The 71,322-nt window shown below is 39.3% G+C and overlaps 5 protein-coding genes across 6 annotated transcripts; 2 read left to right on the plus strand and 3 right to left on the minus strand.

Moving 5' to 3' along the window:
* Positions 1-5,899: 5,899 nt before the first annotated feature.
* Positions 5,900-20,805, minus strand: LOC145466290 (uncharacterized; the record flags this gene model as incomplete). The annotated part of the gene is made up of 12 exons (XM_081449997.1): positions 5,900-12,857; positions 13,223-13,324; positions 13,676-14,978; positions 15,281-15,357; positions 16,058-16,154; positions 16,243-16,352; positions 17,369-17,442; positions 18,170-18,211; positions 18,652-18,763; positions 19,938-19,994; positions 20,454-20,532; positions 20,642-20,805. Coding segments are annotated over 12 exons (2,352 nt in total), but the record flags the coding sequence as incomplete, so codon positions are not given.
* A 635-nt stretch (positions 20,806-21,440) lies between these two features.
* LOC145465632 (uncharacterized) lies at positions 21,441-39,694 on the minus strand. Its single transcript, XM_081449409.1, has 16 exons — positions 39,006-39,694; positions 36,003-36,176; positions 35,376-35,507; positions 33,933-34,028; positions 33,053-33,167; positions 32,470-32,534; positions 31,402-31,569; positions 30,929-31,020; positions 30,437-30,562; positions 29,499-29,746; positions 28,612-28,866; positions 27,648-28,452; positions 26,921-27,224; positions 26,226-26,356; positions 25,562-25,643; positions 21,441-24,815 (listed from the first exon to the last, which is right to left on the minus strand). The coding sequence occupies exons 1-16, from the start codon at positions 39,579-39,581 to the stop codon at positions 24,396-24,398; spliced, it is 3,789 nt and encodes a 1,262-aa protein (XP_081305535.1). The 5' UTR covers positions 39,582-39,694; the 3' UTR covers positions 21,441-24,395.
* A 96-nt stretch (positions 39,695-39,790) lies between these two features.
* On the plus strand, positions 39,791-43,232 carry LOC145465634 (activating signal cointegrator 1-like). The gene has a single exon (XM_081449412.1). The coding sequence runs from the start codon at positions 39,792-39,794 to the stop codon at positions 41,352-41,354; it is 1,563 nt and encodes a 520-aa protein (XP_081305538.1). The 5' UTR covers position 39,791; the 3' UTR covers positions 41,355-43,232.
* A 3,896-nt stretch (positions 43,233-47,128) lies between these two features.
* On the minus strand, positions 47,129-63,955 carry LOC145464927 (conserved oligomeric Golgi complex subunit 4-like). Of its 2 annotated transcripts, XR_014041469.1 has the most exons (31): positions 63,855-63,955; positions 62,770-62,852; positions 62,351-62,465; positions 61,880-61,930; positions 61,335-61,385; positions 60,753-60,828; positions 59,963-60,080; positions 59,669-59,744; positions 59,268-59,322; positions 58,742-58,843; positions 58,529-58,566; positions 58,190-58,258; positions 57,791-57,846; positions 57,270-57,366; positions 56,952-56,991; positions 56,169-56,227; positions 56,016-56,075; positions 55,292-55,386; positions 54,882-54,938; positions 54,380-54,448; positions 53,901-53,988; positions 53,126-53,188; positions 52,558-52,611; positions 51,989-52,042; positions 51,521-51,613; positions 50,602-50,685; positions 50,346-50,447; positions 49,659-49,787; positions 49,451-49,542; positions 48,494-48,887; positions 47,130-48,286 (listed from the first exon to the last, which is right to left on the minus strand). XR_014041469.1 is itself a non-coding variant. In XM_081448740.1 (30 exons), the coding sequence occupies exons 1-30, from the start codon at positions 63,936-63,938 to the stop codon at positions 48,845-48,847; spliced, it is 2,253 nt and encodes a 750-aa protein (XP_081304866.1). In that variant the 5' UTR covers positions 63,939-63,955; the 3' UTR covers positions 47,129-48,844. The 2 variants fall into 2 exon arrangements, 1 of the variants encoding a protein (XP_081304866.1); XM_081448740.1 differs by having other exon boundaries at positions 47,129-48,887.
* Positions 63,956-63,984: 29 nt separating this feature from the next.
* Positions 63,985-70,223, plus strand: LOC145464925 (RNA-binding protein 28-like). The gene is made up of 6 exons (XM_081448739.1): positions 63,985-64,205; positions 65,349-65,522; positions 65,917-66,588; positions 67,508-67,939; positions 68,360-68,624; positions 69,162-70,223. Exons 1-6 carry the CDS (start codon positions 64,007-64,009, stop codon positions 70,093-70,095), a joined length of 2,676 nt encoding a protein of 891 aa, XP_081304865.1. The 5' UTR covers positions 63,985-64,006; the 3' UTR covers positions 70,096-70,223.
* The last annotated feature ends 1,099 nt before the right edge of the window (positions 70,224-71,322 follow it).

Raw genomic sequence — 71,322 nt, forward strand, 5'->3', positions numbered from 1 at the left:
TGCAGCTGTGCTGTTTGGATTGTTTCTAGGAAGTTATTTTTGTAAACAAGTCCAGAGCATATCCTTTCATTTATTTTGTATTTTAGTTTGTTTTTTTTCGTATCGATCGTAGGCAAGCTATGTCAGGTGGTAAAGATGGCCGGTAGTTTATGCTGTGTGTTGGCGTTCAGGTGTAGCAGATGAAGCGTGTTTAATACGAGATATATATTTCAGAACGCTGAGCTGTATACGTTTATACACACTAAATGGGTTTGTTTTCTATTTTAGGCTTTACCGTAAGGTTCTAGAATTTTGCACTGTTGTTCTGTTATCTCTCAGCTGGCAATCAAGGCCGGAATTAAAATTTGAATCCGTTTACTGGCCGTGAGTGCGTGCTTAATGTAAGCCAACGCGCCTATGTATAGTTTGTGTGACACAGCTTACTGAAAGCTGCGAAGGCTTCTTCAATTGAAGACAATATTACTGTTCAGTATCAGCTATCCTGAGTTCTGTATTGCTTCTTTATGAATCGAGTACAAGCTTGCCTATATTTTAGTTCATCCGACTGGTTTCTCCACTGCGTAAATCGCTTAGCGGTCTTTGCTGCATATATGGGGGAGATGTGCAGATTCTTTCTCAGCGAGTATTGTTCTGATGCGAGTAAACATTCAAGAGGTACCATTTTTCTATGCTTCGCCGCTCGTACAAATGCAGATTCTTTTGGCACGAGCTTGGATACGACGCCATGTAAATAAACTATCTCTAAAATCACGGTATCTTTTAATTATGAAGAACTGTAAATGAACGAGTCTCCCCTCCAGAAAAAAAAAATTAAAAATAAAATATTCAGAATCGACTTTTGTCGAATCAATCACAGAAAACGTTGTCTGTGATAATTGAATGACATCAACTTGCAGAGTTTGGCCTCGTTCGTTTTTACGATGGAATCCGCTATGAAAACTTATAGAACTTGATATTAAAAGGTTTTGGATGAAATAAATCGTGTTTAGTTTTCACACTTCGTTAAATAGCTACTATACAGTTGATTTAGTAACTCGCATCACATTGTAAAACAGTTGGCTGTTGTTTGGTTTTCAATGAGCTTCACCTTCTGCTCCTTTTACTTGGAGGTTGGGAGGAGGGCCAGTCATGTCTGTCCTCTTAAAGTAACGATTGAATTACGGAATTTAAAACTATGATCATAGAGATTTAAGAAACTCGTGTACCATATCCGATATCAAATGTGAATTTTTGGAATCATTCTCAGTTATGTAATTTCTTGTTCTTTCTGCATTATTTTATGTTTTATTCCTATATTTATGTGACAAATGATAATATTTAGAACAGGACCTCTCTTTATATCACCGGTAGGTGAGAGAGTTTCCTGTGGTAAATATTATTGTTATTATACAAGTTTAGAAACCCTTTTTTAATTTTTCAGCTTTCAGAACACGTAAATAAATTGTTTACACACTTTTGTGATGGAGTCTATACACCCAGCGCCAGTTTAAAAGTCAAAATGGAAGAAGGCACTCGGCTAGAACGATAAATTTTAAATGCTATGAAATTGCTAGCTTAGAGGAATGGTAGATGTTTTTTATCCAAGTTTTTCAGGAAAGATGTCATTGAAAAGTTGGAATTGTAACAGGTTGAAGGCGGACTTATCAATGTGTTTGTCACTCCGCCTCATTTTGCCAATTCTTTGTAACTGTTCTGCGAAATACAATCATCAGAGCATACAGCGCAAAGAAATTCCTGGTGCTTTTGTTTTGTATTGTCTTCAGCTTTCTGTTCTAAGTACACAGTAAAAGTTAAGTTGTTCAAAAAAGCTATTGTATAAATCACTTGTGTGGTTTTTTTTAGCGTCTTTTGGCGGTGATGTTGTTGTCACAACCAGTTTGTTTTGTAACCGTAACTTTTCTAATACAACTACCACGTTAAAGATTCTGTTTACTTAACCACATTGTCCAGTAATTATCACTTTATCTCGAGCTCCGTGGAAAGAGAATCCCCACGTGGAACAAAATTACCCTCATTATATTAATTATTGTCAAGCAAACAAACGGACGATTTTGAGGTTGTCGAGCAGAAGATCAAAAACCCATTTCAATTCATTTGTTGTGATAATAGGCAGGTGTCTGTTACGACACCTATCGAATAGTCGCGTGTTGTGCGAGCACGTGGCGTTTTCGCCGTTGCGATCACATCATGATCAGGATTTTAAAATAATCGTCAACATCTTTCGGCGGGAGGTCCTGATATCTGATGGAAGGGCTAAAAAGTTGATAAAGGTTTAAGGGATCCGCGCAAGTATTTTCGTTCTTCGAAAACGACGAAGAAATAGTTTTTTTTGTTCAAGAAAGAGGAATATTGGTAAACTTTACTGATATTAATTCTAGCGTTGAGTTAGTGACCTAACACTTAAAGAAGTCAAGTTACTCAACATTGTAGCTTGATATTTGTTCATGGATGCCATGTGATTCTTTGGGTAAAAAATGTGCTAAACTAAGTAACAGATTTGCACAAAGGATATTACGGTCGTGTTCTTGATTCCCCGCGGTGTTGCAATTTCGTTAAGTGTCTGATAAACAGCGGTCTTGTTTGTAAATAACACCGTATGGGGCCTTAATTCTAGTCTCCAATGTTAAACTCCTATCATCTTTTCAGCTTTGATCAGTGGCAACCTTAAGTCTATTAAAACTTTAGGGACACTAACAGTCTTAAAAGAATCAGTTGACTGTATATAAGCTATATAATTAGGAAAAAAGGTGCGAAATGCAACATAATCTGTAATCTGTCAGCTTGTTGGGAAATAATAGTATTTGGAGGTTTACAATCGATTTTAATTATCCCCGTTTCTAGCTGTCCTTGTTCTGTTATGGCTTGTTATCTCCTCTTTACTGTTTCTCTAGCCAGTGATCTATCATATCACTTGACGATTTTCCTTGATATAAAGAATCTCTCTTACATGATGTGACTTAACTGGCTTCGAAGACTATCGCGCAATATCACTTCTTAGTAATTCAGCTATACTACGAGAGTTTGTAACCTCTTGTAACAGTTACAACAAGGTGTGCCTGTTGTTCATTCAAACTTTTTATTTCCTCTCGCCTCTGAAAAGAAAAAGCTTATTATACGAGCTGGGCTTGATTTATCTTGAATTCTTCGTCCTTTTTCAGTTGTGAATTTCTTCTATTGTTTTGAACTGTTTTTATAACTGTGTAAAAGAGCTATTTAGATTCTGTCAGTGAAAGTTCATTGGAATTGTTTTTATAAAATTTTGACCATTATGCACTGGTCTTAATTAGCCATTCTTCGAGATTGAGAGGGAACGAACATACAGAAACTCAAGCAAAACAAATCTTGGATGGTCTTGAATGAAAGATTACTATTTTCAACTTAACAAGCGACATTGCGCTCGAAATATTGTGAACAAACGATACGCACAAAGTAGTGAATAATGCTTTCATTTTACGTGACGTCCGCGCGAGAGAGACACGCTATAGTAAGCTGAGGGCACTCGACGACTTCTTATTTAAGCTACACAGAAGCAATTTGGTTTAAAGCTAACTGGGTTGATACGCTCTGTTTGTAGTTGAAATGAAACTGTTCGCGCGCGAAACAAAAGAGGGACGCGTGAAAGTGTCTCCGCTTTCAATACCAGTTAATTTCAAAGCCTGCCTTGTGCGAAAGCAAGGAAGTTCCTTCGAATGGGTGTTTATAAGTTCCGGTGTTGGTTTTCATTCGACATAAACGTGACTTCTGCGTGGAAAAAATCGCGTGCCTACTGTGAAACATGATCTTTGGCAATTGACGGTCACCTTGGGGGGGAGCGTTTAATGTTGTGATTTAATTCTAATTTAAACGCAACAGGAAGTCCAGACACACCGGGAAGTTAAACAGCTCAATGTACAGCTGTCAGAACAAGGTATCACATACGGCTTGTTTAAACATTATAACCCGCGCAACGTGCAGTAAAAACATAACTTCCTTTGTTTCACGCTGTTGTGTCACTTAAACACTTAGTAGCGTAATGAGGCACGAAGTGGGAGGCATGAAGTCACGGAAAACATCATTCCTCGCTGCAGTATCTCTATGAGAATAAAGCTTACAACAAAGTGAGAAATTTACTCTCCCTTTCGCGCGAAAGTGCGCGTCACACGAGCGAACATCAGTTTCCTTGAATTCTTAATTTCATTAACCGGCGTTTTGGCCAAAAAATTGAAAGGTATGAAATGGGAGTTCTTTAATATGGACGTCTAAGTGGCAAACCAAAGGGACGTGTTTGTGTTATAGAAGCCGTATAGACTATATGAATTCAGAGTTCTTTGGGATTAAATGAACCGTTCGTAATCTCGATGGTCGGGTTCGTAAGGAGAGTTTCCACATGGCTACGCTTATTCTGAGGGTGCCTAGGACTGGGCACAGTGACTGCTTGTCAAAACAGAGTTATAAAGTGCCCTGATGCTGTCACTATTTAATCTTGCAATAAACGCATGAAGTGAGAAGAGCTTGGCACTGTATGTTGTGTTTGCTCACCAAGTGTCAAGCAGCGTGTGTTACATATTCACTCTACTATTTTGCCGATATAACTGAGTTAATTAGAACAAACGCTTTGGCGAATACACGAGCTTTTAAGCGAGTATCGATTTTTGAGAAGGTTAGAGGAGAAGGGAAACATTCGAAAATCAAGGACGCCGTATAAAACCTAGGTAGACTTGAATTAATGTTTGTTCCTCCACTCTCCAACTAGCGAGGCTGTCGATGGATAGGCTGAAAGAATGAAGTAAACGATTTGCGATCGAACAACGAGGATGTGCTGTGACTACAACACTGTTAATCCAATGTAAGCTTTTTTTTTTTTGAAGTATAAACTTTATTCATCTCAATATGGCTTTTTATTTCCCAAATGTGTGAGAAATGTGCTTATATTTTAGTTAACAATGGATAATGAAAACGTCATTTAGATGTTTCTTTGTCACTGGAAAATGAAAATCGTGTCGGTGTTTAAAGAAAGCAGTAGTAACAGGGATTTTTACAATGTGGTCTTTTGTAAGTGTGCAAGCGATCCTTTGTTCGACCCTCTGTTATTTAGCCAAATGATTTAATTCACGGTCTTTCACTAAGGAACAAAAGAACACATGCGCTATATAGAGCGAAGAGAGAACAAGGAAACGAAACAACTCAGATACAATCATAATGATAATAGTAGTAATAATGATAATAAAAAGGTTCGTGTCCTTAATAACGAACTCCTCAGGACTATACAGTGTCTTTTTATAACTGAACGAAATTGCCTTCCAACAAAATTGCTTCCTCAAGAAGTCCGCCATAAGAGGCGTGCCGCCATTACGCGCCGTCTGTACGAGCTTCCCGCGTGGAGCTACCGCCGTGAGACGTTTACGGCACGCAATAGATCACACGGGTGAATTTCATGAATGTACGTGCTGTTACTAAAAACTGAGTGCAAAAGTTGGAGAGTGTAAAACATTAACCACAGCTGGACTTACGTGCCCAAAGTACGGCCATTACAACTTTAAGTTAGTTTTGAGTTTTTTGATTTATTAGAAATAAGCGCATTTTGTTGGTACGCGAGAAATAACATTTTGGCTTTATCTTGAATAAAGTACCATTCTTTTTGAGGTACGAGCAATTGTATACATCTGCAACTGCTCATTCTATAAAGTCCCTAAAGCTACCGAAAGGATACTGATTTTCTTTGCATGTTTTTGATGTGATCGAGGTCATTGTCCGTGAAATTCTACCATGCATATCAAGAGGTTTTGTGAGCATTTTGGGGATGCCATGTCGCAAATTGGAGACATAAAGTTAAGGTTTATTAAGGATGCTCTTGAAAAGTTCATAACATCATAGAGTATGCAACACAATTTTACTGAACTTCGTAAACTTCATAAACTTACTCGAGGAACCATTTTGTTGCATTGGATAAGTCGAGTTAAAAAGATTTGATGTACAGCCATCGGTTTATTTCCTTTTTTTTAAGGACTTTAAGTCGTGTTAATGTTTGCTTAATATTGTAAAATAAAGAGAAACAAAGTAACACTATACTTCTTGAAATGCAAACTACATTTTGTACTCTGCATGATGGAACCTAACATTTTCTCGAGTTTATCCACAACCGACAATACTGTGTGTAAAAGTTCCTTGGCTGACAATCGTCAAATTCGCGCCAGTTACTGAAATCGGTGACCTACAAAGGGCGAGCAGACTTAGCCATCTTCTGCCCAGAATCAGCTAAAGTACATTTCAAATGCAAAGTAAAATAATTGTCCAAAAAATTTAGCCCAATCTTTTAGGGTGAGAGAGAGAGAGCAAAAGACGAAAATTGGCCGCGCAAATACTGGAGACGAAGTAAAAGTGGGAAGTAAATCTGACAAGCTTATGAACGGCAGATCGACCTCCTCGGGAAAGAGACATCTTGAAGCTTTAGCTTGCGAAATCAGCTATCGTTTTAGTGGTCTTAAAATAATTTGCTACAGGAATTTTTTTGCAGGGTTATGCTTACAGAAAACAAGAGTGCAGATCAAATTTGTTTAACATTGGAAATCTTTCCAGCCACTGAAATTGGAGCTAAAGGGGTTTCTGGCAAAGCTTTTCATTTCCTCAGACTGACTAGGAGGAGTTCGTACTTCATTCAGATACTTGAGCGCCGACAATTTGTTCAAGCAACTAAGAAACTGGTCATTTTTCTCCGTTCATGTTTTGCTCTTCTCCCTCGACTGCCCGTCGTATGTATCCCTATTGCTTGTTTATTGTTCTCGTTTACACGGGTGTTTCGTTTGTTAAATTGGCCGCAGAATCTGAGAACATCGGTCATTTTATGGAGCAAAGGTATTGATTTGCGTTGTTGAAGCCCATGACAAAGCACTTATTGTTATGGCTTTTGGAACATTTGGGTCGCTTGGGTGAATTTCAAGAGGATGTTATTACGCAGAGGAACCGGCTTCCTGTGAAGTGTTTCGAGAAGGAATACTTGCCCTAAGGGTTCTTGTTAAGAACAAAAAGAACAACATCATGGTTACGTACAGAGCTAATTAATTTACCATCGATAGACAGCAAGTCTTTGTGGACACTTAAAACTGCTTGAGGTTAGCTTAATAGACCCGTGGTATTAAGGAAAATCTATTTTTAACGTTTCTATCCACTTGTTTGCCACTGGAAATTGATATAATTATCTTTCAGTTTTCAAACTTTGACTCAAAGCGCATGGTTCGTAAACCATGCATTTACTACCCAACCAAAACATCAATTTTGTCGTTCTGATTGCCACATATTACTCTGCATTTGTGTCGAGACAATTTGTCGGTACATCACTTATTCAAGAGATTCAAGATTCTTTATTCTCCCGTCTGTCCTCTTGAGAATGTAACGATATTGAATAAAAGAGTTAAATTCTGGGGACCTTTCTCGAGATAAAGTAAAATTAGTCCATAAAGTTCTATTCATTACATTAACATGCGATTGTCTGTTAAGGAGCTTGTTTTGATGTTACACTTTAAGTGCTTTTTCGATTTATTATTTTTTTTTTTTTTGTGAAAGGGGCCCCTTTTGTTAACTAATGACCCGAAAAACCAACGGCGCCTGTCGTGAGGGATTCAGCGAAAGTCAAGGGTTTTTGTCGTCAACACTTTGAACATTCGTGGCAAAACACCACTAGGTTTAATCTTCAGCTTCCAATCAAGAGATTATTCGATTAGAACTCGTATTTTGTACAAACTACTTGGGCTAATGGCTTAAATTTTGAAAATTCCATGCTTATATACATTCCAAGTCACTTAGCATAAAGCGTTCTAGAAATGCGCAGAATGTATTGTTCTTCTCTACTGCCCTGAAAATTGATGTTCGTAATTTACGATAGATATGATATCTTAAATCACAACCCGCTCATTGGAAAGAAGGAAAGCAGTGAATGCGATGGGGTTGGTAATTTACAGGAAGCGCGGGTTTGACCACTCCATCGACACATTTTCCGCTTAGGAGGCTCTTAAAGCGGTAGAACAATATCGCATGGAACAACACGTTGTAAAAAAGATGTTGTACCCGCGTTTCCACCACATGGTGGATATTTGGCCACTCTGTAATGGACACTGAAGGGCAAAGACGTCGGCTCCTATCCGGTCGTGTGCGCTTTGCCGAAAATACATTTCAACTGTGAACTTTAAATTGCTATTCGTGTTTCAGTAGTGTTGCGAACGAAACGTCTAGAAAGGGAAGTTCTGGTTTCAGCACAAATTTAAAGGCTGAAAGAGTTGTTTTCGTAGACCATCTTATTGTTTTGGCTTCATAGATCACTTATAACCAAACATTCGCGATTTTACGAATCAATTTTGAAGTTCAACTTGTTACGAGCAAGATAATAATAGCGTCAAATCAAGTTCTCCTCATCTCAACATGATTTCATTCAGGGTTTGAAGTTAAAGAGACTAAACATAGATGTATTTCATAATGTTACTGAGCACGTGCCTGGTGGAGAGTAAAAATATAATTCAAGAGACACTCGTGGGTCTTGCACAATCAGCTGTCACTCACATCCGTTGCAACCGACTTATATTTCGATTATATTGGCTTTTGACTCAAACTGCGGCTTTGTAATTATGACACGGTAAATTTTATACCTTGCCGTTGGACAGCCTTGTTAGCAGTCAATATGTGAACCGTTCTTATGACTCGGTTTTCATACCATAAAAAATACGATTTCGCTCCACTGACGGACTGCTCTGGTCATGATCTTTTTGCTTTCTTCTGATTGCATAATTACACTTTGACAGCCCTACAATAGTTGGGTTCTACCAATTTTCTTTAAAACAGTATAACTAGGATGGAAAAACTTAACAATTACCAAACTGTTACATTGTTTGAATGCTTTACTCCGTATTTGCGTTAAAGTACTCAATATTATTGCTTAGTAATAGCTTTTTATTTTCACCTAAGTGGTAGTCACACTTACCTTAACATTCCATGAATTCTTTAAATTTTGTGAAATTATGATCATTTGGTAATGTCTCCACACAAATGACCAGATTTACTTACAGAGATACTGTAAGAGATCTATTAATTAAGCTCCTCGCATATAGTCCTGCCGTGAGTTCGCCATTCGCGCTAACTTCTTTATTACTCTTTCGGTAATCTGTAAGGTGGTTGCCATTTCAGTAGGGGAGAGGGCCTTTTCCCAGACTTGTACCCAGAAGCTATTCAATTTTTTTTAAAAATTGGATTGTTTTAAAGAGAAAGCGGTCTGGATCGAGTGGAACGCGCGGGACGTTATGGAAAGAGGCGGGTAAAATGAACTACTTTTCCTTCGACCCTTCTCATGACACCCCGTGCGCCTTAATCCACCCTAGTATCCAACTGTTTTCTCTCCCCCAAAACGACACGTGAATAGCAACAGGGTACGAGGCTGGCCTCTCCCCTCTAGTTTAAATGGCAACCATCTTGAAGATTGTAAGAAACGAGGTAACTTTTCATGGGTAGCCTGTGGAAACGTAACCAATTGTGGCTAGCATAAAAGTTGTCTCTGTTAATGAGCGCGCGAAAATAATTTGTTTTTAGTAAAACTTCGTTTAAAAACAGGGTGCTTACCTTTTATCGCAGTTAACTTTTTGAGATAACCATTGAATAATGATAAGGAATTTTTATAATTCAGCAAACTAACAGACCGAGGCTGCGCTTACCATTTGTAATTCGTTTTGTCGTTATTATGTTCCGTCGACGAGAGACTGGAAACTGGGGAATTCAGCAAATGGTGATGAAATTTCCACCGTTCCATTCCGAACAAAAGAAGAGGTGATCCTCTGGAGGTAGTCTAGAATTTCCGAAAAATTACTGCCCCATTTGCTTTCCAACTCAAATCCTCGGAATTTCTTGTTAAATGGTTAGCACCCCGCCTCAGTGCAGTTAGCTGAACAAGACAAAACATAGAAAGCATTATACACACACACGCCAACTTGTCTTTTTGGTGGTGCTATCGAAGTGCTGTGGAAGCAGCCTAACGCCTATGCGACATTTGCGAGGACTAGCGGCGATTTTTTGTTAATTACAATTAATGATCCTCTTTCGAGGCTTCGTCTTAGCTTCCACTAACGATACTACATTTAGGAAATAATACACTGGCTGTGGGTAAAATTTGGGTGGTAGGGAAGGACGACTGGGGAGTAGGGGCCCAGGAAGGGGGCCCTACTGGGGGAGCACAGATCGGGTGGTACCGGGGGTAGCTACCCTGGAATAAAAGTTCCAGACCTGTCTCCAGGGGTGAGGCCCATATCCCACAGTCCCGGGGGACTGAGGGAACCAGGAGGGGGAGCCCCTCCTGGGGGGAGTACAGATCAGGTGGTACCGGGGGTAGCCACCTTGGAATAGGTAATTTCTCCGGACCTGTCTCCAGTGGGCTAGAGCCTTACTGTGGGGTAAAGTGCAGCTAATGGGTGCACTTCCCTGCCACCGTCCTTTAATAACAAACAACAGAAAGTAACCAAAATACAGTCTCTGTTCATTGCACCCTGAATGGTAAGGTCTAAGGCTTGCTAGGAGACAGATAACCCTAGCCTATAGCCATTAATGGTATAATTATTATTATTATTATTATTATTATTATTATTATTATTATTATTTTATACTAAGCAAATGATATCATAAGTATATATGGATAAATGTTTTTCTAAAAGTAGCGGAATAGTAATGTTCAGTATCTATACACGACATTCTGAATTGTAGTGTCAAAGCTTGCCCCCATTTTTTTTTTTTGGGGGGGGGGGAGACAGATTATTAGCCTTATTCATGGTGAACATTTCTATAGATCTAAATGATTTTGTTTATTCGCTTGAAGATGGTCCTAAAGCGTAGTATCAGGGGTTCAGATGTGTAGAGCAAGGGTCCCAGTCATGGGAGTGTGGGAGGGTAAAAGAAAAATCAGTGGCGAAGGATCGGCACAAACGAGAAGACTGAATACAACGAGGAGCGTGTACTTGACTAGAGGTCAGGGGCATGAGGTGGACATGTGAGAGACATGACTGGAACCATTGATACACTGTCTTTTACAGATGTAGATAACAGTGACTTTACTTAGGAAATGAAAGGTTTGTTGTGATATCCAAAGGGGGTGATTGTTTTCAACTGGGAATCCCTGATGGACTTTGAGATCAGGAATTGGTGGCATGTTACCTATGTTACTGGGATTTACTTATGCGCATGACACGAGGTTCATAGTGTTACATGTCTCTGAAATAAAGTGTTACAATGCAGAATGTGTGCCTGACTTTGAGATATTGTCTCTCAGGTCTCATTAACATCAGTTTATGGATGCTATAAACTTAAACTAGAAGTAAGAGGGAAAATATTAACATCGGAGACTCAAGGATGTCCAAAGCTGCTTTGAAGGATTATCTCTTTATTGTAGATGTTATCTTCAGTTTACTTCAGTTCAGTGTTATCAAAGATTGAATGAGTCATGTAAATATAAAAATAGCTAACACAGTAACTCCTGGATGTCTCTTGAAGATCGTCAGTAAAATGCTTTCAATTGTGAATAAGTGAATTGTGATGCCGAAGCTTCATCACGTTTCGTGTATGTAAATGCAAGTGTCTCGGAAATGGAAGAACACAACAAATATATAGACCTTTAGTCTGTAAAAAGGCATATCAATAAAAAGACATCAAAAGGTCGATATCCTGCATCCTGCATTGAACTGTGTACTCATAACTCTAACGGCTCTACAGTCGGGGGAAAAAGTTTCATTTTCGGTAAATCCGGCTTCGTTGCAGCACTCGAAATATTTCCGATTCTTAGTATCCAGTCACAAACTAGCACGAATACTGATGAGTACTTCAAAACCTGTCATGACAGCATGACGCAATGTTGCCTAACAACTTCGAGGACTGACCAAACTGAAGCGTGGGCTCAGTTTATGTCGTCATCAACTGGTACTTATCCCCCGACCGTGTCAGGTAAAACCTGCTGATTTCTAGTCTGCTGGCAGCCGGTTTTTTGCTTTAAGGGTCACTAGGATGAGTGTGCAGTCATAGCGAACGCAAAAGGGCGCTATGGCGGTGGCCGAGTAGGGATGAAGGCGGGGCAACAGCGGTATGGCCGAGTACGGAAGAAGGCGAGACGAGAAAAAACCGTTTTTCTTCACGTGCGTGCCGCGTCCATGTCTCGTCCCATTCCCCTTTAGCCAAAACGTCTCGCCTCAAAACTCCTACTGAATTTCGAGAGAAAAACAGACTGCCAGCAGTCTAGCTGATTTCAAACTAGGAAGACAACTTTTCCATTTAAGCCAAGTTCGATGTTTTACAATTCAAACTAGGCTCTGAAGCTAAGGAAATACAACCTGGATACAATTTCTTCTGTTTTATTGCACCTATGGTTGAAGCCAAGTTAGAATAAGTTTTAAAATTGCTAATAATGAAACATGGAGGTGTAAATCTTGTGGGTTGCGACATTTGTCTTGCACTTCGTCGTAGATCAATCCAGAGGGCAGAATGCAAGCAATGCACAATTTTTGTATAACGTTTTGTACATGGCTTTATTAAGGATTAATTAAGTGTTTGTTTTTTACTGTAAGCCCCTGTGGATATGTACATATACGCGAAGAGTTTTCAATTCCAAACATTGTCGCATGAGCTTTCATGCGTGTGGACAGATCACACGGATTTCTATCCCGAGAGGAATATCGTGGATGACCTACTTTTTTCCCAGCTGATGGACAATGATAGCATCTTGGTAATGATTATTTTTCATGTTGGATGAGTGCAAGATACTGCCTGACTTTACTGGCCAGCTCTGCTTTCTTGTCTTTAGTTTTCACAGCGACACCTCTCTTCTTGAGCCAGTCAGCTAACGTTACGCTGTTTACCTTGCTGAGCTGAATTAGATATAAAGTCTACGTTATCAAGGCACTGTGACTTCGCGCGAGTGGTCGCGTTCCGCGCTCGTGTATCGCGTTTCGCTTTCTGCCCTGCTAATCCGCCTGTTCTGAAGGCTAACTTACAAATGCCTTGACCAAGAATACAACAACACTATGACCCCGCCCTGTCTTGACCAAGAACATAACAACACTAAGACCCTGCACTGTCTTGACCAATGACACAACAACACACTGACCCTAGGGCTGCCCGTGAGGGCTGGAAACAGGTTCGCTCGATCCGGAGCCCACCGCCCAACTCACAGTCGTACAAGTCAACAATTTAATTTAGCAGATCTAGAAAAAGGCAATGAATACTGATTTACCTGATCCTGTAGGGCCAACTCTCTTACATCAACGTTCTCTTGAAGCTTAGGCTTTGATCTGGGTTTTTTTGAAGGTGTGTCATCGTTTGGGAAGCCATTGATCTACAATAAGAACAATATAAAACGATTATCAGCATGAAGTAGCTAACTGAGAGTATTGCTACTTCCCCTTGGGAGGGATGCTAGTCCACGGCGCAAGGCTGTCATCTTACGATTACGCTTTCTGAGAGCCCTTGCTAAGAATTGTTTTTAAATTATAGCTCTGAGAATTTGGAGATGACAAACCTATGGCCTTATGTCCCAAGCGACAAGAACAGGATTAAGTGATTACCACCAAACCACTATTGCTAGCTTTCTGTTTCGTGTCTTCTTGACAGTAATATGCCGATATTCTAAGGATAAATTAGATGTTAAAGGATTAAAAACAGAGCAAATACGTATATAACAACGTACCTGTCTCTTTCTTGCTAAGTCAGGCCTTGATTGAATCAAAGTAGTTAAATCAAAAGGCTCAAACAACTGGTTGGGGATGTTCAACCCTCGGACGTGCTCCGTAGAACTTGCTAATGACTTGGGAAGTCTGTTCGTAAGGGTACCTTTCAGCAATGAATGATTTTCCTCCTGCTGACCCCGTTGCTCAATATTTGGACTGGCAGTGTCTCCCGGAAGCCCATGAGTTGCGTTGCCTGCTAACGAAGCTGAAGGATTGTGAATGATAGGCGCTTGCCGTCTTATTATAAGTCCAGGCCTTGTCTGGGGTAAACACTTTGACACTTGCGTCGACGAACTAGGGCTCCGCGCTGAAGTTATGTCATGCTTGCTATATGATGGTTCACTGAAGACTCTCGTAAGAGCCTTTTGCCCCTGACTTAAGGTTAATAAAGGAATTTCCCTCGTGTTTTGTGTTGTTTCTCTATTTATCCCTCGTCCCATCGTATTGCTTTCTTGTGTTTGGCAGCTTCTTTTTTCAGGTAGGGTATGGCCAAGCCGCACATTGTTCCTTTCAAATGCAGTTTCCATCTTTTCCCGATCTACCGTTTGGGATGAGTTTAGGGTCAAAACTGGAGATGAAGCTTTTTGTGAGTGTACAGTGTTACGAACCCTAGGCTCTGTTGAGACAGACGTTGTCACTTTTGGTGCAACTCCTCTTGTGAGAGTTACCGTTTTTCCGCTGTTTTTATCTGTTACTGGTTGTCTGACATGACTCTGCTCTCGTTTCCTCGGGAGCATGGGTATAATTTGCGCGTCAGAGACAGAAGAGCTAACTATGTTGCCAGATGCTGTTCGTTCAGGGCCATCGGAGCGAAAAACGCGGTTGCTGGTGAAACGAGGCACAAAAGGTGTTGATGATCGGGGAAATAACGGTGTAGCAATGGGTGTAGTGCTTGGTTGATTAACAGCATTGCTATCCACTCTTGGGGATTGTATTTGAGAAGATGCTTGAGACAATTTCAGCTGGGACGCTGAAGGAGAAATTTCTCTCTGTCTTGTAGTGTCCTGCGAACGGTGAATGGCAAAGGGTCTACAGTGGCTGAATTTAGGAGGCGCGGTCCTGGTTAAGTTACTGTGGTTTGCATGGGTAGCCTGTTGAAGCATGCTTGTTGGGTAGAGTGGAGAAGAGGTGAAAGCCAGGGGTGTCCCGCATACAGCTGGCATGCGACACGATAGGTCTCTAAGAAACGAACTGAAAATTAGTTGATGATCACAGCGAGAAGACACCAGAACCTGACTGCTACGAATACAGCTTGCGGGGTATCTGGATGGTTTTTGTTAAGATTTTGATCATGATTTTGGTCTTCATGTACTCCCTGGCAAAAGAGTATTTGCAGTAAATAGTTATTGAGCACACGGTTTCTGTATCCAGAGACCAAGGGTAAGTTATTACTGGGTAAAAAAAGATAAGATTAAGGCGTTTTATTGTGAGCCGGAATTTTCACTCGTTGAATGCGAGATGAAAGAGGAACGGTGATGAAGAATTAGACGCAGCGTAATTATATATCTAAGTACTCTTTTACGCTGTGTAAATACTTAGCTATACTTGGCCGGACTAAAGGATACGTAAATATTTTTCCCTTAATGTAGTAGAAATGCACGTTGTAGAAAACCTTTTCTTCGGATGGTAGTCTGTATCCGTACTGTGGGGGCAAAGTGAAGTAAAAGCGTGAAAGTATTACATTCACAGTTAGGAAGACTTTCTCGAGCAAATCCTTCGCGGTTGCAGGTAGCCCCGTGCGAAGGTCGAGATAGCGCTCCTCTCTCCGCGTTCTTCACACTTAGTTTTTGATGACATTTTTTCTCTTTCTGAACTCGGATTTCGCTGCTGGACAAGTTTCTAAAAGTCAGACTAAGTCTAACTGCCAGGTGGCAATACTGATGTCGATATTGCGTCATTTTTTGATTACATGCAAAACATAAGTATTGTATCTAGATTTGTTGCATAACGTGGTTACGCTGGTTGTGTGGAGCAATGTTTTCTTGTACCCGTCACAACTTCAATTTTCCAACGAGTTCCCCGTCGAATTCACGGCATGAGATAAATTAGATATAGTGAAGCCCCGCTCTATGGACACCCGCTAATAGCGGACACTTTTCCTTGTCCGACAACTAAAAAGCTATTATATATTTTCCCTTAAATTAACCCGCTTAATACGCGGGCACAACTGGATAATGCGAACACTTTATCATGTCCCTTTGGTGTCCATATGAATGGGGTTCCACTGTACATTTCAATGCTCATCGCATTTATGTAATAAATTTTAGACGAGAACTGAAAAAAATCAACCTTCCTTGCATTTTTTTGTCCCATCATGTCTTACAAATTCTTGCCCTACGTACCATTAGTTTCCAGTGTTTTCTTAGTTCTTCGTAACTTGCGAACGGACAGCCTTCTGGTAGTTGGTGAGTTATGCTAAATATTCTTCCCTTTTTCAAGCTGAAAAATTTGAAACAGTAATGTTGTGATGAAGTCCTGTGCGATCTCTTGGTTTAAAAGAATCTTAGGTACCAAAAAGATTACTTACCTCGGCAACACATAACACAAATCGTCAACAATAGCGGCATCACTTATCAGAGCATCGCTGTTGCTTTTAAATTCGTCAAGTGCTCTTGTTGACGCAGTGAAATGCTCCGGCTGAAATCCAAAGAATATGTTTTTGTTTTCAGCCCTGTGCCTCTTACGGTGATTCCTTAGTATTGCATTGCGCATCCCTACTGCTCACGATTTCCGCGTCATTAGCGCGCGCACGTGAGCGCTTGCGCGTACAAAATGTAAGAGATTTCCCTCAAACTAAGCTGGATAGCGAAATAAATGCTCCTTTTCTCTTAAACGAGCGCGGTGACCCCCATTTTTATTTCATTATTTCAATGAGAACAATATCCTCAATAACTGACAAAAAAAATAGCAGAAATCTGTGGCTACTTTTTTGGCAAATGAAATAAATACTTCAGAGGGAGATATAAAGGGCCCAATAGCGCATGTCCAAATTATGTTTCCTGTAAAGGATAAAAAAATGCAGGGTATTTGAAGACAGTTGTTCTAGAACGTAGATGAATAAACAATCAAAGAAAGTCAAACTCTATGCGATATAATACGCTGCATTGAAAAATAATCGAGCGTATTTGTTGCGCACGGAAATTACCAAAAGTCACCTAAATAACCTTATTTGTCAGCAATGTGGCGTGAAAACAAGCATGGTGATCCCCTCTTTTTACTACGTTTTTAATATCTCCTTGTCTTGTAACAACAGCGTACCAAGTTACATCGGAAATCTATGGCGGGTTCTTTTACTAGGGAATCACCTTAAGGTATACTGAACATAGAAACAAGACTTAACCAAGTACAATCAACGCAACGAACCAACGAAAACTGGAAACAAAACCATGCAACTGATGGCATGCACGAGAAAAAGAGCAACTAGTGATGGGTTGAAAAACCAGTCTGTTTACTCTAAAAGTCTAATAAGATGGCTAAACAAATTTAAAAAGCAAATAGGTTGATAGCAATCACCGGTAAGACATGTTTACGCTAGCAACCATGCACCCTTTTTACAATTAAATTTTCTACTTTTGATCGACTTTAACCTCGTCTGCATGGAGTATTTTAATTTCTTAACTGATTTGGTTACAGGATAGTATCCGAAATCTTACCTTGCAAGGGATCGACTTCAATGAACGAGCTCGCAATCCAATGCATATCTTGTCAGTTATAGTGACTTCCAAAGCTGCAATTAGTTTTCAAACACAGAATCAATGATCTGATGCATATATCAGTCAATTGATTTGTAATAAGCCGTAGTGATGTGATGCGTATGACCACTTATAAGAATTATTTTATTAAAACATTACTGTAGACTTGTAGTGGAGTGTTACTTGCGATCTAACGTAGTACAAAAGTATTAACGATTCAAGGAGACTCACGAAGGAAACACCTTGCTCTTGGCATTATTTTCCGTACAGGAGATAATAATACTTGTACAGGAAAATGTGTTGAATAGCACTTAAAAGAACTTTTAAGTAATCAAAAAATTTCAAGTTAACGTAACTCGTATATTACGCGTTATAGGTCCTAATCTTGTTAAAAGCCATTGATTCAGCCAACAGAACTTGGGCCGGACCACCTAGCTGTGAAAACAGGCTGAAAATTGAGTCTATCGCGCGTCTTATATTTTCCACTCCCCAATCTTCCCACACGCAGCTATATGTGCGCCAATGCCAAAAATCTCTGCGGAGGAGAGCAAGTCCCTGGTCCGACTTAATAGGCTCGCTAGTTCGAAACTTTTGGTGATGATTAAAGCATAGCTTGAAATCAGTGCAATACATACAATAACGAGAAGCAATTTCCAGTAAAAAGTAGTGTAACTGATAGCTGTAACTGGCAAAAATACAGCAGGAAAATCAGTAAAAAAAACAAACAAGAAATTCAACATTTACCGTCTTGGTAATACTTACTGATTGCATTTAGCTTCGAATTTTCCAGCATGAATTCACGACCTACAGGTAGAATTAAGTAAAACTGGGTTTAGCATATTGATATGCTAATGAATGGTTCAGAACACTCAGGGAAAGAACCAGAACTGTACTGTTTCTATTATTTTATGATCTTTTTAGCTTACAAGCGAGGGTTCTTTGGAGGATATTTCAGTTGCACCACTCAGCAAAACTAAACAGAACGAAACCTTTATTGACACCTTAGAAAGGTGGTCATAGCGTAACTTGCATAAAACAAACTGCTCAACGACGGCCGTAGACATGATAATAAACGGCTTTGAAAAAGATGTGATCTTGTCGCATCAACTATGCTAACCTTCGTGCACATATTCCTGCAAACCTCTCTACACACACTTTGTAATTCTTTTTATAGAGATGACGCATGATAAATAGAGGCCTTGTTTCTCTCATAACCCCAATTTTTAAATGGACATTTACAATACCTTGTACAAGAAACTCGCCCGCCTTGTTCCACAGAGGTGCAAGTTTCTGTTTCATCGTGAAAGAGAAGCAAAACTGGAACAGGCTCTTTGTTAGATCCACTTGCTCCGTGCTCTGTCAACATAAGAGAAGCACATCTGTTATACATCACTTGAAACTATAACGTCTCAAGCGTAGAAATGAAAGTTGCAAAGAAGCCAAGCTTGTTTAAAGACCAAGGATTACCCCGGGGAGAGTCCCATACAAAAAGCACGGGGGTGCTCGTCGGAAATTTTGAAAAGAACCTCTAACAGGTAAACGAGATCCTGCTTTGTGGGCGTGGCTTGAACTTTTTTTCACTCCTATGAGGTACCAATTCTAAACCAACAGGCTATCTTCGATCCTGTGAACCTTTTGAGGCTGAAGACCCTGAGAGGTACCAAAATGGCTTTTTTAACCCCTAAAAGGTAAGACGAACAACCCTGTCCTTTTTATAAGGAAGTTCCCCCCCCCCCCCTGGGGGATTAGTTGCTACATAAAAGAAACGGGTGGATTTCTGCTGCGGAAACTGTAAAGTCTATTGAATGATCAATACTTTTCTGCCTCTTTGGAGCTAGAAAGTGTTTTTTCTGACTGTTCGTGACTCTGGTCACAAACGGAAAATAAAGAGAACTAACATTTGGGGAGACCTCGGACTGCCACTGGACAGCAATGCCATCATAAATTAACCTGGCTCACTTGCAAACTGACAGGCAGTGCTGCTGTCTTGTTATAAAAGCAACACGGTTGTTTAATTTAACTTTGATGCAAGATAGTGGGCCATGATAAGATTTTGTTAAGGATGTCGTGGAAAAATTTAACTGGACTGATTATGAAATCATGTACAAGTAAACATTTAATTACTTACAACAACTCTTGCCACCTCATAGATCAATGGTAGAGCGATACATAGGCATCGAAAACGGGCATGGATTCGACTTGTCTTAGTAGGGTAAATTTCAGTCTTTCTATGTTTTGATACAATTACCTAGTAAAATATTACATACCATGAAACATGACAGTTAGGATTTCTTTTCGAGTGTAGCTAGGGGTCAAATCATAAATTCTTGGGTAGCTTTCTGACCACCAAGCCCTCCTCAAAAAATTCTTTTACGTTCCCCCCATAAATTGGAACATCCTTTTGCATTTTTAGTTAGCCGCACTGTGAAGATGCAATTCTACTCACTCGTCTAGAGTCGGGAATTTTAAAAGTAGTGGAAAATGCATGCGTTTATTAAAGTAAACATGAAGGAGCTAAGAGTTCATTTACCTGTATCTTGAGTCTTTCTAGTAGCTCTTGAAATTGTGAAGACTCATAAGTTACCTTCTGCAGAAGACACGAAAACTATACAGGAAACAGTCAGTCAAACAAAACCCTTAAAAGGGTTTTGTTTGACTGTCTGTTCCTGTATTGTTTCAGTTTTAAAAAACTGCATTATCAAATGAACTTCCCTTCAGTTTCTGAAACTGCAAGTGTATAAGCTTAAATTTTCTGTAACTTATCATTATCGTGTTAAATACTGATAGCTAAATTTATTTTCTTTCCATGCAAGTAGGAAAATTTTTGTAGGAGGTAACCTTAATTGACATGCCCTTGCTGATGATTTCCTAATTCTCATCACCCTTCCGCTTGACAATGTATCTACACAGTAAGGAGAAATTATATTTTGATATTTACTCTCGTGAATTTGGTCAAATCCACAAGTACAAGCTAAAATAACTTTCTCACGACGATAAAATTTGCGGCTTTAAATATATTGCTCAAGTTAAAATATTTCGTACATACCGGTGTTACGAGAAATAACTGGTTCCTTTCATCCAGAAACGGAGACACAAGAATTTTGGGTTCTGTGAAAATTAATTCTCTGCAAATGAAGTAGAATATTCAGCATACAAGATTCTAAAGTCTACAATATGTTTACCAGTGTGCTGTTCTCTTTCAAAGTAAAATCGGGCTTATTTGAAGAATATTACCTGCAACACATGGGCTGAATAGTGCTTATTTCATCGTCCTTATTCGTCTGTATGGTAGCTTTTGTAGCAACAAGTTCTTCGAGGTTTGGTAGGGAACCGAAAAACAGACCAGAAATACCATCTCGGTTTCTCATTTCTTCGACCCTAGCAAGCCTTGTCAAAATATTCGCGCAGAAAAATTATATTGCTAGCCCTAACTGTGAATTACTTTTGGAAGGAGTGATAAAAACTAATTAATCAAGCGAACGAAAGTTGTTTTCGAACGAAGAAACAAATCGCTCCTCAGTTCTCACAGCTTTTGGCTCGCGATGATCTCAAGCGACGCTGACAGCTCGACAATTTGGCGCGAAAATTTTCCCGCCTTTTTCATGCGGCATTGCCTCTGGGCTAATCTCAATCTCTCCTGCGCACGTGCACGCCAAACTGTCATGTGGAAGGGGAAACAAATTTATGCAGTTTGTAGGGTATGGAACTCAGCTCAATATTGAATGAAACAAACAAACAAAAAAAAAACAGGAAAGCACCAAACAAACAACAAAAAAATAAAAATGAAACCAAACATGAAACACCTTTAAACATCATGATAGTTGCGAATGCAGCCATAACACTACTGGAGAAAAGACCTGATTTTTTTTCCGGTAGTGCTATGGCTGCATTCGCATCTATCATCATGTCTACATTTAATTGCTACTGTTGGTTCGGCTCTAACAACCTTCAATTTTTACAAGTAATCCAAATAGTACATTGCCTCTCGACTGTCTTACAACAGGATGCTTGGCATGATAACCTCAGACACATGTTGAAATAGAACTAACTTCGTTTTATTCACCATCTCTTTATACAGTCATCTTGCTTTTACAATAATCAGGGAACGAAATCAGAAACCAAAATTAAGGCAAAGGACAAGTCCTTCTATCTAGTATTACAGCTACTACTTCATATAGAACTTCATATTAGTTACTTCGACCGATGTTGTTTAATGCGACCCGCATTCATCTGGGCTGTTACTTAGCGATTATACGTTTGGTGACGAGGTGGAAATAGAACCCTGAGGTCCAATTCTCCCTTCATCAATTCCTACAAGACAGAAAGCCCACGAACACAATTAAGACAAAATGATCTAGCAAGGTATGCAGTTCGACCAACAACCCTCCCGTCAGCGTTGAAATCCAAGATGGTGGACGACTCTGGAAAAACCTCAAGAACAACTTCGCTCACAACATAATTTTGCTTCAATATTACACTATCAAGTGGTATAACGATGAGGCCACTCTACTTGTAACTAATTCTTGTCTTTCACCTTTAAATAGAAGCGCCATATTTCCAAACGAAACCTGAATTTTTGTTCATTACGGAACCGTTTTGAACTCGTTCTTCTACAAATCAAGTTTCGAAAAGGTTTGAATTTTACTTAATCTTAAGCACTCGTATTAAGTTTCACTTTAGTTTCAACTTATGCTTTAACGGTTTCAGATTTGGATTAACCCACCCTCCAAAAGCCGAGAACTCCAGGGCACTGAACTGATATTTTCACATAAGCCGAAGTAACGTATATCAACAAAAATTTATCTTGTAAAATTTACTGACTCTTACTTTGGTTAAATAATGTCACCATTGCCATAAAAGGATATTCTTATTAAACTTCAAACAGTATTGAAACTGCAAAAATTGTTTACAATCTATAATTTAAACAATGTTCTCTTAGATTTCAAAATACCACATAGAAGAAACTCATAAATTGAGCTGCTCAGCATCGACTGCACCCAAACAGAATTCAACAAAAGAATGCACATCCAAATATAACCCCAAGCCCTCGCCCACCCGCTTTTCGACCGTCCTCAAAGAACGTTGCACGAATGTTTTTCTTGCTCTAGTTTCTTCCAAGATAAATCTAACAACAGTACTTGCGTTACGCGTGACATCACTTGCTTCCGTCTTACAGGCCGATTGCATGACGAGAAAACTGCCTTTTCGTCATATCAGGTTGTCAGAATAGACCAAATTCGATATATTAAAATTCAGCCTAACACAATAGACCTCAGCACGAGGCTCTGGGGAATAAACCCCACAAACTCTGTATTTATTCCCTAGCGCCTCGTGCTGAGGTCTATTGTTTTTGGCTGAATTTTAATATATCGAAATTGGTCTATTGTTCAAACCCCCTTAACGGCAGCCTCCTATGCAGACGGTCTTTAGGCTCGTCACGCAATATTCCTCCCGTGACGAGCCCAAAGATTGTCTGCGTAGGAAGCTTCCTCAAGACGACCAATATCTCTATTTTTAACTACCTTAGAAAAACTCTAAGCAGTAAAGTAAGAGGCCTGAACTTTTCGTAAACATCACATACCAAAATTACATTAAATACACGAAAATAACAAAAAGTTCAACATGACATCGTATTCACGGTGCCAAAGCTTGTCTAAACTAAAAAAGGTGCAACGCGATGTCATGTTAGTACGGCTCAAAATATACAAAGGGAAGAATCTATTTCCGTTATAAAATTAAATAGAAGCAAGCAAACTAACCCGACGAACAGGCGGTTTTGACGGCAGGGTTTTTGGTGGAAAACGACAGACCCACGTCTTGCGCTGGTTTCGAACTCCACAAGACCCTTGCAAAACTGCCTGCTATGCAGGTTATAATCACAACAGAAAATCTTCTAAAAGCCACCGGTACCTGGCGCGCCCGCGTTCCAAGCAACTCTCTAAAAAGCAGCGGCTTTTGGCAGCCAAAATAGATATCAGTAAAAACCTATGAACATCAATTAACATTACTGAATTAAAGAACAAGAAAAATTCAAAATTACTCTGACGCTATTCCCTGTTCAGTAAAATTTGTCAATCTCCTTAAATTTTGCTTATCCAGTTTTACCTTGTTTGTCCAGCGCAATCTTATTTATGCATTAGAACCTTGATTACACAGTTAAAACTTTATATTTATCCAAAAATAATAAACTGTTCTTCAAATATTTACTTTACGCTAAGTACTCTTAAACAAACTAAATACTGTATTTTTCCTAAAAGCATGCACGTTGACAAATATGACTAAAAATAACGCATAATTCGTTTGTTTCACGCAGTTTTCAAAACTATGCCACTGAGAAACAACAAAGCTGACCAACATAACGCTCTTTAACCGCTGTCAGCTATGTTCACAACGGTTGCGAGGTGAAGGCAAGGCAAGCAAAGGCTACGCTGTTTGTTGGCGTTTAACCTTTCAAGTTAGCGCAATTTTGAAAACCGCGTCAACTTTTCACTACTTACTTAATTTCTAGCTGTTTTCTGATGACTGTTGTAGCCTGGAAAACGTTATCAAAAGGCAAATCAACGGGCCCGAAAGCGCGGGAAAGCATGAAACCTTTGCCAAGCGCGGGAAAACATAGAATCCACGCTAAACGCGGGAAAATGTAGAACCCTTTGCAAAGCACGGTAAACAGTCCTAACCTGTGTCAGGCGCATGGCAACATGCAACCGGCGCCAAGTGCTGGAAACATAGAAACCATGCCAAGCGACGAAAGGTTTTGCTTTAATTTGCTTTAATCGTATCCGTACGGTTTCATACACCCATTGTTGGGCTCATCAAATATAAACCACGGGATTACTTTAACAGGCTACTTCAACAGGTACTGAAAACAGCTTCCAGAGAGAGAAAAAAACCAATCACATTTCGGTTTTCAAAACTACATCCTTGATTAATACCCGATAAAATTACACCAGCTACAATTCCTTTTTTAGGGTCTTCCCCGTTTCTGTAACTAAAAGCGGGGGTTCGAATTGTGATGCGACCCATGCCCCGCCGCGTAGTGAGAAGGTACCTGCAGATGAGCCTGCTGTCCTTGCTTACGAAAACCTGTTTGAACCGGTTTAAACGCCGACTGTGCGCCCATTGCCCCACGGCCCCTCTGCAAACTTCCCGACATTCCGTATGGCATGTTGTCAAAAGCACGCTGCCGCTGAAGATTCGTATGACACCTTGCGTAGGAGGGGTGGTGATAACCCAAAGCGGCAGCACCCCTCCCCTGTGGCCACCAGTTCTCCCTCGGGAGGAAGGGGTCGCTGTAGTGCTGTGGTGGGAGAGGGGGTCGGTGGTGCGATGGCCTCAAAGTGTCTTCTGTTAATGACGTCGTCTTGGCCCACAACAGGGGTGGGGAAGATTCTCGGGTTGACCAAGGATTCTAAAAAAGAAAGCGCAAAGAACGATCAAGGATTGAAAACAAGAACGCTTCAAAAAAGCACAGCTCTGTACCTAGCACATCGCAGCAAACTAGCGTCTGAGATAGATGATCTAGGCGATTACGAAGATTTCGTTAAGTCAGCTTTATTTAAGACCACGTGACAAGTGACTATCAATTCCGTAGTCTTAAAGCGGTTTCTCTTGAGTGTCGAAAAGTAATTGATTATGCATTACTACGCCACACGATTGGCTCAAAAAAACTCGCGCCACTTTTTCATCCAATCAGAAGTAAAATCAAAACCAATTCTGACTCGCTCGCACACGTCTTCCCGCGCTTCGCGTCAGCTACCTGAATTCACTTCCAAAATTGATTGCTTCGCTGTATTTTCTGTGTCCTTTGTGATTGACCAGATTGATTGATTTGGTTCTTGTTTTACGACATTCAATTGAAAACCGCTGTAAGTGACGTACTATTTATTATGCACATAGTTATATGCGCGCATAATTATTATAAACATATCGCATGACCCTCCCTTTATTGTTAACTCCTCTGATACTGTTAGCCCACAAGTAATCTCTTCCCTCTCTAATGAATCGTTGCCTTAGAATTGAAATCAAAAGAAAGAAAAACGACAGACAAATGTGAAAACTGGCATTAGCACCAGTTCTCGTGCGGCCATTCCTATAAGGTTTTCGCTTCTCAGTTGATAATCAACTTGAGGGAAGAGACTTCTCCTAGCCCATTACCTTCTGCGCCAAGTCCTCCGTACTCCAAGGCTTTCCGACATTTGGCATAAAGGAAACATTTTCACTGGGCATTACTTCACAACTAAGGATAAATCACACAGAATGTCTTAGCAACTAACATAATCAGTCATAAAAAGTCGAGCTCTGAAAACCGTTCTCGGAACGAGAAAAATTGTCTACGAAAAATGTCAAAATACGAGTGCGAAGAGCATGAAAAAGAAGCGAAAGCACTAAGACTACCAACAAGCGACTACATACACTGTACTCTTCGGGTGTAATGGTGACAACCCTTGTTACCCAAAATTAAAGGAGTTACGTCACGGTACCGCGTCCTGAAAAGTTTAGCCTAAATTTTTCAACTTCGTCATTTGTAATCCGTGTCAATCTTTTCCATCCTTAACCATCCTCGTTTCCTCATGGTTTATTATATTCTCTTTCGTGTTTTTCTGGGTTTTTTTTAACCGTTATTTTCAGGTTTCCTTCAATTTAAAGGTAATTTTGTCCATGGCCAAAATAACTCAAAACGCCGTGACTGAGCATATTCTCAACTCCTGATTACCACTGTAAATTCTACTCCTTTGAGTTAAGCACTCCAAGAGTGTCTACATCAATTGCGTAGTATCAAAACATTTACATACACTTTATGCGTTGTTAGAAAAAGTACCTTCCTCCACGAGCGGCAGCCAGCAAGTCGGGTCCAGTAATTCCCAGCCCTAGAGAGAATACAGTCTTCCCTCGTCCTAACCTGTCCGTGCTCAGGGATTCCTGGGATTGATTCCAGTTGCTACCAGAAGCCTAACAAATGAGCAACCGATATCAAAATCAACGAGGTTTACTCTAGAAGCTATAACTCGCGTGAATTTCTTCGAGGCAAACAGCATGACACCACTGTACTCTCCTTGCTTGTTCAGTGGTTTCATCAACGTTTTCTGCAGAAGGGCAACTGGTTTTCACAGCTGGGCAAAGTTTTGAACTTCTTGACAAGAAAAACTTTCCTCTTGATGGTCAAACCAGGAGGGCAAAATCACCATCACAGCCGGCCAATTTGCCTGGTCCTGGCCCTCAATGAAACCCGTGTTGTCGAAGATACATGTACAAGTACTCTATGCTACGAATTTGTTTCAGGTTAGAGCACTGGTAGAGAATTTTCTGTTGTGTTGCTGGACTGTAACAACACCCCTTACCATCCTCTAGTATGACTGGGTTTAAAAAGAAATTGTTTATAGAGTCGGGTTCCTAAATCATATTTACTACAATAAACCCCTTTACTTAACCACCCTGATTTGGCTATATTTTTGTCTTTCCTAGAATCACAAACATTCAAAAATGTAAAAATAACTGCATATCGAACATTCTTACATTGGGAATGTTGGCCCAGACTGGGTTACCATGGATACTGCTTCCGTAACTTGACCACTTCAAACCGAGGTCCAGAAGACCTGGGCCTGAATTACTTGGTAGCAAACTCTCATTCAGACTCTTAGCATCTTCATTACCATCATCACTCTTCTCCTTGCCGGGAAAATCCGACAGGGACCAGCAGCTGTGGTACAGAGTGTCCTGCGAGCCGTGCATGTCCTTCTTGCGAAGCGGTGAACCCTCAGGATTGGTGTTACCACTATCAGAGCCATCTGACGGAGGACTGGCTTTTTCCCATACACTCCTTTTGAAAAATAGTCATTTCGTTATTTTACGTAATTATTAAAACAGATGAGGAAAATTGTTGATTGCTAGCTTGAGAGAGTACACTAAGCTCCCAATCTAACAGCCTGGGTTCGAGTCCTGGCTGGGGTCAATGTGTGGTGCTTGGCGAGATGTTTGACTTTCACAGTTCCTTTTTCTATCAACTTCAGCAAAGGGGTGGGGGATCTCTTTACTCAGGAGTATAGACGGGTACCAGCAAGTCATTGTTACAGCCAACTAACAGGGTAGTAGAACAACACTCCATTAATTTGTTTCATTTAGACCACTACTATAGACTTTTTATGTACAGGTTAGCACTTTAACACCCTGACCACTTGGCTAAGGGATGACTTAGGCTTTTGACTGCAGTCCTACAGATACAACTACCACAAAGTAGGCTTACCTAAGGCTCTCACTGATGGACAATGTTTTATCGCCATCACACTCCTCTGAGCTGACCGTCACTAACACAGGACTGGGCGTGTTGCTTGCTTTAGTCTGTTCATCATTTGCCACACTCAACTTGGGTGAAGCAGCCTTGGATACACTGTTTGGACTAGAGACACTTGCATCAATAGCATTTTCCTTGGCTTGTGATGCAGGTGATGGTTGAGGAGTATCACTCTTGTCGTCGCCATCATCAGTAGTTTTAGGCCCACTTTTTGTTTTGCTGTCATTTTCTGGCAACACAGGGCTTTGAATCTTCTCATCAGCTCCTTCGCTGTTTGATGGTTGATTTTTCTGCTCATCACTGGCTGGTGAGGGAGGCCTGCATTGCTCCTTGTTGGCAGAATCTGCAGATTTCACTAACAATACTGGACCCACTTCAGATGAAAGAGAGGTCTGTGTCTCTATGGTAACCATTCTTTTGGAAGGCTCTACACTCTTACACGAATCCACATCGGGAGTTTTAGCTCTTTCCTTGGTTTCTGATTGGCTACAAGATGCTGTTACCTCATCCAGAGATTCCTTGTTGTCCGTTTTTTCACCTGCACATGTTGGCGCAGTACTAGCCTGCGTAATGCTACTCAAGGCTGCACTGTATATGCTTCCCAAACCACTGTCGACAGGTGTCATGTGACTTTCTGCCATGCTGGGATTGGTGTCGTCTTCACTTAGTAGTCGAAGTTTGATTGGTGCACCCGAGAGAAAGTTGATGACTTCAGTGAGCTCCTCTTGAGAAGCCAATGACACTTCACTGTGAGAATCTAAACAAAGATAGGTTTTCATAAATTAGACAAGTCTCTGACTCATCTTAGCCTTACATGATAAATGATGAAAAGTAAAATCAATTTTTTAAAACTAAAGACAGCAAAAACAAACACAATAAAAACAACAAAACCTTTGGATATGTGGCAGTGACTTACTTTGGATGGTAGGCTTAAAAGTCGGCAGTGGAAACTGTGGAACAGATTTTGACCAATCGCTTGGTGACGAGGGATCATCAGGTTTGCTTTGCTCTTCAGTAAGCTTCGCTGAGCTACTTTCAGGGGCCATGGACTGTTCTTTAGCCCTCCTAGCCCAGTGCCGTGGGCGTGGTGGGGGTAGGGGTGTTGGGTCCTCAATGTCTGTGTCATGTTCATCGCCTGTATCGGTGCTAGATGCTACAGATGTTCTATAACCTAGAAACAATAGAGATAGACCGTAACATATACTGTACATGTACATGTACATGTACTAGAAAGCACTTGCACACAAAGGTAGTCATTTCATTTTGAGTGTAATTTGGAATATATGCATATAAGTAGCGTTGGACAGAAGGGTCACAAGTGTGACACCACTTATGGCTTCAGACAGCAAATACGCTTGACAGGACTTAATTGTTCCAGTTGATCTTGCCAGCTCTTGGCTACTTAAGGAGCAATGTATTTGTTACAGGCCAGACACTACAGCAACAGGAGAGTCAAAACTTTATGAACATTTCTGAATAATGTAAAAAATTGTTTTCAGGCTAAAAAGATGCAGTTGCATAAGGGTAGTGAAAAATCATTTGTAGTTGTTATGCTTTACCAACCTGTAAGCTTCATGTAAGTACCTGAATAACACAACATAATACAATGCCAGTATAATGCACAAGCCTTGAACCTTTTTATGCTCTTTCCAGTCTTAAACGTTAAGCTATTGCATTAGCTTTGATTTTGCAATAAAGGCCAGGTGATGGTCAGCTTGACATGGCTACCAGTGGTGTGTGAGAAATAATATTGTATTATTTGTAGCTTCTAAATAGGTACTACAGTAAAAGCATTACATGTACCTGCTGATTCCTGTCTGGTGCCTGCACCAGGAACAGCATTCAGATTGGTTGCATCAGCTACCATATTTGCGCTACTGGCAGCCTTGGTTGCCACAGACTTCCGTGAGAATATCTTGGATGTGGCTTTGGTGAAGGTTTTCCTAAAACTTTTGTGCTTGTGACTTGGTGATGCATCAAGTTTAGTCAGCAAGGGTGGAGACTTGGAAAGGTTGCGACGTTTTATGTGAATTGCAGGCAGAGGTCTTTCTCTGAAATGTTATGAAGAATATTATTAATATACATTATTTGCCAACTGGGAGGTCAAAGAGGAGAAAATCTCTGCCAGAGGTCTTGGGCAGAGTCCAAGGTCATAAGTTTGGGATAGCCCAAAACAGTACTCAAACCATGCTAATTAAAAATACAGTAGTTGGTAGTTCTTTACTTTCTATTTCAGTGGTCTAGAGATGGATTTCTGCTATCACAAAATTTTGCGTGTCCATAAGAAAAAGAAACTGAACAACTTGGTGGTAAAAGGGTGTTTAAAGTGATTTTTGGCTTGCCAAAACAGCTCCAAATTTTGCATGCAGGTTTGTTTAGGTGTGTTAAACAATGTCCCGTCTTTTTCTTTTATTGTATATTAAGCATGTGATTCTGACATGCCCAGCCATTCATGCAAATTCCCTATGTGCAATTACAGTAGAAATCAAGATGGCTGGATTGGTCTTCGTCTTGGTCCATAAACATGCAAAAGAGACCTTGGCCAATATTTGACCTCACACTTGGTCAATAACCCATATATAGTAATACCTGCTACCGCATTACACAACAGACAGTTTATCCAATCTCTCTTAGCTTGGAGGAGCCCTACTCTTACAGAGCAAATAATCACTTACAAGTAAATGTACATAAGGAGGACTTGCTCAACCTTGACATTTAACTACCTGAAATAAGTTACTCACTTATCCTCCAGATAGTCCATCAAACTAAACTTGGATGTATAAACAGCATCAATGGTACCCAAAGGAGATGGAGAGTCCAGGTCTTTTAACAGACAAGCAAATGTGGTAGCATCTTCTGTAATGACCCTACATGAAAAAAAAAAATTGAGAAAAGAATAAATGTCTTTTGATAAATTACGCTTTTCAGCTATAGTACATACATGTACATTGCAAAGTGCAGTAAACTACTCAGGGCTGTCATTAAGGACTGTAACCTGTAGCACCTGTTGCGGCTGAGTATGCTTGATTTTCCCTTGATGCTACGGGTGAAATTGCCTGTTGTTGATAGAATTCACCCATAATGTAACAAATTTGGTACGGGTGTAGAGAATAAGGCTACAGGTGACTAAAACCTTAATGACAGCCCTGATATTTCTGTCAAATGCTGATGTACACATGTAGCTTAATTAAATAATAAGAACTTCACACGGAATTGACTATCAAAGGACATACCATGTGGTGGAGACCTCAACATGAATGGATGTTCCCTTGACATACACTTGGGCCAGCCGAGTGTTTTTCTCTTTACTTGGCTTTGCTGTAACCTAATTAAAATGACAAAAAGTAACATTTGACCTGTCATCATCTGTTCACTTTTCACTTTTGTCCATATAATCTCCCTTCTAGCAAACCATGGTTTCCATGTGTGTCAAAAAATGTTTGAATGCATGTAGCTTTGGTTTTGTTTTACATACAGTGTACATGTATAACGTGATTTAACTGCTTTAAAAGCAAATATTATTTCTGAATTGGTCATACAGGTGTGTTCTCCTGGGCACACTTGAAACCACCCTACAGGTGTATGGGGGATTTGGTATTTACCTGAGTTCTCATTGGTTCCTGTGTTGCAGTGATTTGATAAAAAGGTTGTGATAACAATTGACTGAAAATTGCTATCAATGGTAGCCAAAAGAATGTTTACTCACCAGGTGAGCTCTGCCAAATACAAGCTGCACAGCAGTCTTTGCAGCAGAGCTGGGCACTGGAGAACAGGCCTCATACAACACCATCAGCACAAACATATCCAGGGTCTCACGGTTAAGGGGGATGTCATTCTGCTTGGCAACAGAGCTAACAAGGTCTCTGATACAGTGCTATTCAGGGAAAAAAGAAAGAGTTGAAAGAGTAGTTCATTGAAATATCTGTCTTAATCACATTAACAGTCATTAATCTCTTCAACATTATTGATTTTCAAACTTCCATATACTATTTTGCAACACAATAAATTTAACACAGGCAAAAGAAAGACCTTGCATCAGTTAATGCACATTTAAATAAATGTTGACTGAAAAAGACTCCAGACAGGTGTCAAGTAACATAACACATAATGTGAAGTTTATATGAAATAACGGGATTCGAACCCGTGACCTCCATGATACCGGTGCAATGCTCTACCAACTGAGCTATGAAGCCACACATTGGGAGCGAGGCCACTTAACTGAGTTCATATCTTCCTGTGAGGAGTGAAATTATGTTCATATATGAATTATTTCATATAAACTTCACATCATTTCACTCCTCATGGGAAGATATGAACTCAATTAAGTGGCCTCGTTCCCAATGTGTGGCTTCATAGCTCAGTTGGTAGAGCATCGCACTGGTATCGTGGAGGTCACGGGTTCGAATCCTGTTGAAGCCCTGATTTTTTTTTCAGGCCTCTTCTTTCCAATTGCTTAAATTGGAAAATTTACTGCGATGATCATTCTTCACTTTCATAACACATAATGGCATTACGTGTACTTTACGCAACCTTTGTGCAGCTACAAGGAGCATTTCTATTCCCCTGGGATGGGATACTTGTCAATTTTTTTCTCTGGGTAACATGCTTTTTTCCACCTCCTTGGAATTATTTTCTGGCAATGGTCATGTGCATGAATTATTTTGTGGTACAAGTATGCTTGCAATAAATGTTTTTCAAAATCACTCACCCACACATCCTACCCAAAAGTCATATGGTCCACCCCCCCCCCCCCCCACAACATCAAAATATTTACCAGTTTAGACTTGTAGTTGTCATTGGCTTTACTTGGGGAAGAGCACACTTCAGTCAGGACATAACCTAAAAGCAAGAAAGTAATTTGTTATCCCCTCAATTCTCACAATAGAATCAGGATTAAAGTTGTACCATCCTGGGGAGCAGGGATGATGAATGATGATGAAGTGGTGGGAGCCCTCGCCTACCACAAATGTGGCCCAGCTTCGATTCCAGCCCAATGCCATACAGGTGTATGTGGGTTGAGTTTGTTGTTGGTTCTTGCCTTGTTCCAAGCGTTTTTCTCCGGGTTCTCTGGTTTTCCTCCCTCCACAAAAAACCAACAAACCAAATGAATTCCAGTACGACCAGGATAGAGGGTCACCCATATGAAAACCAGGTTAAGCTGATGTGGCTTCCTCTCTAGATATTGTAATTTACTATTTTAAATTTACAATATCTGCCATGCCAAATTTGCAGAACTTTCATTTGATTACAATTATAGGTACAAATAGATACATTAACTAATCCCAAGGGAACTTGAACCAAGTGCACTTGTAAGGTAAATGATTGTATGATGAAAATAACCAAAATAGTGGTCTCACCAATTCTTAATTGTAATTTAGGAATTTGCTTTAGGATCTGTTGTTCCATTTCTTGAATGGTGACAGCTTCTGTGACACCTCCAGCAGCCACAGCTTCTAACTCACTACAGCATCCCTGTTAAAACCAAACATTGATTCTGGGTTGTCAGTACTACATGTATTTCATGATCTCAGCCAGCTATTCTGCTGAGCTATTTTTCAGATTCTTTAGAAAACCATGGCAAAATCACCTGCCTGCTCCAACAATAAAGCTTCCTACTTCAAAGCTATGTGATATCCCTGCATATTATTTTATTAATTCAAGAATCACAAAAGGTATGGAAAACATGACTGACACTAGTGTTGTATTTATCCCTGGCACCCATAACATGAAGAAACTTGAAGTATCACTTTTCTGCCTGAGTGGGATGCTAATCAATTCAACCAATCAAACTTTTAAAGAGGGTAGTGCTCACATAATACATGTAGTTTGTAAAACTAATGAACTTGTGGTCACCTAAATAAAAAACAATTGAAAACTTGTAGAAAGCCTAATTATTTAAAAACCCAATTAAATATTGAAACATAAATATGAGACTAAGGTAACTTCTCACAGGTAAACCCTCCCCTCCCCAAAAGGAAAAATTTTGTCTGGTTGCCCCAGCAATTAGCTTGTATTGACAAATATGCTTGAAGATGGAGGAGTATTGTGAGAGGAAAGTGTCGTTAAGACATTTCAATTGATGGTCAAATGACTTTGAAAAGATGCTTGTTATACATGTAGATGGTTATTCATCAATCTCTGGCAAACTCCTGAAGCACATCAAAAGCTTGCATCGATAAATGCTTGCATGCTCCAAAGGAAAGGCTACAAGTTTAAATATTTCACAGTGAAACATACCTTTAGAGCCAGCTCTATTCCTCTGGGATTCTTGTGAAAGCCAGCAGGTATGTCTGCTTCTGGTGTTGGTGCTCGATCAAACACTTTCTTGTAATTCTAAGGACAAAAATGCATCAGTAAATACCTTGCAAAATTATGTAACGCAACTCCAAGAAATTAAGGGGAAAATGTCACTTAGCATAAAGAAAACTGTTTTTTGGTACCCAAAACGACATTTTTAACAATTCGAAAACAACAGACATTAAATTTCTCATATCACAAAAGTTCAAGGTGACAATTCTCTTCAGAAAATCAAAGGGGATTAAAGGCCTTCCAAACAGATAATTTATCGAAACGATCTGTTGGGTGCCCCTGTGTAAAGTACATGAGTCTTCCAACAAACTAAAATTAAAAAAAGAGGTGTGTACTTAAACTAAAAACCAGAGGTGGAGAGTAATATTAATTTAAAAAATAATAATAATAATAATAAAAAATAACGAAAACTGTGCTTTTTCTCATTGATTAAATAGTACATGTACCATAAATCCTCAAATTAGCACCCTAAAATTTAGGAGAAGATAGGGGCGCTTATTTGAGGGGGGCATTTAATTGAGGGAGGGGGGGCGCTCGTTTAATTTTTCCCAAATCATGGTCTGACATGATCATTTTTAATACAACATCTGCACGTAGACAACAGCATAAGCTGTTTATCGACATAAAAAGCTGATTCTTAAGTTTAAATCCCATTGTTCACAAAGTGAAACAATGTATAAATCCAATACTACACGACAAAAACTATACATTCCTTGTTGTACTTGTCCACAAAATGGGGGAAGGGGAGGGGGGGTGCTAATTTTAAATTTTGGCTGATAGGAAGGGCACTTATTCGAAGGGTGCGTTTTTTGGAGGGGATGCAATAATCCAAGGATTTACGGTATATTAAACCACTGCATTAGCACAACTCACTTTAATCAAATATTAATAACTAACATATTAGTGCCTTATTACGTTAGGGCTTTAGCAGACAGCAGCCCCCAACACCATCACAATAGTGCACTCTGCCAAAACGTTATCACTCACAATGTCTCAAAACAATACTATTTTACACCAAACTTTTTTCTGATTAAAATATCTCTTTGGTGAATGTTTTCGAGTGAGTCTCGCTTCTGCACTCAAAATATAGCAATGTACAGCTCCAGAAAGTATCTCGACATTGTACTTCCCCCACAGAAGGGATTGGAATTTCCTGGGGGTGGGGTTTCTGTGAGGCCAAAAGATTTAAAGAAATGTATGAAGCTTAATCGGAATTTCCAGAAAAAATCCCTTCTGTGGGGAGGTATGGCAATTTTCTGAAATTACACAATAATGATTAATGCATGCAACATACAGTGAGCAAATCATGGATTGTAAAAAAGATGCTTTGTATCATTAGATTTTACAGGGTTTAATAAATATTGTTATTACCTTTAGCAAAGTATTGACTTTTTGTATCAACTCCTTCCTTTCTGGATCAGCAAGTTCTCCATGACTACCCAACGTTAAGAATTGCAACTGTTCCCGCGATAATACCTCTCCCTGACGCAAAGCTTGGTTTGACTACGAGAAAATGAACAAAGAAACAATCTACTATTTTGAAATGTCTACAGTAAACATCCAATTCTCCAGGTTTCTTTCAATTTAACTTTTTAATTTTTTTTTTGTTTTCTCAAGGTTGCTATGTGTAGCAAAAGAAATTTACAATGAGTGCAGTATATTAGTGAATACAAGGTTTATTATGTATAGTCAGTCATTAACAAATAACTGAAAGGAGCTTAATTCTTAGAAAAGGAAAATAATGACATTTTAGATGTCAGTGTAATGTTGTGGTGGTTAAAAATGTAATTTGAAATTTTTGTAAACCAGTTTCAATTTTATTTTACTACATCTTGACCTCATCATCATAATGTGAAAAAACAAAAGCAAATAAAAATCACACTGGTTCATAAACTTTCAAAGCAAACAGCATTATACTGGGGAAATATAACTTGGCTGCTTGGTGAACTTCCTGTAATCACTTGACATCTTCATGTCACTGTGAAATACTTGACATACTTGAGCAAGAGAAAGCCATGTTGCTGTAGCATCCTTGAGAGCTAGGGTAACCTCTCTGTCCCGCAGATAGTCACCAATCTCATGGAAGCCACCAAGTGACACTGTCAAGTCCGCTGACGACATCAAAAACTGTGACTGGACTTGTAACAGGGAGAGGAAGCAGGAACCCAACATCTAAAGGAATGTAAATGATATTTATTATGTATAGACTAAGTGTTTCTATTGGAAAATGTTGTCAGTTTGTTATTTAAATCAGAATGATATCAATCTAGATTATATTGTTTCAGCCTACACTGTGATAAAATTTTCTGAACCATTTTTTTTTTTCACATTTTGGGGGGTTCTTAAAAAGAATAGCATGCAAACCACCCACCCCCATCAGTTCCCAACCCCACCCTACCCTACAAGAATCCCACATCAATCTCCCTAAAACCTAACACCCCAGATCCTTTTTTAAATTTTATTTTGTACTGACCCCCAAAGAAAAATTATGACACATTAGCTTGAAAATATGAATTTTATTTTCTTGTGTTAAAAACAACATTTTACTTACTCGCTGCCCTTGTTCATCAAATATTGCTCTTACCACTCAAAATAAGATTCACATCTTCGCACTGCTGTATAATATCCTCTAAACATATTTTAGCGGTGGTACATGTACATGCACTTGCAATGCACAAGGAATTTTTCTGTAGTATCATTATTCAAAAATAGATCACATGACACTCCTGTGCGTTAAAGTTATCACAAGATAATCATTTGGATAACATTTGCTGTTACTGTGCAACCCCGCCTTACCGCCACCCTAATAATACAGCTACAGTACCTCGTTGTTACGGCCACTTTAACTTACTGTGGCCAGACCAAAAGCTCAGTCAGCCATTTTCTTATTGAAAGAACCTTTTTAATACGGCCACCCCCCTCTTTTAGCTTTATGTATGTAGCTACATGTATTGTCGGTGTTGATGTATTGGGAGTTAGGAGAATATCAATTAATTTTGAGACATGCGCTAAACATGATCCATTACATAATTGGCAGTTGGTTCAGAGGAAGGTGCCAATTCAAGTCAACTTTGCTCAGGCAATCTCAAGTTGAGACAAAAATCATAGCACACAATGTTTGTACAAAACAGACAATGACATGGTGTAAACATAACTCAGACAAAAATATAACACAACATTTGAAAAGTGGACCACAAGCAATAATTTTGTTTTTATTCTAAAACGACAGATAGAAAATTTATGCAAATATTCAATTTATTTGCCAAGTCACATGCATTATTTTTTGTTTTCGAGGAGAGTTTTAGATTTCAGTTTTGACAGAAAAATTTATTCAGCTTGCTTTATGGAATAGGACAGAATAAAGATACAAGTACATGTACATGTATCTTATAAAAATCCTACAAGAAAATGATAACGGTGGTAAAAACCTGTTAACATTTTACATGAAGAAAACATTTCTGCAGCAGCTTTTAATTAGCATGTATCTATAATTAAGTATGGACCACTGGAATTAAAAGAATTCAAATTTGCCACTAGTTTATAAAATTTTTTTGATCTGACAGACACAGCAGCTGCACTTTTCGAAATGAATGTTTCTAGTCTGCAAATCAAAACATTGAATCCAAAACCCTTTATATTTGCATCTAAAAGCACAGGATAAACCTGGCTACGATTTATGTACAAGCAAGGAAAAAGCTCCCACCATGATACAGAGAAATTATACAATAAAGAATGTCTGAAAATAAAAACTAAGTGCTTGATGTGAAAATTGTTGCCTTTTTCTTTGGTTCAAAGTATCCATCAGTGTCAACATTTTTGTATAAACAATGGTCTGCATGTGACTTATCAAGAATGAATGATTAATGTTGCATAGCAGAAATTATTTCCTTGACAGCTACGCAATATAGTTATGCTGTGCATTTTATGTGAGATCCTGTGATATCTCACTTGAAGGCAGGGCAATATTTTTGTTATACACGTATTGAACAAAGAATGTTCAAAATTATTCAATGTATTTATGTTTATTTGTGGATTTTGCTTTTTCTAAGTCTTCACAGGTTTACAAATGTGTACAATTTATACAAGAACATTTGGAGAGTGAAACGCTGAAGAGCTGATATTATGAAAAAAGCCCCCTGTCATGTCAGAACAAATATCCAAGCAGAAAGGGAGTTTATCGGGATGTTTTGACTCCGCATCTACTCAAAACGATTTACAACAAGCTGCGCGCATAAATAAGATTCTCAACATGAGAGAAATAAACTCCTTGAAGAATCAAGCTTATCGTTGGTAAAGTAGCCTGGATTAAAATTTGACAGATTAAAACGTGAAGACCATTCCTATGTGGTGTATAATCATTAATGCGTTTAAAAACGTTTTGTTACGAAAGTGTCAAGAGGCAAAAGTGGTCTTTAAAACGACAGATGCAATTTAACACCTGAGAAACTCCGATAGCCCGAAGGTCACGCCAAAAATGTGTTCAGTTTAGCAGCCGACACAACATTGCAACGAATTCCTGAGACAACTCTTGATCACCTATAAGTTCCCCTCAAAAGATATGTTCTGGTTTATTCACTGTTGAGTTACATAAGAAGTATTTGCACAAGACTCAAGCTTATTTAAGGTAAATGCGCTTCTGTAGTTATTTTGAGAGCATGACAAAATGATTTCACGCAGGCATTTGGCCTTGGCGCGTTTTACCTCGAAACAAAGCAGTTATTAAATTAATGCACTCACGAAAAGAGATGAATTGGTAAAGGTTAATCTTGTACAAAAATCGAGCAAATAAAACACAGTGAAAAGCATTTAATCTATGATGTACATATTTAAAACTTCACCTAGTTTCTTTTGATAGAAGGGAAACAGTGAAGTAAACTGTTTATCGAGAAATAACACAATAAATACACTACACTACAAGCTGGTGGTATCGCAATTATATACACACTTCAAATGTCAAGCCGAAACAGAACGTTCTAGATCTCATATTTAAACAGAGCATACCTTGACTCGATTTTCCTCTACTTCAGAAAAGCTTCTGTACAATTTCTCTTCTTCCGTTGTCAGTTCTTCAGTCGCTGCACGGAATCTCTGTCGGGTTGTTTTGAGTCTCTTGCCATCATTGTTTACCAAGCCTTCGTCTTTCTCTAACAATTCCAGGTTTTCTTGACACGATTCGTAATTCTGCACGCTTCTCTTGTGCGCTTCAATGGCTCGCCTAAGGCCAGGCAAAGTCGCCTTGAACTCGCAAAGCGTCCCCAAAATGTGACTTGTGATATGAACACTCGACTGATGAGCAACATGGTCGATTTCTTCAACCACTTGTTTCAGCTGTTGGGAGATTTCTAGTAGCGGGGTTTCTTTTAAGACCGTTGAAAAGGATTCTGCCAGCTGGGAGCCTGCCCCACAGAAAAATTTAGTCGCATCTAAATAACCAGTTATCTGCTTGTCGATCGCTCCCACATTTGATTCAAGTGTCTCGACATTCTCCAGTAGTTTCTGATGATATGTAGGGCATTTACTGGTGTCGCCTTTACTCTCCTTCCACTGATGGTATGACAAATATCTTACGCTGTCCATATCTTACACTAAAAGCAGTGTGTGAAAGACTAAACATTGGTGAACGACGACAAAGCAAAATCGGAAACAGGCGGTGTTTCTGATCCCGACATCAGCGTTCCACTGACTCACTCACTTCCTTTCAAACATCTGACCGAATTTTCGTTTGAGCACGCGACACATCAGCGGTAGTATCAAAGGTCCCTGCGCAATTCTTTTGGGGAAAAGAAGATGGCGCCTGTCTCGGTTGTTTCTACCGAAGTGAAAGCGTGGTGTATTCAAGAACTGTTGAAAATAACAGACGCTGATGACGATGTGACGGGCTACATCTTGTCCCTGAATACCGCGAGTGAGCTAGAAACGTATCTGCGAAGTTTTCTTGACCCAAAAAATCGCGAGCATCGCCAAATTTTGGTGGAATTTTCTGATCTAGTAGCTGGCATTGAAAATTCTTCTTATGCCGATTCATATTCTCAGAAATGTTCAGGTAATTTTGGTGGTGGTTTGACGGACCCACTTATCAATTCAGGGAAAGAAACAAAGAAAAAGAACGCAAAATTTGTGCCGCTTTATAGCGCTGAGGGACAAGCACGAAGCTCCGTACGCTTGCCCGGCAGGCATCCTTGTGAATGTTTGGGCCAAAAGCACAGCTTGGTGAATAACTGCATAGAGTGTGGACGGATTGTTTGCATGCAGGAAGGCTCAGGTCCCTGCTTCTTCTGTGGAGCTTTAGTTTGTACCAAAGAGGAACAAGAAATCTTGGCGAGAAATTCCAAAAAGAGTCAAAAACTATATCAGAAGCTACTGACGCAAACCATAGAAAGCGACACAGGAGCAAAAGCAGAGACATCAACAGCAGACGAAGGTCTTCAAAAGGCTATTGCTCATAAAAACAGGCTTATAGAGTATGACAAGAGTGGTGTGCGTCGCACGAAGGTGATTGACGATGAATGCGACTACTTTGCAAGTGACACTAACAGGTGGCTGTCCAAAAAGGAAAGAGATGCTTTGAAGAAGAAAGAAGATGAGCTAAGGGAGAAACGACATGGCTCACGTAGGGAGATGAAGGTGACACTTGACTTTGCTGGCCGAAAAGTCATTGATGAGAGTGAAACGGAGGTTGATTATGGTGTTAATTCTGATGCTGCTGTCCTTGCTTCTGGTTTTTATAGTTCAGATAAAAACTCTAAACAACAAAGTGTTGCCAATCCTGATTTTCCAAATGTCACGTCATTAAAATTTGTTTCTACTTCTAAGGGAGGTAGCAAACTACAAAATGTTAAGGGTTTGGCAGAGAAACAGCAGGGAAGAGAAGTTCTACGTATCCAAGATAAAGAATTTCAGGAGATGAGTGATACTGGTGCATGTCTGAGCATGCATCAACCTTGGGCCTCACTGCTTGTGCTAGGAATCAAGAGAGTTGAAGGCCGCACATGGTACACACCCCACCGTGGACGTTTGTGGATTGCTGCAGCTGCCAAGCAGCCGACTGAGCAGGATATTGCAGCTGTCGAAGGCATGTATAGAGCTTTGTATGGAGATGGAAATGTGGCATTTCCAAAACAGTATCCTATATCATGTCTGCTGGGTTGTGTAGATCTTGCTGACTGTCTTGCCCAGGAAGATTACAAAGAAGAGTTCCCAGAAGGAGAGTCAGAATCTCCTTATGTCTTTGTTTGTGAAAATCCACAGCAGCTGGCACTGAAATTTCCAGTGAAAGGACAGCATAAAATATGGAAACTTGATCCTGCAATCCACAAGGCTGCTAAAGGAGGGCTCAGGAAAGCAGCTTAAAGAAGCATCTCTAATTAATCAATACTAACTTATTCCATGGCCATGTCATGGTCATAGTCCTGCCTTAAACTATAAGCAAGTAAAAATCTAGTTGGAGAAATGAGAGGGGCAGTTAGCATAAGTTGTGTGTTTGAACCAACTTGGTAGCCTCTCCAAGGCAGTGGCAGCAATTTTTAATTGCTTTGGTTAAAAACATTAATACCTTGCTTAGGATCAAACATTTACTTGAAATCTTTGAGGTAAAATAGAATAATTTATATTAAACATCCATAATGTATGTCTTAGATTTGGCTCTTGTAATGTTCAACATCTGAATCAAAGTCAATTGTCAATGCTGTTCTATTCCACTGGCATAGTAGAATAGAACAGCAAGGTCGACCTAAAATAATAATGAATACTAATCAGTACTGTGTGGGTTGAAACTGATTCAGGCTTCAAACTTTACATGAACCTAACGTGTAATAGCAACAAATTAGGTTTGGCACATGTAAATTTTGAACTGGGCCTTATGCTATCCAAAAGATCTGATAGATAAATAAACTGAATAGCCTCTATTTGGCGCAAAAATGTGCTCAGATATTTGTCTGCAGACATTATCTGTTCTGAGAAGCTAACAGTTTTTCAAGAACATAGCTTGAGGAAAACTGTGAGCTTTGGGGAACAGATTATGTCCAAGGAAAAAATAATATCCAAGCATAGTTTTTCACCAAATGGAGGCTATTGTGTTTAATATCCTTCAAGTATTTTTTGCAACAAGTGAAGTTTTGAAAATTGGGGATACCATTTGGATATTCCCCAGTTTTAGCCGGGCCATAATCAGTCACATGAGACATTAAGACCAATTATGCAAGAGCAAAAATATTTGATTGATTATAAACTTTGTTATCTTGACCAAAGTGAAGAAATTAATATAAAAGATAATATCATTTTCTTATGACAGTATTCAATTTGGTTAGGGAGGAATTGCCCCCAGGTTACTTGATACAGATTTTGATGGAAGTGTTCCACAAAACGCTATGTTGAGTAAAGAAAAAATATAACTAGACTTACAGTATAAAAATGTATGTTTATACAATATCAAAATGATGGATAATATTCCTGTATTACCTTTATTCTACCTTATTTAGATGAAGGCATCACTAGATAATTTTAAGTCTCATATTTTCCGTTTCTTGTTGCGTTGATCTTGGGACAAAAGTTGAAATTAATCCAGTTTTGCTGGGTGCTCAGTTACCTGTGACAATATTGTCCATCTATAGGACATTAAAAAAATGCCTGGTGTAATCTTATAATAATTTTTAGAAAAGTCAGTTGAAGTATGGTTTGTTATCATGTAGAGTTAAAAGGGATCCTCACCAACTGAAATTAAACAGCTGGTTTAAAGTATGAGTTTATCATAATTTTTCCTCCAATATTTAAAGTCTTTAAAGCCCAGGAGTTTGCTAACGAGGCAAAATAAAAACGATGACCATAAAAGATTGCTGTTTTGTTTGTGACGAGGAGGTACAAGCGACGAAATGTCTCATCTTTGTGAAAATATTTTTTTTCATATCAAAAATTTTCCTCTCGTTTGAGTACACCCATGGCCACCCACTGCGCCAAAAGCCACATGCCGAAATGATTCGATTTAATGCCCGGCTTTTGCTAGCATATGGCAGGGCGCTTATTAACCGCGCGGCCTGAAGCGAGGATCGTCGGATTTTTTTTGTGTGTGTGTGTGGCCTGTTTCCGGTGGAAGAAGAAAAGAAAATAAGAACTGGTTTTTGAGCTTCTTGAAATGTAACATAATGACAAACTTTGTGAACTTTAGCTGGATACGGACAGAATGAAATGAAAATCAAGCGTTTGACAATATTTGTGTTGTATATATCAGAACTGGACGCCTTACGGCGCCCCTTACGGCTGCCACTTCATTTTGGCTCGAACAAAAGCTCAGTAAGTCGTTTTCCTATTTAAAGAACCCCTTTTATGCAGCCATGCCGTTAATGCGGCCAGATTTTTGTGGCCTGTTGGTGACCGGATGAACGGGGTTCCACTGTAATTATGAATGAAGTTTAGGGCCCGTCCACGCTACGCCAAAGAAATTTGAAAACGCAGCTTTATTTCTACGGTTAGGCCTACCGTCCATACTAATCCGTCACGAAAACGTAGCTTTTTTGAAAACGCTCTTCAAACCGGAGGACTTGCATTGGAAAACGCCGGCTTTGCGTGTTAGTGCGGACGGAAACTATTTTGAAACTGGGCCTTTTCGAAAACGATGACTCCACGAAAATCATGTGATTTCCTTGCCGGAGTTTTCGTCAGACACAAAAACCCACCGGTGATTGTTGCGTTTCCAAATTAGTCCGGCGCAGCCGAGTTGCACCCTAGCCTTGTTTAGGCATTTAAAATGGTGGTGCTGAAATACTGGTATTTCTTTAAAATATTCGACAGCTCTGGAATGTTTTTCTTGTTTTTAATGGAAACCCTGACAACTTTTGTTATTTTATATCTACCAAAAAAAAACAGTCCTCAGAAACAATTGAAGTGCGAGCATTACTTTGGAATACTCAACCTGATGCAATGAAAATATTTTGATTCATCAATGCACATTTCTCGAAGGTGGCACGAATTTTAATGGCGTACGTATATAAAAAAGTGTCAAAGGACACGTCGATTCTTTTAACGTTGGCCAGTCGTTGTGCACTCCCGTGATTAGGGAGCTTGCAAAACAACAACGTGAAATGACCAAGTTCTGCGTCGTCTACGGAACGTGCAGTGGAAGACGACGGCTAATTTTTCATATCTCCATTTGGAATTGAAAGCCGTCGTTCCATATTTAGGGCCTGATTACATGGCGAATTTCAGCCCGGACTGAAATTTCAGCCCAGTTAGAGGGGCTGAAATTTTGTTGCGATTACATAACGAATTTAAGCCCGGGCTGAAATATTAGCCTCGGCGCCAAATATGAAATTGTGTTCGAAAAGTCTCCAGAGAATCAAAATGGCGCCGAGAACACGAATCGTGAAAATAGGCGCATTGCTTCTCTCGTAGTTTCACCTTTTGTTGACGCTCAATTTTTAACTTTTTGGGATAGTAACACCCTACAATGATGATGGAACTGAAACGAAACCTGTCTCTCAGCCAGAAAGACGTACTTTTATAGAAAGGAAATATGTCCTCAAGCTTGCCGAGTTCATGGCTTCCCTGACAGCCTCGTGCTGTTTAACCTTGTCTCGATGTTCTTATATTCCATCTAAGCTTTGAAATTAGCGATATTCTCTATTTTATTGCCTTTATTCCACTGAGATCGCTTCTACTTCGTAGCAGCAGCCATCTTGTTTCCTGCTTTTTAGCCCGGGCTGAAATTCCGTTTCGATTACATGGGATTTTTTCACACTTTTCAGTCCGTTTGCCCGGGCTGAATTGCGGCCCGGGCTGAATCCTTCTTCATGTAATCGCCAATTTGATTTCATGAGAATTTGTTTCAGAAGCCGGGCTGAAATTTCAGCCCGGCTAACCAGGCTGAAACTTCAGCCCGGCTAACCAGGCTGAAACTTCAGCCCGGGCTGAAATTCGCCATGTAATCAGGCCCTTAGCTTAAGCACGTTTTTAGAGCCATTGGCGTACCGAACAGATCCAGACAATCGCGAATTTCGCTTGTAAAATATGAGTTCATTTATACTAAGCCTCGTCCTCGGCGTCGTCGTCGTCGTCGCTTAAGCTCCCTAATGTGTGAACGTGCATACCTCCACCTTGCTACATGTGTAGTGGTGGATCTAGGGGAGGGGCTCGGCGCCCCCCCCCCCCCCACCCCCACTTATTTTGGGTAAGAAAAGAAAAAAATCACAGAAAGAAGAAAAGCCGGCAAGGCAAGCAAAACAAAACCGTCCCCCCTCCCCTCCAACCCCCCGTCCTAGCTCAAGGTCAGGCAAGTCCAAATTTTATCTCGTCTGCTAGCTGTATCATTTCATTTTCCAGTAATTGTTGGTGTTTCATTATGTTTTGCTTTGCTAGCCTCTCAGTGTTACCTTTTTACGGGTTAATTGTGTCTATTCTGTTGGAAGGTGTCGACGTGGTTATCGGTGACGCCAGCAGCAAATCGTTGAATATGTAGTTTGCGGTAACAGTTTTGTTTGGAGTGCTGTCATGTACATTTTTCTCTCAACTAGAGACTTGCTTTCAAATTGAGCATGACTCTGAGTTCGAGTAGAAAGGGTGCCGTGGATACCACATTTATCTCGCTCAAAAAATTTAACAAAAAGGCCTAATTTCTATCGCTAGCTTTTTCACTAATTTTCTAAACAAGGTATTGCAATTTGCGGGCAAAAGTGCTGGGTTTTTTTTCAATAGTATTTCAAGGTTACGATGACGCTTTTGATTTTAATGCTACTCTCGTTTGGTTGAATTTCGATAAATGTGTTTTTGAACGATTACAAAGGAAAAAATAATCTATTTAAATTAGCACTAAGGGATAATTAAGTATTGACAGATGTGTTTTTCTCCTCTAAGTGTATAGGAAAAGACGAACCGAGATATATCCAAAACTGATCGAGTTTTAACCACTAAACTATGAGAACAGAATGCTATGCTGAACCGTTAAAACTGAAAAGAAGGGTAGCAAAACGCAAAGAAGTTGCTAAGCCATTATTAAGTAAAGAAAGAAATATATACATAGACTTACATGAAGGAAAGGTCGTCGAGAAACCTGTCCGTTTGCCTCACCTGGATCGTCGATTCTCTGTACAAGAGTAACCAACGCCAAACAATGGGTGCCATTGTGGATGACACTTCTTTATATACCGCAAGTTAAAATTCATTCCCAGGCGCTAGAAATATCCTTGCCTGGCAAGGAATGCATTACGCTTTGTTACTAAAAACATACATTTAACAATGTGGCGTGAAAAGTCCAGTGAAAAAGAATACTCATTCCAATTAATGGAATGTTTATATTGCTATTTTCGTCAAGGGTGGTTTTTATCAGCGCATTCTGCATAAGAATAAGCAAGATACGCGCAGACGTACTGAGATGTTGATAACTAGCGCCTTTTCTTTAAAGTCTGGTAAAGTCTGAGATACGCACTAGCCTAAACGAAAGTATAAGCACAAGAAAACGCCGGTGTGCACCGAAGCACTAGGAAAAGAAACATTTTTATTTTCCTTGTGCTTATGCTTATTTTTCACTAGTGTTACGCTTATTTCACAAGTGGGAACTGGCGAGAGATAAGCACAAACTTGTAACCGTTAAGGTTGGCACACACGAGGGGACTATTCCCTACGACTAGTCCCTGCAACAAGTCGCGGGGACAAGTCCCATCGTATGAACTGGCCATTTTTTAGTTCAAAATCTAGTCGCGCGCAGGGACCAAAGTTTGATTCCTGCGACTAGTTCCACGAATTCAAATCAGTTTGAATTTTTGGGACAAGTCCCTGCGACTTGTTTCTCAAAACGCCTCATGTGAACTGTTCGTGGGACAAGTCCCTGCGACCGGTCCCTTCGTGTAAACTCTTCAGGGGACCAGTTGCAGCGACTAGTCGCCAATATGCCAAGATTTATGTTGGAAGGTCCACGACCGTGTACAATCTTTTGTTTGCGCTCATACACTATGCATGAATTACGTAACCAAAGCGTTTCTACTGGTTAGTTCCTCAGTACGGCGTATTTGTGCACGTTCAAGGCCAAAAAAGCGGGCAAAAACTTACAACAAAGAAACTTGTCGGGTTTCATAATCATTTCCCCTCTTAACTATGGCCACGTCTATTATATTTGTTATTTTCTCCGATCCTTTCTGGCTCCTCACCTGTGCCGAAAGTTAACTAATTTTGTAAATATGGGGGCCAACTAGAAAACCGAATGGTTTACCCGACCCCATACCCTGACTTGAGTATTTATAAACTGAAAAGGTTTAAAGCTGTAATTTTACGTACAAATGTTAATTGTGAGAAATTAAGTATGTTATGTTGTCAGCGCAAGAATTCTTGTTTCTTCTGCGATGTAACTCGTTCGTGCTTATCAATCATCGACAACACCGACGAGTAATCGATAGGCCAAAACAATTTTGATCATCCATTACTCATTGATAATCGCCAATAATCAATGACTAATTGATTACTTGTTGATTACCCATCGATTACTCGTCGCTGTCACTGATCATCGATAAGTTACTTCTTGTTCTAAGGATCAACATCTCCCTTGAAGTGTGATCACTACTGTTAGAATTCAACACCACGGCACAATCCCTAGTTCTCAGTTTCACAAGACAAAACTTTTGCAACAAAAGTAATAACAACACTTCGACTATATCGGTTTTACGATCTTTATTTAAAGTTAAACCCCTAACAATGCACCGTGTAAGTCTTGAGGTTTGTTTTTCCCTGCCGCCATCTCCTCTAGTTTTATACAGGAATACGTGAGAAGTCACTGAAACATTAAACTTTGTACAGCTTTTAATGCTGCCCATGTTATGGAGGGTTCGTGCATGGTGGATAGAAAAATGTTTGCCTTAAAACTTTCTGTAAAGAAAGAAGAAATAAATACCGATATCCCTGGCTTTATAGTGAAATAATTCTCTTCAAATTCTTTTGGCACAAACTTAGTATACCATGCATTTACCATAAACTCCAAATTGGATAGGAAAGCCTTGAACCTTCGAAAGCCGGCCTCAAGAGTCCTCATGGGCCCGATGAGGATGAGTGAACCTTCAAAAGACCTGAGACCGACCGGTTTCCCTTCCTAAACGGTACACAACTAAACGTCACCAATGTAGTTTAACTCATCACAAATCAGTTAAGCCACAAATCCGAGTCCTGAGTGACACACGCCTATCACTCTAAACTTCTATTTGATTCCATCACTTTTTTAACCTGCTTACCTAACTAATTCAAACCGTATTGTATTGGTTCTTTAGTCTACAAGACAGGCGTCTGAGCAGGGGGATCTCGTCTCCAATAGGCTAATTTAGCAAGAGAACGGGAACGTCACTTGACGACGGCGCGCGCAGTACAAATACCCAAATATGGTCGGATGACGACTGCAGGGCGCGCGGAATAACCTGGATTCCGTTCTAATTTGACCATATTTGGGTATTTGTACTGCGCGCGCCGTCGTCAAGTGACGTTCCCGTTCTCTTGCTAAATCAGCCTAATAATTCACAGAGGACGCGATTTCCGTTTAAGTTGCTAGGCAACATAAACATGACGTACATGGCGACGCGGAGAACCTGTCGGCTGCTCGCGTGTTTTCGCGCTATTTTTTTATTGGATAAGAAAACTCCGACATAGTTCCAGTACCTTTCACAACCAATTGCCTCAAGAAAACAATCGATGTTTGCCTAACGCAAACTGACATACGTTACACTGATTCATCGCCTGTTTTCCAGTATTCTACATACACTATTCACAATTTAAGAGACACAATTAGCTACATTTAATACTATTTAAAAATCCCTTCTCAGTTTTCTACATCTGCTAAAATATTTACTTCATAAAGTATTTCTTTTTTAAATTGTTTCCTAGAGCTTCAACCGGTTGATATCTTCACTTCTGAAATCGACCCTGGGAAAAAAGGAAGATAATATATTATAAACGAACACTTAAAAATACCCTTTACAAATACCCAATACAAAATTATCCTTACTCTTACAACTCCTAACACTCAGCAAGATTCAAAGTCTAATTATTCCTTCCAGTTTCAATACACAGTCAAGCGGTCATGTGATGCAAACGTCGAAAATTCTCGACTAGGAGTTACTGTCTTGGTTTACAAACAAATTCTCCGAAAAAAAAATTAACATGAATGTATCGCGGTCGGTGAGGAGCATTTTGACTTCGATTAGATAGTGTTGGCTTCAAAAGAAAACTAGTTATGGGTGGATCATTTGGGTGATGGCTGATTTATAGATATATTGTGCAAACAAAATTGTATCAAAAACAACCACTGCCAAAAAAAATTCACACCCGTTCAGTGAGCCGAAAAAAAGCGTGGTACGGGGGAAAAATATTATGAATACACACGCTCCGACAAAAACTTCGCGCATAAAAAAATCGTGCCTGAACCAAGTCACTCACAACCCCCTCAAAAGGTCAACTGTTTCACCCCTTAGTCTATCATGTTATACCTCAACGATAACACTTGTCTGACTTCTGTGGGAGTAAGTCTCCATGTCATTGGTCCTGAGTTAGGGCCCCAGTAATCCATGATCTCACCAACCTTTTAAGCAACAACAAAAAAATGAATGGTCAGTTCTCTAGAAAGGCACTATGAAATAGAATTTATCATTCAGCTTCATTGAAGCGGTCAATACAGTGTGTCAATGTAAAGCTTACCTTTTCCAAATTAAGAACGGTGGCGACCTGCGTCAGCCTTGCAAACTTGTCTCGTATTGTCCACTGTGTGACAGCTGTCAGGTAACCGACCAATGAGCGCAGTTCTTTGTCGAACTGAAGGCCACCCAGCTAATTGTCGATTCACAAAAAAGAAAAGAAATTAGAATATAATGAACGTTTGCCGTGATAGCTTTGCAACCGCCCCTTCCCCGTTGAGGAGTCATGATGGCAGATCAATAAGTAAATAGGGAAAAGTTCCCTATTCACTTAGGGAATTAACTTCCCTGCTGTACAGATAATGAACTAATGCACTTCATTCTAATTTGTTAGCTGCATACTTCTCTAGCTCCCTGGTCTTTTGAGTAATACTTATACATCAAACACGAGGGATAGCGTTGCATTACATGTTAAAACGCCGAGAGCCAAGTAGAAAATAAGATACACAGCGGAGTATTGTTGACAAAATTTGAGGTATTTGGAAATGAAATGAAACTCGTTCTTTAGTGATTGTAATATCTTCTCACCAAGGAGAAAGCGCAGAGAAAAAAGGAAAAAAATCTATGCTAATAAAGACCTTTCCAAAAACCTTTAAGGTTATGACTTCCTTTCTTTAACGCATGGAGGAAGGGGACTTAAAGGAATGAAGGAGACTGCTGAAATACAGACATTAACTGGACGACAACGTACCCTGTTAAACGACGCTTTCATGACTGAGGCCTCCAGCTGAGTAGTTATTTCAGTGGCGGCCATGCTCACTAAAGAATCGTAGTTGCTCGGTGTCAGTGGACCCTGTTAAATTAAAACACAGTTTGTACGTTTAGCAAGCTTTTATTGCTCAGCGAAAAATGTTCCTGTGCAACACGAAAAAACCCATAACGGTCAATACGAGCTGGGTCCAGACACAAATTCATGACAAATGAACTTATCTCTGGTGTTTACATACCTTAAAGGATGTCAGCATCGAGTCCAAACTGGTGATGAAATTTTGAACAAATGGATCGTTGACTTCGTAAAAGGCAAATTCCTCCTACGTTAGAGCAAAAAAAAAAAAAAAAAAAAAATCAAAATCTATGAATATTTTTGAAAATAACTAAACTGTAATTCCTTCATTCTCATGCATTACTCAAGATCATTTCTATCATACTCGAACCAATCAGAGGAAACGTGTTGTCCTCTTGGCCAATCAGATGCTTACTGTTTGTTTTCCCGCGCATGGCACTGGATGTATGTTTTCCCGCGCTTGGCACTGGATGCATGTTTTTCCGCGCTTATCACTGGCTACATGTTTTCCCACGCTTGGCACAGGTTACATGTTTTCGCGCGCTTGGCACTGGTTGCATCCTTTCCCGCGAATGGCATTGGATGCATGTTTTGCCGCGCTTGGCACTGGTTACATGTTTACCCGCACTTGGCACTGGATGCATGTTTTCCCGCACTCGGCACTGGATGCATGTTTTGCCGCGCTTGGCACTGGTTACATGTTTACACGCACTTGGCACTTGTTACATGTTTTCCCGCACTTAGCACTGGTTGCATGTTTTCCCGCGCTTGGGACTGGATGCATCTTTTCCCGCGCTTAGCACTGGATGCATGTTTTCCCACGCTTGCTTCTCGTTTCACGTTTAGACGAGTTTGATGACAGTATCATGTTTTCTCGTGCTTTGAGTTCAGATTGTTTTTGTGAAAAGTGATATTTCCACATTGCGCAATTCTCTGCGCAGTAATTACTTCTTAGTGTTAGGACCGTCGTTGTAATATTAAGGGAACACTAAAAAGATAAGAGGAAAATTGTACGAAGTAGAAACAACTTCGGAGAAAGACCGTTTTACTTGAAAGTTGAGACCGAGAGGAATAGACTTTACCTCAGATATATTATGACTTGTTGAGTTGAATCCATCAATAAGAGGTTTTAATCTTGGTATCACAGCAGTAGAACACAGTTGATATATTCCACCCTAGACAGAACACAGTAGCGCAAATAACTTAGATAAAGAATCGCTAGACATACTTCTCTTTTCTTCTGTTACCACAAACTAAAAACTTCTAGGGCTTCTATTTTCAACAATTAGCGCGATTTATAGCAGCTGCTAAATAAGATTATTAATGTAGAACAGTATCACCTAAGGCAGGAGGAGTTTATTCTGAAGAAAGAATCAGATTTTACGGTAGATTTTATACTGAAGAAAGCTTCTTCCATCCAGGCACTGGAGTATTGGTCGTGTTGGCCTACTGTCACGCAAAGGAAGCGGGAACCGTTCTAAGATCTGTCACGCAGTGACTTCAAATACTTCAATAAATAAGTAGTGAGTAATAATGAGAAACTAGCGTACTTGAAGTAAGTCCTTGAAGATGTTTGACGTGCTCATCAAATCGGCAAGACAACTCTAGACAAAGGAAAACATTCAAAATGGGACAGTTATATTGATTACACAAGAAGTTTAAACAATTTTACTATAGCTAAATTGACAAGGTAGAACAGACTGTGTTAAACTATTACGGCGTCATTTCCTATATACCTATGGGGAGCAGGGTTGGCGCAGTGGTGAGACCACTCGCCTTCCGCCAATGTGGCGCAGGTTCGATTTCAGCCCAGTGTCATAAGTACGTTGAGTTTGTTGTTGATTCTCGCCTTGTTCCGGGGGTTTCTTTCCGGCTTCTCCGGTTTTCCGGAGAGCTAAGGCTGATGAGATTTCTTCTCTAAATATTGTAATTTATTTATTTTATTTATTTATTTTAAAATAATAGTCACCATCTGTAGGTAAACATGCAGATCTGGTCAAAACTTCAGGGGTACCCAGGGGTACAGCTGCAGTTTTCGAGACTACCCCCCTATTAGATTCCATTGCAAGCTAGTTCTAGGTTTACAATACAAATACTAAGAATATGAATAAAAAGTCACCTCTAGTTTAAGTTTGTCAGGTTCTCCAAATGTAAGGTTCCTTTCACATTCAATCTGACAAGAAATTTGATAAAAATGTTAACACATGACTAATTAACGACATGTTACACAAGGACTATAGAGTAGCGTTCCGTCGGTGCCGTTGCCTAATTAATGTAATTCTAATGTATTTCTAACTTCCTCCCGCCCCGATGGGGAGCCAGTCCACCACAGGTCCCCCCCCCCCCCCACCCTCACCCCGACATTTTGTTCACCTGTGTTTACAATACAGGCGCCATCCTCTAAAGCTCTCTGATTTTTTCTTTCGGAAAAGGCGGCTATGACACAGGCTAGAGAAGTCCTTCTCGCCTTGTGTTGTTGTTGGTATGGATTCCAGAAAGGTGAGAAACGTTTTTCTAGTTTGTGTAACAGCTACCCTTTCCAAAAGAAGAAATCGGGGAGAGCTTTCGAGGATGGCAGCTGTGTAATAAACAAACAAAACAAACAACAATAACGATAATAATAACAACAATGGCGACAGAAATGACAATTACAATAACAACAGACAGGAAAGCACTTGATGCCTTACCTCCAGATCTTTCTTCAGTTTCTGGATGTTATTACTGCTAACTTCAAGGTTGTTGAGTGTTACCTGGAATAAGCCAACAAGAATGTTCACAATGTTATAACAGGACTTTTGATTGAGTTTTAAAAGTATAGAACACAAACTTGATTTAAGAGCTCCAGTCGATGGCGACAAATCCCTTGAGTTCTTTAAACATTGCTTTACATTTTCTTTCACTGCTACTTTTGAGAATTTAGTGTTACATCAAGACCATATCTCCTAGTTGATGATTTTCTTTATTCTCATAACCTGACAGCTTAACGATGAATTGATAATGCGAGGAGAGATTAGATGTTGACCTCTTTAGAACTTCAAGAGTAGGCTGATATTTGATTTACGATGCAATGGCTCTGGCAATAGGAAAGAAGAAGAGCGTAAGGGTTCTCAGAAATGTGAAGAAGCACTCCGTGATGAGGTAGCTTGAGGTTTCACGCCCACCGAGTTCACCTCCACATCGACTCAACTAGCGATCAAGTGCTTAAAAATTGCAAAATCACATGTGCAAGACATGTTCATTTCTCGTTCTTTAATCCATTGAAGGTGAAGACGAACTCGACATGGAAAGTTTAAAATGATTTCAGGGATGCGAAATTCGTGGGTGCGAACTCGATTTGGCGTGAAACAGGTAGCATTCTGTGACGACTGTCACAGTGAGAAAGAAAAGTTGTAACACGTCTTAGAGTGACAAAGAAGTGTTACGTGACAATCCAAATAATGCTAACAGCCGTGTCACACTCACAAGGAAAGCCTTCCTAGCAGCTGCGTTCTCAGCAGTTGAGGAGTAACCCACTTGTATCTTCCCTTGTAACATTCCAGACAAATCGAGACTGGTGGCAGGAAAGAATAAAAAGATATTGTATTAAGTACGAGAGAAACACTTTAATAGGAGTTTTAAAACACGGATACATTGAAAACTGCCTCTTAAAATGAGGCATGTTATTGGCATTACAAACAATACAGGCCACAAAGATTATCCTGGTGTTTATATGGGAAGAACGAACTTAGAGATTCTAGGGAAATGCATGACTGTAGCACTGGCTCACTACCAAGTTAACGAATAACTTACCGATGCTATTAGGCCAGAACAAGCTGTACGTTACCACCACAGAAGGCATGGTATTAATGTACAGTATTGGGTAAATCGTTTGATATTTTGTGTTTTAACAGGACAACGGCATTTGCAAAATAAAACAAAAAATATGATATTCAGATAATTACCTGCCAGATGGGAAACCAGCTTTTAACCTGGATGTTAGTACATCGCGGTAATCAGATGACAGAAGAGCACTGTAACAACGAATATACAGCAAAGTAACAGATCAGTTCAAGGATCAAATTACCAACAGAAATGGCTAATTCCCTCCACGAGACATGCCTGAAGGGAATCATGGTAGTTGTATTCATCATCTTGGACTGGATTTTTGTTTTGATGAATACAACTACCATGATTCCCTGCAGGCACGTCTCACGGAATAATTTCGCCATTAAGTTAAGAATATACACTCTTCTAAAACAGATTTTGGTCATCAAAGAGACATTCAAATCTGAAAAGACAAAGTACAGTGTATGTGTACTGTAACCTTTTTCCACCCTATTGAAAGTCTCTTTTGATGTATCCTTGATAATTATTGTGTGGTAGCATTAACTAACTATTTTAGGTCACTATAACAACTCCAATTTTATAACTAAGCATAATTTATTAGCAGGCATTCATTATTACCAAGCATGATTTAACATTGCACATGTTCCATCAACACTAGAACTTGACAGAGCACGCCTGAAAGAAGAAAGAAAGATAACACAAACTGTACATCAAATATCAAATATCAAGTTCAGCATTCACCATTTACCAATCACCAAGCAACTGTTTAAACTGAAACTTCCACAAACACAAGTTACGTTTTGACTTAGATCTCTTTCCCCCTGGTCTACCACCATAGCCTTCCACCGGACCCTGTTCTTTGCGATCTTCTCAGCCTCATCCCATGTCTTCCCGATGTTATCCGGCTCCTTTGTCATTGTGCATCTCCATGATTGTACAAGTTATGTTTTGCCAGTCTCAGCAGTCGTCAAAGTGCAAGTGGAATCATCACATCTCGTTTCGTGTACGTATACATGTAAGTTGCTTACCTGACAGCCTTTTGCACAATAAAGAAAACATCATCCACCATGCTGGATGTGACAGCTTCATCATCACCACCCTCAGTAACATCCATCTTCACAGCCTGACAAAAAAACACACAAAACAGAGCTACAATGTTGGGGCATAAGTATGTGGAAACTTACATGGATACTAATGACTCCTTCCCCCCACCCCTCCTTGAGGAAATGTTCAAGTTTGGGCCTTCACACAGCCATAACAGAAGCAAACTGAGTGTGCAATTATATCGACATAGCTTTGGGCAGGGGGTCAGTTAAGATGATGTTCTACTGTAATTGCATGGATTGAATTGCATTGTTACAGTATATTGGTATTAGTATGCAATGATTATTGTAACCTTCTTGAGACAACTCCTTCTGACCTGCATTGTAGCTATTAAGAATGCGAGTCTTTAATTTTGAACCATGGAGGCTATCATTCCTCATTTTAAACAAAAACAAGGAGACAATGGAATGACCACATGCTCTTGGGAGAGGCTGCCAATAAACACCAGAATTTCTTGTAACTTTTACCATCAATGGCTCCCTTGTGTTACATGTGCCTTAGTAAGTATTGTGTCGTATTGCAACTAGAGTAAGAATCAATGGGTATTGTTTCTTAAAGTACAGTGTTGTAGTGAAAGTAGCAAATTGTGGGAACTAGAGTACAGTTCATTATTGTAAATAATTGAAAAAAAAAAACACTTTAATTTACCTTCATGACAGTTTCCCTCATAAAATACTCTTCCATGTAAATGTAATTTCCAATCAGCTCCTGATAAATTAAAAAGATATCAATTTGAAATAATTGCAATTAAGTTAACCGCCAGAAGCATTTCCTTTACGAGAAAACAATGACACTGTTTACCTGCATTTTTCTGTTGAGCTCACAGTTGGAAACCACTTTGTCTTGAATTCCTAACAATTCTGCCAAGAAATGTTTATATGTTACATGTCTTTTACTAGTTCTGTGGTCAGTGGGAACCTTGTGGCCAACTTCAAAGCAAAATTATGGGCTGTCAGACTCTTTCTATTTCTGATCATTAATTCTGGTATCTATTCTTTCTAGTTTTACATGTTTACACAATTTAGTTCAATATTCTAGAAATAGTCCACCAATCAAGTTTTTGAACTTGTTCTCAGTTTAACTTTCTCTGCCCAAATGGATCTAACAGAGTTGCCTACCCCAAGGTCCTAATAAAACTTTAAATTGTTGTGAGGAAAAAAAATTGGTATGCTCTGATTAGTAACTTACAGTTGTATTAAAGATGGAGAAATGAGCAAAACATGACTGTGTTCGAAATGATATATTTCCTGTTAAAGAAATCAAGATGCATCTTGACGTTTGTAGGAGTGAGGGGTGAGACATCAGAGACTGTGTCCCACCACCCCTTTAGGAATTTCTTTTGGGTTTTTAAATTTCTCAGGAACTTGCACTCTCACTGCAACTAACATAACAACTTGTTTCTGAATAACTGCATAGATCTGCTCTGTCTTTCAGATTATATGCAAGTCCTCCAAAGAACAGGAAGTGAGAGGTCTTCAACAGATGGTTAACACCACTGACAAGTAATCAATGATTATTGATAATAAATTGCTGAGTGCCTGCTAACTGCAAAACTAATTTGTATGTAAGAAAACTTACAAGTACCTTCAGTCTTTTCCTCTTCTGGTACATTTTCCACATCATCCTAAACATAGAATGTACATATGAGAGGTTAATTTATTCAAGAGCAGTGCACGCATATCACAGTTCAATGGATTTAACAAATATCAGTGAATGTAATACTGCAATCTACTTCAGATTAGGCTGTAACTACCTAAATTTTCACTTCATTTTGGGAAGTGACTCGATAATTAGCCATGCTGTTAAATATTATTATACAAGGGGAAAATGTTACAAATTATACCATCTATCTGTACCTGACATGTGAAGGATAATAACATCAAAAGATTTGAAATGACTTACAGTGATCCTTTTTTCCAGAAATCTCAAATACATCTCTGCCCTTGCATTCATAACAACAACTTCCCTCAAAACAACATCAAGTTCTCTTGGGTCATATCTGAACAAAAAAATCAAACAAACAAATAAAACAAAGTTCACACACTTTCATTCCTCCATTAAATTGATTAATTTTGATGATTTGAAAATAGTTTTTCAGCTAAGGTCATAGGTACCGTATGAGTGCAGATGGCATTTTTCACATTGCAGAACTATGACGCAAGTACATGTATCAATGGCTCTAAAGATTGGTATACAGGTCACGGATGTTAGTTTTGAAATCTTTGAAGACACATGAAGAATTCTCCTCTGAAAGCCAGGCTGCAGATACATGTATTGAAAATAGATGTGCTTGAAATGTATGTGTACATGAGCTCCTTTAACAAAGCTCATAAGGAGATAACCAGAAATATTGATATTTGAAAGTCATATACCAGCCAGTAACTAACTATTTATATTAATTGATAATTATTTTGTAAAATTACCTTTCAAGATTAGCAGAAGAACCTTTGAATGTTTGACTACCCTGCACTGACTTAAACTGCAATATAAAAAATAACTAATTAATTTACTTAATAATTTATACATGTATTATTGAACAGTAGTATTTGCCACAAAAATAAAACATGATGCAATGATGCAATATTACCTGCAAAATAATTTTAATTATACTAGTAAGTTCCTGTTCAAACCTGCACATCTTTGTACAGCTATCTCTAAACTTTGAGATCGCTACCAATCAATGGCAAGACTTACTCTATAATTATTTGTAATATTATTTTATTATTGGTGTTTGTAGGAGATTTTATGCTGTAAAGGTTAATAATGAAAAATAAACTAAAAGGTTAAATAACCAAGACATTACTTTGATTTAATGTGAGCACCTTTTCTTTGAACTGTCTCTTTTTGAGAAACTGGTCCACCACTTGAATAGCTTGTCTGTCACATTCAGCCTGAAAATTCAAAAATTTTACATGATCTATTATTACAAGGTAAGACAAAATATTAGTCCTGAGAGCTTTGCCATCTAGTTTAGCATATCACTTATCAGCACGTCTGATTTTGTTTTGAAGTTTTACAATGGAAAGTATTCTGATCGTTAAAAAATAGTTAGGTCATATCAAACTAAAGGGTAATTTGGAATGCCAGTTTCATCAGGCAAAGACAACAATGCAAGTTAAAAAGAAAATATATTAAAGTGAACATTACTAATAATCACATACCTGCATAGCTTGCAGCAAAATAAACATTTTACCAGGACCTGCAGGTAGATACAGTAACTATTAGAGAACACAGCATGCAATCAGATAAAAAGTGAAATGATTGTTGACTATACATAATGTACATATGGATGCTTAATCATTCTTTCAAGTTATAGCAAAACTTGTGTAAATACCACATTTCGATCATTATTTAGTCTCTGAAAACCATCTTACCATAGTAAGTCTCTACAAATGGCTGATGTTCCTCCACCATGCGTGCAATGTTCTCAAACAGCAAGGTGAGTGTGTTGGCAAACACAACATTAGCTTGACGATCTACATTCAAAAACAGAAACATCCTCGTAACGTAGTAACAGAGACATCCCTAAGTAGTAAGTAGACAAAAGTCTCTCTTTTATGCATAAGGCAAATTTTTTGACCCACAAATTTTGTTCTACAGAGAAAGATATTTTGATTAGCCATCATTCATCCATACAGTACAGTAGGGATCTCTGATCTGTCAGGCTACTTCATCAGTAGGGGAAATTTCTGAGCCAAAAAAAAATGATCTCTTTAGTTGGAAATTAAATGAGTTAATTATGCGAACAGAAAGGTCTGCTCAGACAGGTTAATTTTGATAATGCTATTAATTATGTAACAGTACATAATTATGTGCACTTGAAGTTTCATTTGCTTTCAAATTTCACTTCACAATACTTTTAAATGCACATTTTTTATACAATGTAAGAAGTAGTCCCACCTGATTCCTTGATAGCAACAGCACTGTCCAGATTCTTCTGGCATTGAGCAGCTATCTATATCATCAACAACAAACATTTTCGGTTTTCAGACATTTTAACTTAATAGACAAAACTGAAAGCAAAGAGGCAGATCAAAAGTAGCAGATTTCTGATTTCTACTTTTGGAGTGACACAGGCTGTAAGACATCATCAATGACAAATTGACACTGCTTTAGTAAACTCTTGGGGAGAAAAATGAAACAAGTGAGGGTGGGGCATATTCTGACTCATTATTACGCCCCTCCCTTCACATATCCATTTCCACAAACTATCTTGAGCTGGGACTGTTACCAAAACAGCTGGCTTCTAAAGCAATCTTCAGTTATTACTGGAATCAAATCAATAGAATCATTACACACACCTGGGAGCACAAGTATCCTCCATACTTTTGAAGTCCAACTTGATGCTGACCAAGTAATGGAAAAATCTTGAAAAACCTGGAAAAATAGAGATAATTTTTCATACTTGTACTTCAGTGTAAAAACATCATTACAGTGGTTTTACCTGTATCTTTTTTTTGTTACACTACCCTGCAAATCCACAGATTTTGAAAAATAAATTAAAACAAAACTGTATGAAAAGTTGAAATCAGTTCTGTAACATAAATTATAAATTAAAATAAAATAATCTATTGAACGTGTACATGTATTCCCACCTTTCAACAGAGTTCCGATCACCATTCTGTATCGCGGCCTCAAACTTATCATGAACTATTCTTTTTAGTTTTGCTTCTGCTTCATGGAGTAATGCAAATGCTCCTGCTATATCAGAACCTGTAAGAACAACCGAGTTTTAGTTAAACTTATCACCAGTATAATGAGTTTGAGAACATGTCTGTAGAGCAATGCAATGTGCAATTCCAGAAAATATCCATACTCCCCCACTGAAAATATTAGAATTTCCAGAGGGGGTTTCTCTAAGACCAAAACATGAAATGTATCACGCTTACTTGGAATTTCCAGAGGGGTGTGTCGGGGGGGGGGGGAGGGGAGGGAGGGGTCTTCAAAATAGCCCCTTCTGTGGAGGAGGTAAGGATATTTTCTGGAAATACACAATGTTAAGTTGGTGGGATCTCATGAAATTCATGCCCAGCATGAAGAAATGCTTAGCAACCCTGCGAGGGGCAGCCACTGGAGATGCTAACTACAGTGATACTGTAGCATCAATGGAAACAACTTAAGCTGGGAAATGATCAATTTACTGGTAATATATAATTATGTGCTTAAAGTGCACCTAACCCTCCAATTTGTGTTTCTGGCTACAAATCTACATGTACTCTGCTAAGTGGCAGATCAGCCAGGAAAATGTTTCATTCTAGGTAACAACTTACTGACCTAGCCCTGCAAAGTCCTTGCTAAATGACCAGAGCCAATAAAATGAAATTTTCCCATTAGGGTGACCATAAAAAATACAATGTAAATAAAAAACAAGTTGTCAATTGGCACCTTCTTTTGAATCGCCTGTTACCTCCTTGAGCACCTGTTCATCTAGATTGAGGTATCTGTGAATATGTGCTGCTGCCTAAGGAAGAAATCACAACAAAAGAGAAATGCAAGAATTTATACTTACTTATTATATAGACTACATGTACTCATAAATTGTATTACTGAAACTGAATGATCTTGATCATGTCCAAGTATTATTTTAAGGCTAATACATGACGTGTAATTGTGTGGATGCACATTTTTGGGCAGATAAGGATGGCAACTGCAAAAGTTGCAAAACTTTCAGGTCACATGTTAATATTTTTTTCAGGGGTGTGGGGGAAGGAGGACGAGGGTCCCTGATTGGCCTACAACACTTAGCCTTTGCAAATGAATACCTGTTATGCCGTAGGGTCATCTCAGGTCTAAATTAATCCTTAACTTGTTTGTTTCTCGCTTCATGCTACAGAAACTGGGATAAGCTCCGGCCTGATGGTTCACTTGGCTCATATATGCAGACTTTACCTTGTGTCTGTAAGTTTGGTATCAACTATCAAATTTGATTAAATGATGAAAATGCTGGCCTGACACATTATAACACACCTGCTCAAAGTGTTCAGTGTTAAGTGCAGTCTGTACACCATCTACACAGGCCTACAGAATAGGACAGTTAAAATAACATCAAACCTGTGTTGTCAAACACTTCTAATCTCCACAAACAGGGACAGTCAATTAAGTGATGAGTTAGTTAGGTTTCAGATTTACATGGATCTTGGAAGATGTACTGTACGTGTTTGAGAAGCATTACATGCATATATCGAAATATTAATTAAATTACTATAATAATAGAAAATGGTGTACAATTGGAAGACTAACAATATACTTGTCTCATATAAGCCATGCATCTAAAAGTATCTCTCTTAATTACCAAATGTAATAACAGTCATTGATCTCAAATAAAAGACATATTTAGAACTACACTTAAGATTCATTATACATTATGGAAGATAAACCTGCTCATTGCTGCAATCAAAAATTAATGTACTATGTAGGATTTAGTTTCATAATCAGATTCTCTTCCCCATGAACTCATAACAGAGCAGGGGAAAAAGCTATATATCTGTAGTGTATATATGTAATCCAAGTACCTTTAAATCAAGAATGTCATCCACCTGTTTGATTGTTTCTTGAACTCTGTTCTGAAATCAATACAGAATCGAGTAATAATGCTCTTAAATGCAATTTAACAAAGTTAACAACAAAGAGTAGCTGGTACTTCCGGTCAGTGGTATTTGTATGGTATTGTATGCTCAGTGTTCTTTGCCATTGTAATAGCCTGTTCCAGCATGATGGTCCCTGGAATGGTCATTTTGGTAGAAATCATTGAATATTTTACACAGAGCTAATTAAAACTTACTGCTGGCCTAATAGTTTTTATATCTTAAAAAGAAATAAAAAATGATTTAATAGGCCTTTTCAAAAACCTGACAACATTTTAGAAACAAAAACAACAAAAAGCAAATTACTGTTTAAACTATCTAAATAATGTTATCATCACATTACCAGTGTTAAATGTACTATCATAATCAGGATTTAACCAGCGTAGCTATATGACCAACCTTAACAAGATCCAGAAGTCGTACTTTACTGCTGACCTTTTCAGCTAAATCTGAAGTGTTGGAAATCATGGTGTGCAAATGCTGGGCATCTCTCATCACTAACTGCAGGTTAGGACTAAAAAACACATAACTATGGTTACGGTATATGACCAAAGATTTCACTCGGTCTTATCTGAGCTATGATGTAAGCAGTTTTATTGAATGTCAGAGTAGTTTAAGTAGCTGGCTTATTAAATACAATAGATGGTGATTTTTACCAGCAATCAGTTTGGCAATCCTTAAGAGCCACTTACTTCAATTTTCTTTATGTTATCTCTCACATCAACAAATATATAACTTTGTTGTAGCTCAATTAAAGCCACTTTTTACTAGTGTTTTAAGTTAAGCTACTTCACATAAATTATACATGCACTACTCACATAACATTCTGTAGTGTATTTAGTTTTGCATCAAGCCTTGGCTGGTTGTCTAAGATGGCATCAAGCTCATTATTCAATTTTTGCTGATGACAAAAAGGAATAGAAAACCAAATTGTTATAATATGTTTAAATAACACTCTGAGAGGAGGGAAATCTTCATGCAATAATTCACTGTAAATTGTGTTTCAATCAGTTGTTCAAAGTTGATTCTTCTGAAAGCTTTCATGAGATCTTTACCTGGCTAATTATTATATACATGTAACAAAAACTAAAAAAAAGAATTAAAAAAGATTGTTCATGTTCTCAGATGTCCTACTAGCAAGTCCAATCAGTCTGCGATGGATGATGGGACATTAGGATTGGGTTACCTACATGTATGAGCTGCCAGGAATTTTCTTCATATTTTTTGACAGAAATAATGATCAGCTCTGAATGGCTGTTAGCCACTTGCCTCTCTTTACCTTATTTGTAACCCCATCTATCTATTCAATAGAATACTTTTCTTTTTGTTCGAAAATTAGCCTTAAGGTGTTGCTTCCAAAAATATCTTACTTCCCTCTCCATGGAAAGTTTTTGGTTAGAGTCCCCCCCCCCCCCACTTCCACATTTACCCCATGTACCAGTTGAGCTATCCATTTTTTCAGCCTTCTGCAGTCCTGAGTTATAGACATTTTTTCAGGTTCTCCGCTGGGAAATTCACATCATATCGGTAGTGTAGCAGCTCTCGTAAGCTTGCAATTCTATTTGTCGTCATTGCAGCAGCTGTTAGTGCTTTGGAGCTAGGAAGCATATTTGTTCCTGTTGTTTGTTCTATTGTCCTCTCAAAGGGTTTCAAGCCATTCATGTGAGACCTCATAACAACTGCAACATGACCCCATCATATCCGCCGCAACCATCTGCACTTTCAGAACACTATCAAACTGTACCATACAGACAACAGTCTGACGTCCAGCCCGGTCATCCACGGTCATCCACTGACACGTAAGCATGTGTTGCAAACATAACGAATCATAACAAATATGGCTACAGATACATGTCTTTTATGCACCTGTTGCTAACTTTAGTTAGCATCCTTTATAACATACCTCGTGAAGGTGAATTTGCGCATAGGCTTGTTGGATTTCGGTGATATCGGTTAAGCTGAAAACATCCAACTCGTGGGCCGCCATCTTGGAAAATAGTATGCGCCAGCGATAGATAGGCAGCGGATTTTGATTATAGGGATTCTACGTCGTACATGACTCATGAAATATCATTTGGACAATCCAACATGGCGGAAGATGCCAAAGAGCAGAGTAAATCGAAAGATCGGTCAGTTGTTTCCCAAAAGGTGCTTTTTGTGCGCAATCTACCCTTTTCTACGACGGATCAAGATCTTGAGAATATCTTCAGTGAGGTTGGACCCATCAAGCGTTGTTTTGTCATTCGAGATAAAGGTGAGAAGTCTGTTTTGGGTAAAACTACAGACACGTGCACGTGTACTGTATGCTTGAAACTTATGCTTGAAATATACAATCTTTATTCCAAAGTTTTGACACACTCCTACCTTTCACTTATAAAGAAGAAAAAAGTTTTTCAAAGACTAGGTATCTAGATGTGGGACACAGATCTGATCTTCCGAGAAATCGAGAACAAGAGTCACAATGGTCTGACTAATGATGCACACCTGTAACTTGTTACACTTATGGCCCATGCCATTAATGACTCGACTTCACTCTGTGTCATCTCCCTACAGCTGTAGTGGCTCCTCTGTGTAGCTGCAGAGACCCTCTTACTATATAACTCATTAAGCATTACACAACAGAATCGGTGAGGTCTTGCCTTTCTTTATTAAAATATCATGATCACATAAAAAGAGCACGACCTGATACAACAGCACTCGTGGTTGGTTGTGTTGGCCAAAAATATTAATGCAAAATGTATTCCATATACATTCCACTTAAAGTTAGACTGTGGTTTTCAAAATTCTATAAAAAAGCAGGCATTTGCATGCCAGCTTATGCCTGCTCGTGTACACAACTGTATTATTGTTATACAACCACTACACGTACCCTTCTTTTCCTACTCCCCCAGATTATCCAGGAGTCTCCTACAGAGAGATCGAATCTCCTGGTTTCTCCTATGGATCACCAAATTTCCTGAATATGAAGGAAGATGCCTTGAGTACATTATCAGCCAATTTCTGGTCTTTTTGTGGAGAAAATTAATTTTGGGATATTTGACTCGTGAATCAGAAGAGGTTGGCATCTCTGCCTACCCATGCTTAAAATCTTTGATGTGACACTTACATAAAATGGGGCCATGCACCCTGGTGTAATAGGAATATCTCTTGCCAACTTGGAAATATGTGCACATGTACAGTAGATCCTTGATCTAATGGATTTCTCTACTACTAGGTCTTTCATCCAGTAATGTTATTACTGTGTAATACAAGGAAACTTTATAAAAAGTGGCTCTTCCATTTTGCATTGTCAAAATTTTGTACAATGTAACTGACTGAGGTTATTTTTTACAGATGACATTTTATAAAGTCTACAAAAGAACTATCTATTAAAGATTAGTTTTCATTTCACTTTTAGGAGCCAAGAGCTTGTGTCGTGGATTTGGCTATGTCACTTTTGCTCTAGCAGATGATGCACAAAAAGCTATCGATGTTGTGAAAACATTTGGGGGACGGCAACTCAGTGTCTGTTTTGCTGATAAGAAACCCAAACATGAAAAAAGGAAAATGAAACAAGGAGAAAATCCTGAAGGTGATGATTATGGAAGCCTTAGTGAGTTATTTTACATGTAGGCTGAATATGTTTATTGGAAATTTGAGTTAATGATTATATTCAAGATGAAGTGTACTGTGTTCTGCCTGATGGGATTTAGCTCAGAAAAGCTGATGTACACTGTAGGCTGTTCTATTTCTTCATACAACTGTTGCATGTTCCATCCATCCTTCTGTCTGTCCATCTGACAGTCAGTCAGTCCATCAGTCAGTCAGTCAGTCAGTTGGTCAGTCGGTCAGTCAGTCAATCAGCAGTCAGTCAAAAAAGAATCCTATAGTCATGTACAGTGTACTAAAAGGAGACGATAGGGGACACTTAGAATGATGCCGGTCATTCTATAAAAGTAAATGACAGTCTAAATTTCTTTTGTTAGATAACAAAGAGAAAGAAGAGGAAGAAATGTCCCCTGATGAAGATGAAGTGCCACCAAAAAAGAAACTCAAAAGTAGCAAACAAGAGGAGAATAACAACACTCAGAAGAGAGCAGCAGGAAATGATTTAGGCAGAACTGTTGTACTAACAAAACTTGCCACAGACATCAATCAAAACCACATCAGGAAAAAATGTCGAAAGATTGGAGCTGTAGAAAAAGTTACTTACCCCGTTGAGGGCAGGGAAGAACCAACTGCATTTGTGATTTTTCAGTCCCACAAAGATGCAAGAGAAGCCATGAAGAAACTGAATGGCAAGATTTTTAAGGGCAATGTCATTGAGGTTTTCCTTCTCTCCAGAGAAGGGAAGACTCCCAGTCTGAAGTCTATGAAAAAGTCCAAGGTTATCATCCGAAACTTGTCATTCAAATGTAAAGAAAATGACATCAGGAAATTTTTCTCTCAGTATGGACAGGTAACTGAAGTACACATTCCAACCAAGTTAGAAGGCAAACGAAAGCGAAGCCTTGGCTTTGGGTTTGTACAGTTCTCCAGTGTGTTTGAGGCTGCAAAAGCTATCAAGGAGGCAAACATGAAGGAGATTGCTGGCAGGCCTGTGGCTGTAGACTGGGCCCTGGCTAAAAGTGTTTATGAAACCAAGAAAGGCCAGGAAGGTTAGTTTGGTTGCAAAATTTTAGACAAATTTTCTGCCCATGAGGTAGCTAATTAAAAATTCATTTCTCTTTTATTATTTTTTACTTCTTGTTTTTCCAAACCTATTCAGTGACTGAATATTCAGAAAAAGAGGGCATTAAAGTTAGCCACCATGCAGTCTCTATCAAACAAAACTTATTACAAACGGTGCATTAGTATATGTGGGTCATATATTTGCAGACCTTTTTGTACAATGTAGCTCTGTGCGAACTACTCTATACCGTGCATAGTCATGAAAACGGCTGTAAATTTGACGTTTTTTCAAATTAAATTACATCCTGTTTAATACCTTTCATTACATTACCAAGTGGTACACTGTATATCTTACTGAACTAAGCTTATATTTAATATCCAATTAATTTTTGCCAATGTCGAAGAAAGAAAAATATCGGCATACTTGTATCTGTACACATTTGAGATCCTGGGCGCTTACCATTTGTCAGAATAGGCCGGTTGGGATGACCGTTGAATAATAGTAAGGGTTTTTCCAAAATCAGCAAACCAACCCAACGAGATGGCGCTTACCATTTGAAATTCGATTTCTCGTAGTTGTTTTGGGCTGATGAGAGACTGGAAACTGGAAAATTTACCAAATGGTAAGGAAATTTCCATCAATCCGCTCCGAACGGAAAAAGAGGACTACCTCTGGAGGTAGGTCTACAATTTCCGAACGGATTTTCCGGAAAATTACTGTTCCATTTGACTTTCAACCGAAATTTCCGGATTTTTTGCTAAATGGTAAGCACCCTCTAAATTCTCGTGCAGCCAAACAGCTGGAAGGCAAATATCATAAGCTTACTCAACTATGTTAGTTTGTTAAAAATGTATGGCAGTCTATGACAGTTTCGACTGTTTTAATGTGGCATTTTGTTGAAATAGATGAAAATGCTGACAAAGAGGAAAGTGACCATGAAGACAGAGAGGAGGACGAAGAAGATGCCGAGGATGTTTCCGGTAATGAATCTGATGTTGACTCGAGTGAAGGCAAGCTTGGCCATTCTGACAGCGAAGATGAAAACGAAGAAGGAACTAAAGACAGCGATGAAGAGCTCAGACGAAGAGAAACACAGACAAAGAAATCCAAACAACCTTCTGACGTTAAAGAAGGCAAGACCTTGTTCATCCGCAACATTTCGTTTGACTCCAGCGAGGAATCGCTTCACGCGCTGTTTGAACAGTTTGGCGAGATAGACTACTGCAAAATATTAGAGGACAAACGAACGGGGCACAGTCGAGGAATGGCTTTCGTGAAGTACAAAATGGTGGAAAGCGCTGAGCAGTGCCTGGAGGAAGCTTGCAATGAAGGCTCAGGTTAGAACGTCATGTAAATTTAACATAATATCTTCCCCATAACCTTCCTAAGAATGGTTGTCTTGTAACCTGTTGTGGTCTTGTTGCTTGGCAACATCGTTTCTGAAAACCGCTGATTCAGTCAATCTTTGAATTATTATTATTTCAGCTGGAAATCAATCGACCTGCTTCCTATGAGATCCTTTTTAAACTTCCAGGACATGCATGAGCTCAACGTTCCCATCTTATCGATAGCATTTTTTCTACAAGATATAAGGCACATTTCTTGCAAAAAGGGAAGCCCTAAAGGAAAAAAAAGGTGAACCACACAGAAACCACACGAGAAAATAATCCAGACCATTACATTTTCGGCCTGAAGCTAAACGAAAACAGTCTTGTATGTTATATCTGCAAATCATATATTTTGCGTCCTTTCTCTAGCACTTTCCTTGGACAATTTTACGCTGAATGTGACCAAGGCAGTTACGCGAGGAAAGGCGGCAGAACTGGCAAAAGAAAAGAAGATGGAAGGAAACAGAGAGGGCAAGGACAAACGAAATTTGTACCTCGCTAAAGAGGGTCTCATCTTACCAGGTTCGACCGCCGCGGAGGGTTTGTCTAAAGCTGATCTGCTAAAGAGACAAAAAGCTGAAAAGGAGAAGAAAGTGAAGCTAGAAAATCCCAACTACTTTGTGTCTCAGACCAGGTACGTGTTTTCATGTACTTACAGTATTCTATAATGGTTATCCGTAAATAATAAAGTGATAATAAATTTATACTTTAAGAGGAGGCCTCCAATCGCTTAGAGGATTGACAAGTGACAACCGAAAAGCAGTTTTGTGACGGTTATCGTAAACCGGACCCAGAAGCAATGTGACCGAAAAGTTACTACATCTGGCCAATCACAACCAAGCAAGCTGAACGCGGAAATTTCGTCACCGTTGGTTTAATTTTGCCCTGTTTGATTAAGAAACAAGATTTTTGCTCCACAAATCAGCTGGTTAGGACACCCATGCAATGTGTTCTAAGAAGGGAGGATAAACCTATAAGATCTACGATATTTTCATTGAATGCGGACACCAGGTTCAAGCTCTCCTGCTTTTAGCACGGTTACATCCTTGGCACAGCTTACAGGTTTCCTTGCGTGACCTCCATACTTACATTTCACGCAGGACGCAAAGTCTTTGTACAAGGTTTTAATATGGAGTTCGATTTAACTAGCTGACATTTCTTGTGTTTTCAGGCTTTGTGTCCGAAACCTTGCCCTGAACGTTGACGATAAAAAATTGAAAGAAATCTTCAGCACCGCCGCAGGCAGGAGATCTCATGTGCAGAAAGTGCTGATTATCCGAAGTAAGGATCGCTTGGACAGCTCAGGCCGCGGGCGCTCTATGGGATACGGGTTCGTGGAATTCGCCAATCACAAAGACGCTCTAGCAGCCTTGCGAGCGACCAATAATAATCCAGCTATATTTGGCGCGGACCGTCGGCCAATCGTTGAGTTTGCTTTGGAGAACAGCCTCGTTCTCAAAACGAAGCAGCGGCGGTCGGAGAAGGCTCAACAAAGGCAGCATCAGGCCGTGGAAGAGCATGCGCGTGATGGGCAGCCGAAGACAAACAAGGAGAGGAGACTGGAGAAGAATCAGAAACGAAGAGAAAAGCGACAAAGAAAGAGGGAAGCAAAAAAGATGAGAAAACTAGAACAAGCAAAGGACGGTGAAGGTGGCCAAATATCCGAACATAGCAACGGATCGAAAAAGACAGAGAAAAGTGCAAATGTAACGCTATCAAAAGCGAAGAAAGTAAATTTTTCACCAAGAACGGTCTTTGCAGCTTCTGGAAAGATGAAACTTGATAAAAAGAATCAACAAAAGAGCAGACAATTTTCTTTAGTGCCTGCTGAAGTCAACAAATCGGATATAAAGCCTCCCACTATGAAGAACAAGTCTTCGGCACCTCACAAGGTGAAGAAACCTTCAAAAGAAACAAGAAACATTGAATCCAGTCTCAACAAAACCTCCGGAATGCCGAATAGAAAGAGAAAAGGCGCATGGAAAAAAGAACAAGAGACAAAAGATGAATCGAAGTTCTCTGAAATGGTGTCCAAGTATAAAAACAAACTTTTCGGAATGACCGATAGCGAATCGTCCGCAAAACGATCACGGTGGTTCCAGTGATTAAGTTATTTGTGACAATGTCTACTTCAAAATGAGTTTTTGGGTGTGTGTAAGCCAGCGAGCGATCTATCGTACGTTAGACCTTATCGCACCTTAGACTCGCATGTCATTTTTTCTGATTAATTGAATCCTCTTAGAGGGGGGGGGGGGGGGGGGGCATGAAAGGTTAGAGAGTTAATCAGTGAATAAAAAATGATTACACAATTTAGAATTGTTTTTCTAGAACGCAGTAATCCTTTCTCTAGAACAATGCCGAGTCCCAGGAAGGGATTATGTACAATTGCAATCACAAAGGACTATTAAAAAAATCTAATTTTCTAACAATGGAAACTTTAAACTCTGATGTGACGCACATAACTTCTTGTAGAAATGTCAGTGGCATCGAACATACGGCTTGTGCTGTTTTTCTTTTCTTTCTTTTTTTTTTTCAATTCGCTAGTTTTGCCGTTTAGAGAAAGGAAGAATTTTATACGGTTTAGTTAAAAACATATAATTGTATTGTATTTACAAATTTTCAAATTTTCAGCACACAAAATCAGTCTTTTCAAACAAATATTCTTAAAATTTTGCAAATTTCAGCCTCGATATTCTTATAAAATATATTTCAATCAAGGCATGTGCTTTAACAACATGACCAAAAATAAGGCCAACTCTTAACGCGAGCTCCGCTTGAATTCTCGGTTACTTGCCGATAATGTGAGATTATTAAAACAAACACCTATGTTGGATTAATCTGGCCACGACTGCGGCAGGTTGAATAAAATCAAATGTAACAGAATCACAACACAGCGAAATATGTAAAAAGTTATTAAGTTTGATGAAATGTGGGGTAGCCTGCAGAACAGGCGGATTAGCGGGGCATGCAGAGGGAGAAACACGAGAAAACTCCGCCACATGACTAAACATGACTAAAAATACTACATCAAAAACAACCTGACACAACGGGTTGTCGGGTTGTCATGAGAGCAATCATGTGAGGGACATGCTTTAAAATAATGCGTCAGTCAATTCCAGCAGTGCCCATCTCCCCCCCCCCCGGGCTAACCCCCGGGCATTAGCATTTTTTTAAATAAATGGGCAAATTCCCCGGGGTGGGGACACATAAGCTGTCTAAATGCCCTGGGGTGGGGACGAAGAAAGAGGGCAAATGTCCCGCCCCCAGGATCGTCGCCTTCCAACACCTCGGCAGTTTTTTTTTAATAATCAATGAATAAAATGTTCAACTGT

This window comes from Orbicella franksi, chromosome 13 (genome assembly GCF_964199315.1).
Source record: "Orbicella franksi chromosome 13, jaOrbFran1.1, whole genome shotgun sequence".
In the NCBI taxonomy this organism is placed as follows: domain Eukaryota; kingdom Metazoa; phylum Cnidaria; class Anthozoa; order Scleractinia; family Merulinidae; genus Orbicella; species Orbicella franksi.

Bases quoted from the DNA above. Each gene is read 5' to 3' on its own strand.
- LOC145465632 (XM_081449409.1), bottom strand. From the start codon at position 39,581: ATGGACAGCGTAAGATATTTGTCATACCATCAGTGGAAGGAGAGTAAA. The intron at 34,029-35,375 runs GTAATAACAATA...TTTTGTCCTTAG, and splicing joins AAGTCAATACTTTGCTAAAG to AATTACAAGAAAGTGTTTGA. The intron at 25,644-26,225 runs GTACTTTTTCTA...ATTTATCCTTAG, and splicing joins GCTGCCGCTCGTGGAGGAAG to TTGTGAAGTAATGCCCAGTG.
- LOC145465634 (XM_081449412.1), top strand. From the start codon at position 39,792: ATGGCGCCTGTCTCGGTTGTTTCTACCGAAGTGAAAGCGTGGTGTATT.
- LOC145464927 (XM_081448740.1), bottom strand. From the start codon at position 63,938: ATGGCGGCCCACGAGTTGGATGTTTTCAGCTTAACCGATATCACCGAA. The intron at 62,466-62,769 runs GTGAGTAGTGCA...TGTGTTTTTTAG, and splicing joins AATACACTACAGAATGTTAT to TCCTAACCTGCAGTTAGTGA. The intron at 58,567-58,741 runs GTAAGATGGTTT...ATCTACCTGCAG, and splicing joins ATTTGTAGAGACTTACTATG to GTCCTGGTAAAATGTTTATT.
- LOC145464925 (XM_081448739.1), top strand. From the start codon at position 64,007: ATGACTCATGAAATATCATTTGGACAATCCAACATGGCGGAAGATGCC. The intron at 65,523-65,916 runs GTGATGATTATG...TTCTTTTGTTAG, and splicing joins ACAAGGAGAAAATCCTGAAG to ATAACAAAGAGAAAGAAGAG. The intron at 67,940-68,359 runs GTTAGAACGTCA...TCCTTTCTCTAG, and splicing joins AGCTTGCAATGAAGGCTCAG to CACTTTCCTTGGACAATTTT.